The 71,681-nt window shown below is 46.0% G+C and overlaps 3 protein-coding genes and 4 non-coding genes across 7 annotated transcripts; 4 read left to right on the top strand and 3 right to left on the bottom strand.

The window, feature by feature from the left end:
• The first annotated feature begins 34,183 nt into the window (after positions 1-34,183).
• LOC125546398 (soluble inorganic pyrophosphatase 4-like) lies at positions 34,184-35,777 on the top strand. The gene is made up of 4 exons (XM_048710656.1): positions 34,184-34,331; positions 34,513-35,145; positions 35,252-35,333; positions 35,455-35,777. The coding sequence occupies exons 2-4, from the start codon at positions 34,569-34,571 to the stop codon at positions 35,495-35,497; spliced, it is 702 nt and encodes a 233-aa protein (XP_048566613.1). The 5' UTR covers positions 34,184-34,331; positions 34,513-34,568; the 3' UTR covers positions 35,498-35,777.
• A 4,930-nt stretch (positions 35,778-40,707) lies between these two features.
• LOC125546396 (F-box/kelch-repeat protein At1g55270-like) lies at positions 40,708-44,701 on the top strand. Its single transcript, XM_048710654.1, has 2 exons — positions 40,708-40,968; positions 42,898-44,701. Exons 1-2 carry the CDS (start codon positions 40,939-40,941, stop codon positions 44,149-44,151), a joined length of 1,284 nt encoding a protein of 427 aa, XP_048566611.1. The 5' UTR covers positions 40,708-40,938; the 3' UTR covers positions 44,152-44,701.
• Positions 44,702-45,727: 1,026 nt separating this feature from the next.
• LOC125546397 (soluble inorganic pyrophosphatase 4-like) lies at positions 45,728-47,348 on the bottom strand. The gene is made up of 4 exons (XM_048710655.1): positions 47,091-47,348; positions 46,308-46,926; positions 46,120-46,201; positions 45,728-46,023 (listed from the first exon to the last, which is right to left on the bottom strand). Exons 1-4 carry the CDS (start codon positions 47,331-47,333, stop codon positions 45,981-45,983), a joined length of 987 nt encoding a protein of 328 aa, XP_048566612.1. The 5' UTR covers positions 47,334-47,348; the 3' UTR covers positions 45,728-45,980.
• Positions 47,349-58,804: 11,456 nt separating this feature from the next.
• On the top strand, positions 58,805-58,878 carry TRNAI-AAU. Its single transcript has one exon. It is a non-coding gene; the product is annotated as a tRNA-Ile (tRNA).
• A 70-nt stretch (positions 58,879-58,948) lies between these two features.
• On the bottom strand, positions 58,949-59,022 carry TRNAV-AAC. Its single transcript has one exon. It is a non-coding gene; the product is annotated as a tRNA-Val (tRNA).
• Positions 59,023-66,093: 7,071 nt separating this feature from the next.
• TRNAI-AAU lies at positions 66,094-66,167 on the top strand. Its single transcript has one exon. It is a non-coding gene; the product is annotated as a tRNA-Ile (tRNA).
• A 292-nt stretch (positions 66,168-66,459) lies between these two features.
• Positions 66,460-66,533, bottom strand: TRNAV-AAC. The gene has a single exon. It is a non-coding gene; the product is annotated as a tRNA-Val (tRNA).
• Between the last annotated feature and the right edge of the window lie 5,148 nt (positions 66,534-71,681).

Here is a 71,681-nt window from a genome sequence, read left to right as displayed (position 1 = left end):
TTCCAACTCCAAGATGCTTGCACCAGCCCATAAATCGAGCATTGGAGCTTGCACACCTTGTCAGCATTCTTAGGATCGACAAAACCTTCCGGCTGCATCATATACAAATCTTCCTTAAGGAAACCATTAAGGAATGCCGTTTTGACGTCCATTTTCCATATCTCATAATCGTAGAATGCGGCAATTGCTAACATGATTCGGACGGACTTTAGCTTCGCTACCGGTGAGAAAGTCTCATCGTAGTCAATTCCTTGAACTTGTCGATAACCCTTAGCGACAAGCCGAGCTTTATAGATGGTCACATTACCATCCGCGTCTGTCTTCTTCTTGAAGATCCATTTATTTTCTATGGCTCGCCGTTCAACGGGCAAGTCAGTCAAAGTCCATACTTCGTTTTCATACATGGATCCTATCTCGGATTTCATGGCTTCTAGCCATTTGTCGGAATCCGGACCCGCCATTGCTTCTTCATAGTTCGTAGGTTCACTGTTGTCTAACAACATGATTTCCAAGACAGGGTTGCCGTACCACTCTGGTGCGGAACGTGTCCTTGTGGACCTTCGAATTTCAGTAGGAGCTTGATCAGAAGTATCTTGATCATCATCAATAACTTCCTCTCTAGTCGGTGCAGGCACCTCAGGAACATTTTCTTGAGTTGCGCCATTTACCGTTTCAAGAGGCAATACTTCATCAAGTTCTACTTTCCTCCCACTTACTTCTTTCGAGAGAAACTCTTTCTCTAGAAAGGATCCATTCCTGGCAACAAAGATCTTGCCTTCGGATCTGAGGTAGAAGGTATACCCATAAGTTTCTTTAGGGTATCCTATGAAGACGCATTTTTCCGACTTGGGTTCGAGCTTTTCAGGTTGAAGTTTCTTGACATAAGCATCGCATCCCCAAACTTTTAGAAACGACAGCTTAGGTTTCTTCCCAAACCATAATTCATACGGTGTCGTCTCAACGGATTTCGACGGAGCCCTATTTAAAGTGAATGTGGCAGTCTCTAAAGCATAGCCCCAAAAAGATAGCGGTAAATCGGCAAGAGACATCATAGATCACACCATATCTAATAGAGTGCGATTACGACGTTCGGACACACCGTTACGCTGAGGTGTTCCAGGCGGCGTGAGTTGTGAAACTATTCCACATTTTCTTAAGTGTGTGCCAAATTCGTGACTCAAGTATTCTCCTCCACGATCTGATCGTAGAAACTTGATTTTCCTGTCACGTTGATTCTCAACCTCACTCTGAAATTCTTTGAACTTTTCAAAGGTTTCAGATTTGTCTTTCATTAAGTAGACATACCCATATCTACTCAAGTCATCAGTGAGGGTGAGAACATAACGATAGCCTCCGCAAGCCTCAACACTCATTGGACCGCACACATCAGTATGTATGATTTCCAATAAGTTGGTTGCTCGCTCCATTGTTCCTGAGAACGGAGTCTTGGTCATTTTTCCCATGAGGCATGGTTCGCACGTGTCAAATGATTCATAATCAAGAGACTCTAAAATTCCATCTGCATGGAGCTTCTTCATGCATTTGACACCTATGTGACCAAGGCGGCAGTGCCACAAGTATGTGGGACTATCATTATCAACCTTACATCTTTTGGTACTCACACTATGAATATGTGTAGTAATACGCTCGAGATTCATTAAGAATAAACCATTGACTATCGGAGCATGACCATAAAACATATCTCTCATATAAATAGAACAACCATTATTCTCGGATTTAAATGAGTAGCCATCTCGTATTAAACGAGATCCTGATACAATGTTCATGCTCAGACATGGCACTAAATAACAATTATTGAGGTTTATAACTAATCCCGTAGGTAAATGTAGAGGTAGCGTGCCGACGGCGATCACATCGACCTTGGAACCATTCCCGACGCGCATCGTCACCTCGTCCTTCTCCAGTTTCCGTTTATTCCGCAGCTCCTGTGGTGAGTTATGAGCAACGGCACCGGTATCAAATACCCAGGAGTTACTACGAGTACTGGTAAGGTACACATCAATTACATGTATATCAAATATACCTTTGGTGCTGCCGGCCTTCTTATCCGCTAAGTATTTGGGGCAGTTCCGCTTCCAGTGACCCTTCCCTTTGCAATAAAAGCACTCTGTCTCAGGCTTGGGTCCATTCTTTGACTTCTTCCCGACAGCTTGCTTGCCGGGCGCAGCAACTTCCTTGCCGTCCTTCTTGAAGTTCTTTTTACCCTTGCCCTTCTTGAACTTAGTGGTTTTATTCATCATCAACACTTGATGTTCCTTCTTGACTTCTACCTCTGCTGATTTCAGCATAGCAAATACTTCAGGAATGGTCTTTACCATCCCCTGCATATTGAAGTTCATCACAAAGCTCTTGTAGCTTGGTGGAAGCGACTGGAGGATTCTGTCAATGACCGCGTCATCCGGGAGATTAACTCCCAGCTGAGTCAAGCGGTTATGTAACCCAGACATAGTGAGTATGTGCTCACTGACAGAACTATTTTCCTCCATCTTACAGCTGAAGAACTTATCGGAGACTTCGTATCTCTCGATCCGGGCATGAGCTTGAAAAACCATTTTTAGCTCTTCGAACATCTCATATGCTCCATGTCTCTCAAAACGCTTTTGGAGCCCCGGCTCTAAGCTATAAAGCATGCCGCACTGAACGAGGGAGTAGTCATCAGTACGTGTCTGCCAAGCGTTCATAGCGTCTTGGTTCTGTGGGACGGGTGGATCACCTAGCGGTGCTTGTAGGACATAATCTTTCTTGGCAGCTATGAGGATGATCCTCAGGTTCCGGACCCAGTCCGTATAGTTGCTGCCATCGTCTTTCAGCTTGGTTTTCTCTAGGAACGCGTTGAAATTGAATACAACGTTGGCCATTTGATCTACAGGACATATTGTAAAGATTTTAGACTAAGTTCATGATAATCAAGTTCATCTAATCAAATTATTAATGAACTCCCACTCAGATTAGACATCCCTCTAGTCATCTAAGTGTTACACGATCCAAGTCAACTAATCCGTGTCCGATTAACACGTGAGACGGACTAGTCATCGTCGGTGAACATCTCCATGTTGATCGTATCTTCCATACGACTCGTGTTCGACCTTTCGGTCTCTGTGTTCCGAGGCCATGTCTTCACATGCTAGGCTCGTCAAGTTAACCCTAAGTGTTTTTGCATGTGTAAAACTTCTTACACCCGTTGTATGTGAATGAAAGGATCTATCACACCCGATTCACATGTGGTGCTTCGAAGCGACGAACTGTAGCAACGGTGCACAGTTAGGGGAGAACACTTCTTGAAATTGTTGTAAGGGATCATCTTATTTACTACCGTCATTTTAAGTAAACAAGATGCAAAACATGATAAACATCACATGTAATCAAATAATAATAGTGACATGATATGGCCAATATCACATAGCTCCTTTGATCTCCATCTTGGGGCTCCATGATCATCCTTGTAGATCGTCATACTCATCGACATGTAAGTCGTGATTCCTTCTACAAGAACATGATCAATCTCATACATCACATATATCATTCATCACATCCTTTTGGCCATATCACATCACATAGCATACCCTGCAAAAACAAGTTAGACGTCCTCTAATTGTTGTTTGAATGTTTTACGTGGCTGCTATGGGTTTCTAGCAAGAACGTTTCTTACCTACGCAATGACCACAACGTGATATGCCAATTGCTATTTACCCTTCATAAGGACCCTTTTCATCGAATCCGATCTGACTAAAGTAGGAGAGACAGACACCCGCTAGCCACCTTATGCAACTAGTGCATGTCAGTTCGGTGGAACCAGTCTCACGTAAGAGTACGTGTAAGGTCGGTCCGGGCCGCTTCATCCCACGATGCCGCCGAATCAAGATAAGACTAGTAACGGCAAGCATATTGAACAAAATCAACGCCCACAACTACTTTGTTCTACTCGTGCAAGAGAACTACGCATAGACCTAGCTCATGATGCCACTGTTGGGGAACGTTGCAGAAAACAAAAAATTTTCCTACGTTCACCAAGATCCATCTAGGAGTTCATCTAGCAACGAGTGATTAGATGCATCTACGTACCTTGTAGATCGCGAGCGGAAGCGTTCAAAGAACGGGGATGATGTAGTCGAACACGACGTGATTCAAATCACCGATGATCAAGCACCGAACGGACGGTGCCTCCGCGTTCAACACACGTACGGAACGGATGACGTCTCCTCCTTTCTTGATCCAGCAAGGGGGAAGGAGAGGTTGATGAAGATCCAGCAGCACGACGGTGTGGTGGTGGATGCAGGGCGTCACAGTAGCAGGGCTTCGCCTATACTACGAGAGAGAGACGTAACGGGGAGAGAGGGAAGCACCAAAGGCTGAGGTATGAAGTCCTCCCTCTCCTCAACTATATATAGGAGGGCCAAGGGGGGGTGGTGCGCAGCCTAGGAGATCCAATCTCCTAGGTGCGGCTGCCAAGGGGAGGTTTCCCTCCCCCCCAAGGCACCTAGGGGTGCCTTCCACCACTTGGACTCTTCCTTGGTGGAAACCCTAGGCGCATGGGCCTATAGGGGTTGGCGCCCCAGCCCACTATGGGCTGGGTCCCTCCTATTTCAGCCCATGGGGCCCTCCGGGATAGGTGGCCCCACCCGGTGGGCCCCCGGGACCCCTCCGGTGGTCCCGGTACAATACCGATAACCCCGAAACTTGTCCCGATGGCCGAAATAGCACTTCCTATATATAATTCTTTACTTCCGGACTATTCCGGAACTCCTCATGACGTCCGGGATCTCATCCGGGACTCCGAAAAACATTCGGGTTACTGCATACACATATCTTCATAACCCTAGCGTCACCGAACCTTAAGTGTGTAGACCCTACGGGTTCGGGAGACAAGCAGACATGACCGAGACGACTCTCCGGTCAATAACCAACAGCGGGATCTGGATACCCATGATGGCTCCCACATGCTCCACGATGATCTCATCGGATGAACCACGATGTCGAGGATTAATCAACCCCGTATACAATTCCCTTTGTCAATCGGTATGTTACTTGCCCGAGACTCGATCGTCGGTATCCCAATACCTTGTTCAATCTCGTTACCGGCAAGTCACTTTACTCGTACCGTAATGCATGATCCCGTGATCAACCACTTGGTCACCTTGAGCTCATAATGATGATGCATTACCGAGTGGGCCCAGTGATACCTCTCCGTTATCCAGAGTGACAAATCCCAGTCTCGATCCGTGTCAACCCAACAGACACTTTCGGAGATACCTATAATGCACCTTTATAGTCACCCAGTTACGTTGTGACGTTTGATACACCCAAAGCACTCCTACGGTATCCGGGAGTTACACGATCTCATGGTCAAAGGAAAAGATACTTGACATTGGAAAAGCTCTAGCAAACGAACTACACGATCTTTGTGCTATGCTTAGGATTGGGTCTTGTCCATCACATCATTCTCCTAATGATGTGATCCCGTTATCAATGACATCCAATGTCCATAGCCAGGAAATCATGACTATCTGTTGATCAACGAGCTAGTCAACTAGAGGCTTACTAGGGACATATTATGGTCTATGTATTCACACGTGTATTACGATTTCCGGATAATACAGTTATAGCATGAATATAGACAATTATCATGAACAAAGAAATATAATAGTAATGCTTTTATTATTGCCTCTAGGGCATATTTCCAACACATGATCGCCGCAGAGTGCTGTCGGGAATTCACCCCATCTGCCATCACTCGAAACCCGGGGTCAGCCGCCCACTTGAGCGGCGTACCAAGGTCCCAGGCAGATTGCTGGAGGCATGGGGGATTTGAGATCTTGCCGCCCAAGCTCATGGGAGAAAGGGTTGGAGAGACCAGAACGCCCTCCACTTGACTCTGCTCGCCGACGAGGGTGAGCTCATCTCCGCGCGCGCCCACGCAATCACATCCTCTGGTGAAATCTCTTCCCCCACCATCATCCGATCCATCTCTTCCTCCGACGCCTCCACGCAGATCCGCGTGACTAGCTTGATCTTCGAGTCCCCCCTGAGAGGAAGCCGCATCGTCCTCCTCATACGCGCGCGATGCATCTCCTCCGCCATCTCTTCCCCGTCGTATCGCGTCCCCTCCCCCCTCCTCTCCATAGTGAGTCAACGGGCGTGGGGGAGAAGCCAATACAACCAACGGCTGAGGGGGAGGAGTCAGCGTGACCGACGAGGAGGCTGCGGCGCGCCGGCGTGCGGGGTTCATCGGCGGGATCTGCCGGATCTGGTGGCTACGGTGGTAGGTGGACGGGGCGAGGCAGGTTGCGTGCACGAGACCGAGACCGAGAGCGGTCATTTCAATATCTATCCAGGCAATACATTTAGCTCCATCAATTAACATGAGCAGAACAGTCCAGCCCAATTTTCCTTCAATCTGAACCCCATGACGTGCAAAGGCAGCCCCTCTTCAACGGCAAGTAAACAGAGTGCATGTGCGCTCCCAGACTCACAATACCAATGAAACTCGATTGACCATGTGTTATGGGTAAGCTAGCAATGCCAACACGCTACAACAAATCTGAGCCAACAAAATTCAACCTCGTCCTTGGCTAACCAGAGGTACTAATGGATTTCAGAGTTAGACCAAAAAGGCGTAGACGAGCACCATCTTAAACTGCAGGTCTCGTGTGTTTCTAGTCAATTCAAGGATTGTGGCCAATGCCTATAATATGTCATACATGGGGAGCGGATGTAGTCCATCACGTCGCTAGTAATGGCTGCTTTATTGAACATTGTCCATGGTCCGGCGCGCTTCAGATTGTCATAACATACATCGAAGCGAACATGTATTAGTGAGGGTGCCAAGCAAACTGAGACGCCCATGTCAATGACACGGCAGGCGAGTTAAGGGGATACGTAGCTATTGGGGATGTGCCGTCGCGGCCGACCCGGCAAGCAGGTCCTGACCAGCCTGCCGCCGAGCGAGGGAATAGTGCCTAGGAGCCATCTGCGGTACTTCTCGTACACCATGAAGTAGATAGCTTTGGAACAGAATACGTATCGAACGTTGTTGATGTTCCTGCGGTAGAGCTCCTTGAGGACCTCGCGGTGGTTGATTTCCAGCAGCCTCCTGAAGGCCGGGAGAGATTTACTCGATCGAGAGGCATGGAGGCCGTCTTCGCTGTCATGCCGGCGATGTTGGCGGGGAGCATCTCCTCGTAGTCGGCTATGTCTGTCCCAGAACCATCAGCGCTTAATACGCCTCCTCAGCCTCGTCATTGACCAGGTGGGTGCTCATGCGCGTGCTGGATTTTGCCGGGTTGCGCCGATGGGCTGATGGCCTTGGATTCCGCCGCGACCGACGCCATCCATCCGAGGAGAGGATGGGCTCCGGTAGCCGGAGATGGGGTGAGTGGTGGCGCTAGGTCGGGTAGCAGGGGATTTGGGGTTGCGGTCGAGAAAAATAGAAACGAAACAGCAGCTCGATCCCCTCCTCCGAAACGACGACAGAGAGAAGAACATCTCCACTTACCTAAAGAAGATCGACAGTGACCCCTACGTTGGCGCGTCAATCGTGGCCTTGTACCGCTGGCGACACGGATTTGCATCCCCGTACCTATAGACGGGTCGGAGCTCTCCCGCTGCACCACCGTTGAAGCTTGTGTAGAGGGCGCCACCGGCCTCAGCTTCGGTCCATCCGTCCTCCTTCCCTCCTGATTAATAAAAAAAATTAAGCATAAAGGATACCTTGTCCGCAATGAATCTAAATAATGTGTCTACATTTCCTTTTTAAGCAGTATATTTATGACCAAACTTGATGCCTTGGTCGAGCCCAGTACGATAAAGTGGCATTTTGTGAACCGATGTTTAATCAGTTCAGAATATGGAAATAAAAGGCATAAATCTTTAAGTCATTGTTAGTGGGGCAAAAAGATGTCATTATCGCGATCTCCATTCGTCAAACTCTATTAGTTGTGACTTGGTATAACCATGAGGTGTTTTCTCAATTTCCTGCTTCTACTCTCTCATCACAATAAGCACCGGCGGACCTCCCTGGTGGGCAGGGTATGGCGCCTGCCATACCTTAATTTTGCCGTACCTTAATTTTGAGCAAAAAAAATTTATATGTATGCATCGATACAGAGGCTGCTTTGTCCATCGATCGCTAATAGAAAAGGCTGCATCGTCGTTCACTCGTTCTTATGGGCCAACGCGGCCAGTGGCCTGATGGGCTGAGACAGCCAGCCACCCACGAAACGACGAGTCACGGCTGGCCTGGCCAGGTTCGAGCGTAGGATTTTCTCTCGTCTCGACCACTACTCGACCTTTCGACACGACGCTACGTGGCAACCCTAGCGAGCGGCGGCGGCGGCTGGCCAGGTCGCCAGGAGCCCAGGGGGCAGGAGCGGCGGCGGCGGCGACTGCCCAAGGCAGCGGCACCGCGGGAGCAAGTGACGGCGGCGCAAGTGGTGGCGCAAGCCGGGGCCTAGGCGCCTAGCGGTGGCGGCAGCAGCGGTCCGGTAGTCCAGCCACTTCTGACTCCGGCGCAGTTCCGGCCAGATTGCAAGAAGATGGAAAAGAAAGGAAAGGGAATAAAGGAAAGGGTAGGAGGTAATTTTTGAACTTTTCTGAATTTTTATAGCAAATTTAACAGTAGCTGTAGCTTGAAGCAGATTGTAGATTTGTAATGACCGAATGGATGATATTTTAACAGTAGCTTAAAGCAGATTTGTAACAAAATTTAACAGCAGCTTGAAGCCTTAAATTCAATGTGAATAAGCTTGCTAGACTCACAGAGATTTATCATGAGGATTTCTCAGATTATGAACGTGACCATATAGTTGATAACCTAGAGCTATTCATTATCCATATGAGAAGAATTGAAGACTTTAGAGCTTGTCATGATATTGCAAGCCTAGCTAAAAAGATGGTTGAGCTTGAAAGCATGTTATGTTTCCCGCTGTTTATCGTCTCATTGAGTTGGCATTGCTACTCCCGGTAGCGACGGCAACAGTTAAAAGAGCCTTCTCATCAATGAAATTGCGCAGCAAGATGTCTGATGGCTGGCTTAATGACTTGATGGTGTGTTACATTGAGCAAGAGATCTTCAAAAGTATTGATCTTGGTAAAATTAAGAAAGATTTTTAGAAGGAGGATAGGGCACTGCCATTGCCTGTGTCTACATTTTTATTGTATTTGATTATTGGTTTGTAGTGAGCATTGTTAGTGTGTATTGACTCCTTTGATTCGCATAAAAAAATTCTAGTAAGACTTCGCCCCATCTTAATTTTTTTTCGTGGTCCGCCTCTGACAATAAGTGGTGAAATATGATCATCTTTAGATGCTCGGTGGATCTCTCCTAATATTTCTATATATCTAGCAACAAGATGAGAGTTGCATCCATGAGCAAAAGATCTCCTTGGCTTCTCAAATGCATAGAATTTGGCAGACAATGATATGTTAGGTGACGCGCCGGTGCCGAGGACTTCTCAAAAGATCTCAGTTTTTTTGGTACTTTTTGGATTTCCTAGTTGGTTTTATTATTTTTCCTTTTTTTTCTTTTTATTTTATTTTATGTTCATTTACTTATTTAATTTTCTATAAAGTTAAATTTTGAAACCTTTTTAGATTTCTAATATTCTCCTAAAGTCATGAAATAGTTTCAAATTTGTGAATTTTTAAAATGTCTTGAACTTTTCAAAATTCATGAAAGATTTTAAAATCATGGACTTTTTCCTCAATTCATGAAATTTTCAAATCCATAATCTTTTTTTAAATAGTTGAACTTTTTCACATTATTGAACTTTTGAAATTCATGAACAATTTTCAAATTCGTAAAGTTTTTTAAATTCACAATATTTTTTCAAATCCACATACTTTTATCAAATTTGCAAACTTTCTTCAAATTGCTTAATCTATTCAAATCTATGAACCCTCTCCAAATCCGTGGGCGTCTTTTAAATTGAAAAGTCAATACGTGATTGGTTTTTTTTCTTAAAAAATAGAGCAGCACCCGAAAAAAAACTAGGTAGGTGAACACATGTCTGACCAGTCAGCAAGCGAACTGAGCGGTCCAAACTAGAAAGCGGGCAATCCCAGTCATAAATGGTCCACGGCCTACGGGACGGCCACTAGAGTGCTATGTGTTAATTCCGCGCCTGAAACGCTCATTAGGAGGACTCATCTCGCTGGGTGCACCAATGTCGCCCTTATAGTGAGATGAAGGGAACCACCGAGTAAAGGGCAGCACGAGATGAACAGTACGGGTGCGCTAGATGTCACAGCCTCATTTCTTTTTCATGTTTTTTGTATCTGTTTTTATTCCTTCTTTTTTACTTTTGGTTACACTTCCAAAAACTCTGATCATATATATACAATAAATAATGTTTTTAAATGTTAATCACGCATTTCAAAAATTATAAATGTGTATAGAAAAAATGTTGACCAAGTATACGAAAAATGCATACAAAACAATATATAATGCGTGTGAAAAAGTTGATCATGAATTTAAAATTGTTAATCGGGCATTTAAAAATAGTAAACAAGTATTTAAAAATAAAAATCAAGCATTTCAAAAATGTTAAATGTGAGAAAAAATTGACCATATATTCAGAAAATCTTGCATTTAAAAAAATGTTAATCAAACTGGAAAATGTTAAATGTCTATAGAAAAAAAGTTGACCATGTATCAATTTTTGTTTAATCTTGTACTTAAAAATTTTGTTTAATCTTGTACTTGAAATTTGTATAAAAAAGCAGACATAAAAAATATAAGATTCAAAAAATGTTTATTGTATTTTAAAAAATGATAAACATGTATATAAAAAATGTTTGTACTGTATACGGAAAATGTTGAATGTGTACTAAAAATTTAGAAAAGCAAAAAAGGAAAAGGAAAGAAAGAAACAAGAAAACCCGATGAAAACCGAGAAAGAACAAAAACAGAAGAAAATAAGAAAGAAAAGGAAAAACCTAGTGAAAATCAAGAAAGAACAAAGAAAACCTATGAGAAAACAAAGAAAACTGAAAACTGAAGAAAGCCGTGAAAACTAGAAAACCTGTAAGAACAATGCAGAAATGAAGAAAAACGATGAACAACTAAAGAAAAGAAAAAGGATCCAATGAAAACTTATAAAGAAATGAAGAAACGGAAAATAAAAGAAACGATTGGTGCAGAAAAAAACAGTGAATTGGTCACTACCAAAACGTTCAAACCAGTGAAGCGTTCGCAAGAAGAAAAAAATAGAAAAATGGGTCGGCTTGGGATGTTTTTTTTTATCGAAATGGGTTTCCCCCCGCTCCATTTTATTATGAAAGGAGCAAAGCGCAAGTCGTCGAAGGACTGTTACAAGCATTTGGGACCTGCCCGAATGGCAGGACCAGAGTAAACTGAAAATAAAAGAAGTTCAGCGACCTAAGCGAGCACCTAGCCACGCAACACATCCACCATAAAGAAAGATTGACGAAAATGCAGAGTGCCAACTAAACAAAACAGAAGGACTACGCCCTCGACCAGCCCAAGACAAGGCAGTATCTAGGATATGCAGAGATCATCTGCTCCACTCTGAATGAGTCTTCAGCGCCTCGTCCCGGGTCCTCTTCTCACAGGCTCTCAGCGCAACGCACATGCAATCCTGAGCAGCTCGCCTCTTCGCCGGTCTAGGAGTTGAATGCATCTTCTCAGCACCACCGATTGGTCGCCCACACAGAGGATCTTCCATTGGTGCAATGACGAGCTGATCATCGCCAAGATTGCACGGGTGCTTGTCCACTGCACGCCATGAAAGCACATGTCATTAAGCATAGTCCAAATGCTCTAAATGGTAGCAACACAGGCAATATTGGTAACAGATTTTTTGTTATTTAGGTTCCAGAAGGAAGAAAGTTCATTCATATTATTAGGACTACTAAACTCAAAAGAGTCAGATACATCATTCCAAACTTGTTTAGCAACCACACACTCAAAAACATAGGTGACAGACAGTTTCATCCTCATCACAGAACAAACATTTTAGATTTTCCACCTCCCTCCTTTTATTCAGGTTATCTCTGGTAAGAATCTTGTTATGAAAAGCTAGACAAAGAAAAACTAAATATCTGTGAGGCACAACGATTTTCCAGAATTTTTTCCAAATAGGGGTAGATACCCCACCCCAGTTAATCATGTTATAAAATGATTTAACCGAATAGATCCCTGATGATTCCAACCTCCAAATGGGTTGGTCCACCTCACCAGTAATAGGTATGTCAGAAATGATTCAGATCAAGTCATGCCATCTCTCCATAAACCCAGGCTCCACACATCTGTTGAAGGTAAGTTTTAGAGTAGAACCATCCCACACCTCAGAAACTGCACAATACAGCTGTTGGCAGATTTCATACACATCCCAGAATTGGGTTTTGAGGGAAGAATCCCCCGCCCAAACGTCATCCCAAAAGCTTATCTTTTCACCACTCCCCAGTTTCCATTTATAAAAAGGTCTAATCCCCTCCAAAGCCCAGGTGACCCCCTTCCAGAAGGGAGAGCCCACACCCTGCTTAGCCCACAATACATTTGGGTTGGCAGTTTTGTATTTGTGGTCAACCAGCCTAACCCGGTTTTTGTCACTGTCCATAAAATATCTTTTAGCCCAGGAGGCTAGCAAGGCCATATTGAATTCTCTTAGGTTAGGTACCCCCAGAACACCAAAGTCCTTTTTCTGAGAGATTAACCCCCAGTTAGCAAGATGATACTTATGCTCATCCCCTAGGTTCCCCCAGAAAAAGTGTGCCATCTGTGAAGTGATGGCCTTGATTGCCCATTTGGAAAACTTGATGACAGACATTAGATACATAGGGATACTGGCAATACATGCCTTGAGGAGGACTAACTTTGCTTCATAGCTAAGTAGTCTCCCTTTCCAACCACATATCCTTTTGATGATTTTGTCTATTATATATTGAATGTCTTCTCTCCTCAATTTGAGATAGTGTAAAGGAACTCCTAGGTATTTTAGAGGGAAATCCCCCAACTTACAGCAGAAAATTTGAGACAGTAGTTTAGCATCATTTACATCCATATTAATAGGCACTAACTCACATTTGTCATAATTGATTTTCAACCCATAAAGGTTTTCAAAGCAAGCAAGTAGCCATTTTAAATTCCTAACATATTCAGGTTTGGGGTTAAGAAAAAGGATTGTATCATCAGCATATTGTAGGCATATCAGTCCTTGTGGGACGATATGGGGAACAATCCCAGATATGATATTACTATTAACAGCTTTGGCCAACATATGAGAGAACACATCAGCCACCAAATTGAAAAGCGTGGGGGAACTTGGATCCCCTTGTTTTAGCCCCACCCCCCCACACACACACACAAAGTAAGGCCCAAGGACATCATTGATTTTAACGCAGAAGGAGCTTTGTTGCAAAATGGATAGGTTCCATCTAATCCACTTAGCTCCAAAGCCCCTAAAGGTTAGCATTTCCACTAGGAAATCCCAATTCACCCTATCATAAGCTTTTTCATAGTCTATTTTGAGAACAATCCCAGACTCTTTTGATTTATGGACTTCATGAATGGCCTCATGAGCAGTAACTACACTTTCTAGAATGAACCTGCCTCTCACAAAAGCAGATTGGCAGGGAGATAAGAGTATGGCCAACAGGGCCAACCCTGTTTGTCATAGCTTTACTAAAGATCTTAACAGAATAGTTACTCAAACAAATTGGTCTGAACTTCCTCATATTCTTGGCATCTGGCTCTTTAGGGATCAGAGTAACAATAGAATAGTTTAGTCTCTGGACATCCAGAGTCCCATTTTCAAAATCTCTAACCAGAGCCATAAAATCATGCTTGATCACCTCCCAAAAGTGTTGATAAAAGAGAAAAGATAGACCATCAGGGCCAGGGGCCCCACTAGCATATGACCCCATGATGGCCTCTTTAATTTCTTCTTCTGAGAAAGGTCTTTCCAGGGAAGCATTCTATGCATCTGTTACCATTTCTTCCTCAGACCAAAACTGGTCATCTAAGTGGATATTAGGTCTTGGCTCAAACCTAAAAAGGTTTTTATGAAAGTCAGTAGCTACCTCCAACATGTCTTTAGTGGAGTACACAGGCCCATTCAGGCCCTCCAGGACAGACAACTGATTTTTCCTTCTGCGTTGGTTAGCAACAGCATGGAAATAAGATGTGTTCCTATCCCCCTCTTTGATCTTCCTGTCTCTAGATCTCTGCCACATGGCAGTTTCCTCTTTCCTCCAGATTTCTTCAAGTTCCTCTTTGATTTGTTTCATTCAGAGGACATCCCCAGCATTGGTTCTGTTTTGTTCAGCAAAGATATCCAGGATATCAAACTCCTGGAGGAGGTCTTTCTTTTTCTTTTTCATGGCTGCTTCTAAGTTTATGCTCCAACCTTTAACACTTTTTCTAAAAAGCTTGGTTTTAAACTGCCAAGTCCCAATAGCAGTTGCACATGGTGAAGGTGTGGCCCAGATTTTTCCACCAAGGTTCTAAAATCTGGTTGTTCCAGCCACAATTTTTCAAATTTAAAAGGTTTAGATGGGTTACCATTACCCACCCCAGAATCAAGGAGAATTGGGGCATGGTCACTTCCCACCCTTGGAAGAGCACATAAGGTGGTGAGAGGGAAGTGACTGTCCCAACTAGTATCAGAGAAAACTCTGTCAATAGTGGCAAAGATGGGGCTGTCTTGATTATTACTCCAGGTATAAACCCTGTTAGCCAACTTATACTCCATAAGTCTCATTTATTAATCCAGTCATTGAACAAGAATGCCCAAGAAGTGTTTATATTACCTGAGGATTTATCTTTAGCTTCTCTGATCAGATTGAAATCTCCCCCCAATAAAACAGGATAACATAAGTTGTCCATACTCTCATGCAATTCAGCAATAAAGTCAAGCTTATCTACAACATAAGCTGTACCATAAACCACAATCAAATGCCAGCAAAACCCATCAGTTTTATTTTTCAAGGTTATGATAATACAGTAATTTTTACTACTTACACTAAGCACCTCAAAAAGATTGGTTTTGGTACCCACAAGGATACCCCCAGCAGAGCCTACAACAGGAAGTATATGCCAATCATAAACAGTAGAGCCAGCTAGGGCATTGAGAAAGGAGTCAGACAAGGTTTCTCTCTTAATTTCTTGAAAGCCTAAAAAATCAGGCTTATACTTACTAACTAAGTCAGATAGGCACTGTAATTTCCCTTTTTGGCCCAAACCTCTAATATTCCAAAAAAACACCAATCATGGAATTTTGAAAGGGTGTGTCAGACTAAAAAGTCCACCTCTCAAAGCATTCCCAGAGCCACCCATAGCACCAGCAGTGCCCCCTGGTGAGTAGGTGTTGGGAATGTCTCTTTTTGGAGTACAAACTCCATTATCAGTATTAGATCCAATGTCTAAACTATCAGGTAAGGATATTTGAGGATTCTGAGAAGCAAAAATAAGGCATTTTTCAGTTTCATCTCTAATAATTTTATTAATGATCTAATTTTTGTCTATCTCATCATCACCAATCTTAATGTTAACTGCAGAAGCATAAGCCTCCAAACTGGATGTAGATGCATCAGTAAATGACTTACTTTTAAAAGTGGGGGGGATCTCCAGGTTTTGTTTCATCTTGTAAGCTGCAGCTTTCTCCATGATATTTTGCCTGTTGTGGACCCTGGAACTCAGTCTTGGGGCAACCACTGGACCCCACTTGGGTTTGGGTGTAGCTTTTTCCTTGGTTTTATCCACAAGTTCCACTATCTTCAGGCCACCAGCTATGTGTGCGCCAACAGTAACCATTTCTTTATCAGGTTCAGCAGCTTCACTGTCAGTGTCAGAAGCAGAATCTTCCAGTTCCTTCAGCAGACCAGAACAATATATCTTTTGAGCAGATACAAGGGAAGTGGTAGCAGCAATCCCACGTGATGATGCAGCAATCAGGGTGACTTCATTTGTTCTGTTGTGTGGGATGCTGAGGGTTTTGATTGCCTCAGCATAGGGTATTGAGGAGCACATGCTCTGGGCCACATTATCTGGATCAATCTTCTTGATGATGCAGCAATCGGCTTGGGATGTTTGTAGAGGGCCAGCCTATAAATATGGGATTGTTTGTTTTAGATTAACCATCGCAGTAATTACAAAGGAGAGTAAGAAAGACAGGCTATCCAATCGTTGCAGACTATGCAATTTGTGAGCTCCTGCTTGTTTCTGGCTGGAGAATTCAGCATCATCCCAAAGCTGTCAACGTCGTCAGGTTCATCTGTCAGTGCTTCTTTGCCCATTGATGAAGCAACGACATTTCTTTTTATGGACTTTGCTTCCAAGTTTGGTGACTGACTGGTGGATCACTTCAGACTTTTTTTCCCATTGGTGGGTGGATGGAGCTGGTAACTAAATTAAATTTGGGCCTTCGAGTATCGGTGCCGCTGTGTTTTCCCACTGGTGTTGGCGGATGTGTGTATGGGTGGAATTGGTAACTAGATCAAATTGGTAGAGTGAGGAGGACCATGAGTGCTGAGTGTGTATGTGTTTGTCTGTTGGAGGTTGCCATCACACGTACACGCACCACCACCATCGTCGGACGTGGACCATAGTGGCTAAGCTAGCTTTATTAGTTCTGTTTTTCCAACGCATATGGCACGTATGATGACTTGTAACCCTCTTTTAAGAGAGAATTGATCACGTGTTTGTTGCGAGGTGAGAGATGATGATGCCTCAATTCCTTGCTGTTTTTGGTTGAGTTGCAGGCAATGTTAGTGTCGGTGCGTCTGTATGTACGCCGTGTATGTTCCACCATCTACATTCTCGGTTCGTTGCGGTTCAGTTAGCACGTTGAATCTGGCGTAAAATTTCCAACGATAAGTAATTTCGCCGGGTCAACAGTATTACCTATTAGTAGTACCGGAAAGGCCACTGGCGTTAGTGGCCGTTCCAGTGTGCATGTTTACCAGGGCAAGCAAGCCATTTCAAGGCTACTTGGACTGAATTTGCTGCAGCCGTCGGTGGCGTGCATGCGTTCCTTCTTCAACAGATAATTCGGCCAGGTCAACAGTTACCTACTAGTACAGGAAAGGCCACCGGGACAAGTGGCCTTTCCGGTGTGCATGTTTACCAGGGCAAGCAAGCTAGCCAATTAAAGGCCGCTTACCTGGACTGAATTTGCTGAAGCTGTCGGTGGCGTGCGTCCCTTCTTCCACTGGAGATCGACGACTTGATCGTCACCAGCCGCCTAATTAGTTTGCTTGGCCGTAACAGCTAGTAGATGATGGTGCGATTCCAGCCTCCCATACATCCATCAAACGCGCCATGACTGCCCAACTGACCCGTGGAGTATTATTGTATACTGCCCAACATGGGTATTATTGTATACTGCCCAAGCATGCATTAGAATGGCCAAAATAACAAAATTGGTGCTTCCAACAATAGTCTTTTCGAACCATAATTCTTTTTTTGTCCAGACCTCCATGAATGTCATTTCAACCTGAAATTTTGCACGTAGTTAGAAAATTTATCGATGCTCATCCCAAAAAATATTCAGATGTTTTTGAAACTTTTTTCTATTTTTTTTCATTTTTTACTGTTCATGCGGGAGCATATGAGCTCGGGATCAAATACTTCATGTCCACTAGTATAACGATCGATCGATGTAAACAATCTTCGTTGACTTATCACAGATTCACAGCGTGATCTCATCTGAATTGAACTCTCCTCCAGGCTCCGGCACCAGCACGTACGCGGAGACAGATGGAATTTCTTCTCCCAATTACTCCTAGCTAGCTAGTTTAATTTATATATTTTCCTTTTGCGAGATGATCGGGTCGCGCCGGGTTGATCTTGAAACTAAAGAATAGTTTGACGTGCATGGGTCGATGGATCCATGCGGTGTCTCGGAAAAGAAGACCATGCCAGCAGCCAGAAGAAAATAATCTGTAAGTATACATAGGGTGTTGGTGGTGCAGCACGCATGCACGCACTACAAAAGCTCTAGCGCCTCGTGTGATTATTAGCTTATAATATTGGATCCGTGGGTCCCAAGCTATCATTGTTGCTGGTTAGATCACACGTTACGTTTTAATCACATCTGAATCCATTCAGATTATGCAGATGCTGGAAGGAAGGCCACCGACAGGTAGGGAGGCAGGCAGGGGATCGACGGTGCAGCAGATTCTGTGATGGATTGGGGTTGGTAAGGGCATCCCCAACCCCAACCCGCAAAACCGTTCGCATACGTTTGAAATGCGGACGTCGTCCAACGCGGTCCTGTATCGGTCCGTGACATAGTTTGGACGTATTTTCTCTCGTAAATCAGAGACAAATGTGAGGGTTTTGCAGGAGTCCGGACCGCTGTCAAGCCCGCTTCTGACCGCGCACTTCCAACCCAAACCACTCATCCCTCCCGCGCGTGCTTCCCGTCCGAAATGGTCGACGCCCTCCAGAGCACCAGTCCCCCAATTCGTGCCCGCCAGAGCGGATGCGACCACTCACTGACGCCAGCATTGAAGCGGCGCGATGGCCGAGTCAGCGTCGTCTGCGCCGCTTACCGGTGCAAACGACACGACAACCATTCATCCGTCCATATGTCGCCCATATTAACGAGACACGGTTGCCGAGGTGCCTACTCCGGCGCCACTTGTTCATCTCTTCGTCGCCCACAATTGCTATATAAATTGCTGCCTCCGCCATAGCCGTAGTCATCCGCCTCCGATTCATCTCCGCACCACTCCCTCCATGGATTCCTCCCCCACCAAAGCTCTCTGGCACGGGCTGACGCCGGACCAGAAGAAGGAGATGGCCTCCATTGCTGCTGGCGAACAGCCGGAGAACGATGACAACCCAACGGAGGACGCGGACGACGACGAGCCGGCGCCACCCTCCTCCTGCTCTGCGCCACTCTCGCCGGTGCATTGCACCGTCACCATCGGCGAGGCCCATGCCCATTACATGGACATGGTGTGGGGGGAGCGGGAGGACCAGTTCCGGGAGGCGCGGGCTGACGCCACCTAAAACCAGCACTTCCTCCAGGAGCACCTACAGGCGGAGGAGCGTAGGGTGACCGCGCCGAATGCGGACCCGACGGAGCAGGAGGCGCTGCTATAGTCCTATCGCTCCGCCCGCGAGATCCGCCTCGCTCGCTGGTGGGTGGCGAATGTGGCGGCCACCTACAAGGAGTGCAACGACAAGGCGGGCGAGGCGGTGTTCGGCGAGACCGGCAACGAGGTGGAGAACAACACCAAGGTCGCGTCCTGCCGCCACGATCACAAAGCCGGCACGTCCGCATTCATCGCCGGTAGCAAGGAAGAGTAGTGCACGGTAGGTCACTGCCGCTCGGGTCTTAGGAAGGCCACTGTCCTCCCCTCCCGTCGACACCAAGCTTGGAGGGCTCAACATCAGCGGCTGATTAGCCGTTGGCGACGACGTAGAGGCGGACAACTTCACTTCTCTTCGGGTCTTCGGAGACGGAGGTTACGGAGGTGGAGCTGGAGAGTGCCGAGTCGGAGCTGGAGAAGGAGAAGCGCTTAAGTTCTCGGGGCTCATGACCGGACACGGTGAATGGGCGCCGGCGACCATTTAGATTAGGTATTAATTATACCTGCAGAGCTGGACTGGCACCGATTAGTTGATGTAAATGTAATGAAACCTGTTATGTTTACTCTATATGTAATCTGCATATTTTGATTGAATTTCTTCTGGATGGTTTGTCAAAATAAATGCGGCCACGGTTGGATGATGGTCTCCCACATGCGGACGAAAATTTACTGGTCGCCACTGAAGATGCCCTAATAGAGCAGTACTACAGTCATGTACAGAAAGAGCAGTAGCGACTGGCCTGGTGCATTGTTTACCTTACATCATCATGGGAGCTGTCGGTGGCGTGTAGCTAGGCAGAGATCGATCGATAGATAGCTTGAGATCGATGGATGAATATTCTGACGGGATATCTATACATCAGCATCGTAACCACCAGCTGCTGCTTAATTAGCATGCACTTAGCTTTGCCGTAACAGCCACATACATGTAGATGGTTCAATTCCATCTTCCGGTCGATCGATCGATCCAGTTGAACCGCATGCACTTGCAATTGCAATTGACGCCACCACCATATATATGACGTACAAGGAACTAATTAGTTGCCGGTGTTGATTGTGTTTGTCAGTGCCTGATTGAGTGCCACCAAATCATATATATCACGAGGAGCGCGTGCGTGTGATGTGTATCATCAAAGCATAGGTATTGCCTGCTTGCCTGCACCGACTATACTAGAATGTATTCGTAATAAAACCATGCCTAAAGTACTCAATTAAAGAGATGTCCATCTGTAACTAACAAAGAGTCGCAACTTTTTTGCTTAACAAACTTGGAAGCGGCAGGTCACCGTCAGTCGTTGTACTACTTACATCTCAATCAGTCGTTTAGGAATCAGCTTTATGATTAATTAAAAAGTTACTCCCTCCCTTCCGGTTTATAGGATTCAATTCAAAAATCTCATCAACCAAAATAGATGATGAGTGATGAAATACTTTTTGTAATTTGCAAAAGCACCAAATTAATGCTTTTATTTTTCTCAAAAGATTATGTTTACCAATGTATTAATTGCAATGCATTCATGCATAAAGTATATGCATTGATTAATTTTCTCTTAATACTTATATGCAATTATTTAATGCACCTTGGAATCTGAACTTGTGATGGAGAACAACCAAATTGAGTCTTATAAAATAGAAAACTAAGATTTTGAGATAAGCTCTATAAACCGGAAAGGAGGGAGTATGTACTAGTACACATACGATCGAGCTGGTGACGATATCTTACTGGATCTCCCGACTGCTCGTCTCCTGTGTCCACACTCACTGGCACAACTCTCTTAACTGAGACAGCTATGTGGGCGCAAGAGTACATTACTACTCTCTCCATTCCACAATGTAGTGCTTCCTCTATTCTCGTGCTTCAATTTTTACCGTAAATTTAACTACCAAGACCGATTGCGGCGGGAGCAAAAATTATATCAGTAAATTCGTATTTGAAAGAAGTTTTCAATTATATAATTTTTCTCCCGCCGCAGTTGGTCTCATTGGTTAAATTTATGGTCAAAGTTGAACCTCGGAAAGCGCAGGCGCATTATATTTTGGAATGAAGAGAGTATATATTAGTCCCTTCCTCAATTCTTTACGTATTTTTTGTAAGCCTGAACCTTAGAACAATCAATTGGTATCGACGTGTGCAGATCGATCGTTGCCTGTGTTCAACATATCACAGCACAGAAATGGGTAATAACTAACTAAACGTGCATCCATGTATGTACTGATCTTTTCTGTGAGGTATTTATGTATTAATCATAGTGAAAGGAGTACATCAAGTGCTGTTGCATGTCGTGCAGCAGCAGACCTGGAAAAAAAATCTCTACCAGTACAGAGGTGCGATTGTGATCGTGACTGGTCTCGGTGTCTTTTTGGTTGGCTTGATCACGCATTAGTTAATTCTGAAAGTTTTCCGCAAAAAAAAAAGTTAATTCTGAAAGTTCAATCTGTGTGTGTGCGTGCGCTTAATTACTTGTGTGCCATGGATATGCGAATCATTCTACTCGTTCGACTGGTACACATATAAGCGGCATATTCTGTTTATAAACCATCTGATTCGATTCGGTGGCAAGGAATGTGCTAGGTAGCTGTGAATGCTAAGCAAAGCATCTCTTCTATTTCCCGCTGAACCGATAAAAGAGGACAAGAGAAAAGAAAGGCAGACGAGGAAAAAACTCACTGAAGTTACATATAGATTTCCGTGTTATTCCACCAAAACATCTACTCCCCCCGTTCGTGAATAAGTGTACATCTAGTTTTTATTCTAAGTAAAAGTTTTGAAACGCTGATCAACTATATAGAAAAAAGTAGCAGTATTTATAGCCCTAAATTAGTATCATTAGATTCGTTTTGAAATGTACTTTCATAATATATCAATTTGATGTCATATATGCTATTATTATTTTTTATAAAATTAATCAAAATTATAAAATTTTGACTTAGGACAAAAAGTAGAAGTACACTTATTCATAGACGAAGGGAATAGGTTCTTTCCGGTTCAGTTAGACACAAAGGCCAAGTGTTATCCTTCTTTTTAAAAAGGAAAAAGAAAAAGTTAGCCCCAAAGACGCGTTGAAGCTGGCTTATAATTTTCAACTGATAGATAATTTCGCCAGGTCAACAGTAGAGTATTACCGGCTACTACTAGTACTCCTGCCATACAGCAAAGGCCACTAGCGCTAGTGGCCTTCCCGGTTTGCATGTTTACCCGGGCAAGCAATCCAAATAAAGGCTACTTGGACTGAATTTGCTGAAGCTGTCCGTGGCGTGCGTCCCTTCTTCCATCGAGAGATGGATATCCTGACGGCATATCCATATCATCGTTGTCGTCATCGCCGACGACTTCATTGTCACCAGCTGCCTAACTAGTTTGCTTGGCCGTAACAGCTAGATGATGGTGCGATTCCAGCCACCGATCCATCCATCAAACGCGCATGACTGCCCGTTTGCGGCCTAAGGACCAGGGCGGCCTGGGAGTCATTTCATCCAAACGGATGAATATTGCCCTTCTTTTCAAATGGCTCTGACGTATTCAGGCATGTGGCTCGAGATTATCCGCGTGAAGTATCTCCGCGGGCAGCCACTGGCATTCGCTCCCAGATCTGGAGGATCCTAATTCTGGCAATCAGTGATCCGTCTAATGACGGTCTTGCGCATAGGGACCGCTATTAAAGTTGGTTCCGGATCCGGCACATTATTCTGGCTCGATTGGTGGGCGGGGCCTCGCCCGTTTGCGGAACGCTTCTACACGTTATTCTCGATTTGTGTCCGACCACAACTCTTTGTAGTTGTGGCCTTAGCTGACTTGGGTGCCATTGCTTTTTGCCGTACCTTCGGGGCGGTTGAGCTCGAGCAATGGGACGAAATGCTCGATTGTATTGCCCTCCATCCTCCCTCCCTTGAGCCCGACTCGTTGTCTTGGCACCTGGAGCCAAATGGCAGATTCTCGACTAGATCTCTTTACCAAGCGATCGTTCCCACCCCTGGCCTGATGGAACTATCGGTGATCTGAGAGATCAAACTCCCATTGAAGATACGCATCTTTCTCTGGCAATGGGTCCGAGGCCGCCTCCCGTGGGGGACGGAGGTCAGGAAACGTAACGGTCCTGTGGATGGCCTCTGTCCCATTTGTTTGGTCCCGGAAGACTGTAACCACATCTTCTTCCGGTGCCCTGTAGCGCAGTTCCTATGGAGCTGCTTCCGGGAGGTGGTTGGCGGCAATTGGTACCATGACAACCTCCCAAACCTATTTGGGGAAGCCCTTAGGCTCCCCGGCCCTAGCCACCCTCCAATTTGGGTGGCTTTGGGCACTCTTGCTTGGACCCTTTGGTGTTCCGGCAATAAACTAGTCATCGAGCGTATCATTTCATACCGTGTGATTGATGCAATCTATAAAATGTGTGGCTTCTTACAGCTCTGGAGACCGCTTAGCAGACGGTGCGACCATGACGTCATCGACAACGTTATGACAGGTCTTCGTTCCGCGGCATCGGCTTTCGCTCCTCCGCCACCTCCATCGTCACCACCCCCGAGCCGGATTAGCTCTCTTTTTTAGACTTCTTTGGGGCTTGTTCCGATGTGCCCCCAGCATGACTTTGTACCTTGTTCCTACTATGTATTGTTGTGTTGGATGCTTGGTCCGTTGCTTTATAATATAAAGCGGGGGAAAGCCCTTTTTCTCAATGCGCATGACTGCCCAACTGACCAGTCAGTTGCAAACACATACTAGTAATAATACTATGCCGTACCAGCAGCAAGCTAATCACCATAAGTTAAGTAATGAACTCATATTGTGTTGTTGATCGCTAATACCCCCTTCATTTTTCCTTAAACATGGCCACTATAAAAATACATTTCACATTTATGCAAAACCACCAATATTAATCGAGATAAAAACTAATGATACTCTTTTTTACGCAAAAAAAAGATATTCCCTCATATTTGTAACCTGTTTAATACTTGCATGCATGCATTCATAATGACACTCAGTCACTTCCTCGCTCAACGCCCTCTCAACTTGCTATTCCTTCCTTGCATGCATACGGCGTATTAATGATCCTAGTAAACGAAAATAAAAAGATGACTTGCAAAGAAGTCATTAAATTTTACCTTGGCATCTGTAATCTTGGTTTGTGGCATTCTATATAGAAATAAAGAGAGTATGTAAAAATCTCATCAATTAAATTTTCATGATTGAAGCCCGTGGTATTGAGTGTCGCCAAAGTATCATGATAATTTGAGACACAACCGCTGGCTTGTGGTGTGTGTGCGCCAACGGCGTACTCCGCATGATCGATGACGACGACCCCTACATGCAGCCTACGTGCACCACGGTATTTTGCACAAAACATTGCTGCTCAAGGAGAGGTCTTTAGCAGCTCATGGTTTTTCACTTTCAGTGAGATCTTGGTGAAGCTCGCTGAATTCCAGTGATTTTACCGGACAAAGAAATAATAATATATCTTTTCCGGTAAAAATGTTTTGGCAGTCTCAGTAGTTCACAACGTTTGAAAACTGATTTATTTGTTTTATATTTGGTTGCATCCTAGCCGCATGAATGTTTAGGTCTTTTGGTCAACCGAGATCGTCGAATGTCGGTGATAGTCTAGCTAACAAGTGAAAAGTTGTGACTAAACCCAGACAACCTGTTTTTAGGCTTATGTTTGTGACTCCTTCTCCTGATCAATGAATTTGGTAGATCTCCTACCAACATTCAAAGAAAAAACCCAGACAAGTGATCTCCTGACTGCTTTTGTCGACACTAACCCAGACAGGACCCTCCTAATGGTGACAGCTATGTGGGTACACTACTGCAGTACTGACGGTAGATCTAGGAGCCGTCGGTGGCGTGCGTGCAAGCAGAGATCGGCCGATAGACAGACAGTTTCAGATGTGAATATGCGATGGACGGATGGATATTCTGACGGACTGGATATCCACATCGTCGTCATTGTCACCAGCTGCTTAATTGGCAGTTCCTTGCTTGCCCGTAACAGCCACATACATATTGATGGTTCAATCCCATCTCCCGATCGATCGATCCAGCCCAACCGCATGCAATCACAATTGGACGCCACCACCTTTCTTCAATCACAACACATACGATATATGTTGTACAAGCGACTAACTAATTTGTCCGTTGTTGATCGTGTTTGTCAGTGCCGGATTGAGTGCCACCAAAGCGCATAAGTATCACGAGGAGCGTGTGTGTGTGTGTGTTGTGTGTATCATCGAAGCATAGATACTGCTTGCTTGCCTGCCTGCACCGACAATATTAGTATAGTGTATTCTTAATAAAGCCGTGCCTAAAGTGCTTGAATTAAAAAAATATCCATCTGTAACTAACAAAGAGTCACAATTTTTTTGCTTAACAAACTTGGAAGCGGTAGGTCACCGTCAGTCCTACTTACATCTCAATCAATCGTTTAGGATTCAGTTTTATATTATATTAATTAAAAAGCACTCTCTTAACGGAGTACAGTACGAATCTACAATGAGGGCAGTTTGATGTTGTTGAGTATATTGTGTACGTGTATATTTGTGTGTAGGGCTCACCTCCTGTTTCCTTGTATAGTTGAGGTTGTGGCCCACCTCTGTACTTATATATACGTGTCTGGTGTACCGATCAATACATCGAGATTGCACAGCCCATGACTTGTCCTTCTACATGGTATCTATCGCAACACGATCCTAAATCCTAAAGCCGCCGCCGCCTACACCTCCCTCCCGGTCGCCGTCGCCGCCGCCTCTTCCCACCACCTCCCACGCCGCTGCCGCCGCCTCTTCCCGAGGCCGCCGCTGCCGCTTCTCTCGCTTCCGCCCGCGCCCTCCCTCTCCCTTCGCTCCCACCCGCGCCGCCCCCTACCCTCCCACCCGCGCCGCACCCGCCCCACCCCACCTGCCACCTGCACCGCCGCACCTCCCAGCCTGCGCCGCAACCCGCCCCGCGGATCCCAAACCCTAACTCTTGCCATGAGCTCCTCCTCGTCCACCGTCTCCAACTCGTTCGTCGGTCCCGATGTCACTCTCGTCCGCGACCTCAACATCCATGAGCGTGTTTCGGTCAAGCTTGATCACACCACCGCGTCCTACTCCGCCTGGAAGCGGTATTTTTTGCTTGTGTTCCGTGAGTACCTCCTGCACGGCCACGTGGACGGCACCGTGGACTCGACGCTCATGATCAACGACGAGGAGTGGATGATCCTCGACGCCACCATTATCCGCTGGTTCTACCTCACCATCTCCAGCGACCTCTTCCACACCGTGGTGGACGACGAGGATGACGCCCATGCGGTCTGGACCAAGCTCAACGGCCTCTTCACCGACAACCGGCTGCAGCGCAAGGTCCTACTCTATGGTGAGTTTTACGGGTGCCAGCAACTTGACTCATCCATCGATGATTTTTGCATGCGCCTCAAGAAGCTCGCCGATGAGCTCCGTGATCTCGGGGAAAAGATCGGCGACGAGCTCCTCATCAGCACTCTCTCCGGCGGCCTCAACGAGGACTTCGGGAACGCGGCCTCCAACCTCACCCTCATCCCGGAGCCCACCTTCGCCAAGGTGGTCGCGTACCTCAAGTTGGAGGAGCGCCGGATGCGGGTGGCGCGGACTCGCGCGACCCACACCGCCCTCATCGCCGGCACCCGCGGGGGTTCTGCCCCGCCGCCGCGCCCGACGCCGCCACAGCCGGCGGCGCCTACCTTCCTGCCAGGTTTCCCGCCCGCCCCGCCCGCCCCCTTCCTGCCGCCCCAGCCAGCGGCCAATGGGGGGGGGTCGTCGCGGCGGCCGTCGTGGTGGCCGCAAGCAGGGGGCGCAGGCGCTCAGGGAGGAGCACGCCGCCCACCGCAGCAGGCTTATCAGCCGGCCCCGTGGTACGCCGATCAGAACTCATGGACCAGCGTTGTGCACGCCTACTCCATGCCGGTTCCTCGGGCCCCCGCCCCGGGACTTCTCTGTGCCCGGCCACAGCCACATCAGGCGTTCTACGCCACGTCGCTGCCCTACGCGGCGCCCTACGTGAAGGAAATATGCCCTAGAGGCAATAATAAAGTTATTATTTATTTCCTTATATCATGATAAAAGTTTATTATTCATGCTAGAATTGTATTAACCGGAAACATAATACATGTGTGAATACATAGACAAACAGAGTGTCACTAGTATGCCTCTACTTGACTAGCTCGTTAATCAAAGATGGTCATGTTTCCTAACCATGGACAAAGAGTTGTTATTTGATTAATGGGATCACATCATTAGTTGAATGATCTGATTGACATGACCCATTCCATTAGCTTAGCACCCGATCGTTTAGTATGTTGCTATTGCTTTCTTCATGACTTATACATGTTCCTATGACTATGAGATTATGCAACTCCCGTTTGTTGGAGGAACACTTTGTGTGCTACCAAACGTCACAAACATAACTGGGTGATTATAAAGGAGCTCTACAGGTGTCTCCAAAGGTACATGTTGGGTTGGCGTATTTCGAGATTAGGATTTGTCACTCCGATTGTCGGAGAGGTATCTCTGGGCCCTCTCGGTAATGCACATCACATAAGCCTTGCAAGCATTACAACTGATGAGTTAGTTGCGAGATGATGTATTACGAAACGAGTAAAGAGACTAACCGGTAACGAGATTGAACTAGGTATTGAGATACCGACGATCGAATCTCGGGCAAGTAACATACCGATGACAAAGGGAACAACGTATGTTGTTATGCGGTCTAACCGATAAAGATCTTCATAGAATATGTAGGAGCCAATATGAGCATCCAGGTTCCGCTATTGGTTATTGACCGGAGACGTGTCTCGGTCATGTCTACATTGTTCTCGAACCCATAGGGTCCGCACGCTTAAGGTTTCGATGACAGTTATATTATGAGTTTATGAGTTTTGATGTACCGAAGTTAGTTCGGAGTCCTGGATGTGATCACGGACATGACGAGGAGTCTCGAAATGGTCGAGACATAAAGATTGATATATTGGACGGCTATATTCGGACACCGGAAGTGTTCTGGGTGATTTCGGAGAAAAACGGAGAGCCGGAGGGTTACCGGAACCCCCCCAGGAGAAGTAATGGGCCATATGGGCCTTAGTGGAGAGAGAGAGGGGCAGCCAAAGGTGGGCCGCGCGCCTCCTCCCCCCCTTGGTCCGAATTGGACTAGGAGAGGGGGGGGGGGCGCCCCCCTTTCCCTCTCCCTCCCCACTTCCTTCCCCCTCCTAGTAGGAGTCCTACTCCTACTAGGAGGAGGACTCCTCCTTGGCGCGCCTATAGGGCCGGCCGGCCTCCTCCCCTTGCTCCTTTATATACGGGGACAGGGGGCACCCCTAGATACACAAGTTGATCCACGTGATCATATTTTTAGTCGTGTGCGGTGCCCCATCCACCATAGTCCTCGATAATATTGTAGCGGTGCTTAGGCGAAGCCCTGCGACGGTAGTACATCAAGATTGTCACCACGCCGTCGTGCTGACGGAAATCTTCCCCGACACTTTGCTGGATCGGAGTCCGGGGATCGTCATCGAGCTGAACGTGTGCTAGAACTCGGAGGTGCCGTAGTTTCGGTGCTTGATCGGTCGGGCCGTGGAGACATACGACTACATCAACCAAGTTAACGCTTCCGTTGTCGATCTACAAGGGTACGTAGATCACACTCTCTCCCTCTCGTTGCTATGCATCACCATGATCTTGCGTGTGCGTAGAATTTTTTTTGAAATTACTACGTTCCCCAACACTACGGCCAGTAGACGCAGCCAGGTGGGCCGCAGCCGCTGCTGCCCCTGACGGCCGCGCCACCTCTCCCGCCGGCGCCGTGGGACCCGGCACTTCTGGCGGCTCTTCACACCGCTCCCTCCCCGTCCAGCTACACCGGCGGTGGTGACTGGTACATGGACACCGGAGCCACCGCCCACATGGCGGCCTATCCCGGTACTCTCCACACCTCCTATCCTGTTCATACTTCCAACCGCATCACCGTCGGTGACGGCTCCTCTCTCCCTATCACCCATATAGGTCACGCATATTTTCCGTCTAACTCCACTCCAATGTCTAATATCCATGTCTAATGTCCTAGTTTCCCCTGAACTTATCAAAAATCTCGTTTCTGTTCGTTCTTTTACACGTGAAAATCCAGTTACCATTGAATTTGACGCATGTGGTTTTTCTGTTAAGGACGCTCGCACGCGGATGGTGCTCCACCGATGTGACAGCCCCGACGAGCTCTACCCGGTTCACTCTGCCACCTCCACCACTTCCGCCGCCCCTATCGCCCTCGCCACCGGAGTGGATCTTTGGCATGCTCGCTTGGGTCATCCTAATCCTGCCACCCTTCGCCACATACTTCGGAGTTTTTCTTTCACGTGTAATAAGAACGAGGATCACTCGTGTCATGCATGTCGCCTCGCAAACATGCTCGTCTTCCGTTCAGGGCTTCTTCTTTTGTCGCATCGTACTCGTTTGAGTTAATTCATAGTGATGTTTGGACCTCTCCTGTTGCTAGTAATACGGGCTTTCTTTATTATCTTGTCATACTTGATGATTTTTCGCATTATGTGTGGACCTTCCCGTTACGCCGCAAGTCAAATGTTATATCCACTCTCGCCGCGTTCTACTCCTACGTCCTCATGCAGTTTGGTCGTCCCATTCTCGCGCTGCAGACAGACAACGGGAAGGAGTTTGACAACCTCAATGTTCGTAATCTTCTTACCACACATGGCACGATTTTTCGTCTCACTTGCCCGTACACCTCGCAGCAGAACGGTCGCGCTGAGCGCATCCTTCGCACTCTCAATGACTGCGTTAGGACTCTTCTCTTTCATGCCAATGTGCCTCCGCGCTTTTGGCCTGACGCTCTCGCCACCGCTTCCCTTCTCATCAACATCCGTCCATGTCGTACTCGCGGGAACTTTACACCTCATCATCTTCTCTTCGGTGCACCCCCCTCTTATGATGGGCTTCGCATCTTTGGCTGCCTCTGCTACCCTAGCATCGCCGCTACTGCGCCTCATAAGCTTGCACCCCGCTCCGTCACCTACATCTTTCTCGGCTACCCACCTAACACTAAGGGCTACCGCTGCTATGATCCCGTCTCCCATCATGTTTTCACCTCCCGGCACGTTTACTTTGATGAGATGGTGTTTCCGTTTCAGCAGCAGGTACCTCTTGTCGCCTCGTCACCGCCGGCCACCGGCGGCTCTTCGACGACTTCGTCAGGTGGACGGTCTCGTCGGCTCGTGGACCGCCTCCGGGCTTTGGCGGTCCTCGCGCCCTCATGCCGGCGCCCGCTCCCTCGGCCGACCTTGTCGGCGCAGCTGGCGCCTCTCCTTCACCCGCCGCCCCCGACTCGGGCGCCGCGGGGTCGGGCGCCGCTGGCTCGGCCGCTTCTTCGCCGGTCCTAACACCGGCCCCCCTCGCCGGTTCCGACGCCGGCCACCTCGCCAGCTCCCACGCCGGCCTCCTCGCCGGCTCCGACGCCGGCCGCCTCGCCGGCCGCCTCGCCCAGTTACCCGGGCTCGTGCCGGCGTTCATCGTCCGAGCCTCTGGTACTCGAGCGACGAGTATGTCCTCGCAGCCTCCACCGCGACGCCGTCACCTCTTCCCGCGTGCGCCCGCGCCGCCCTCCGTGATCCTCACTGGCTTGCGGCGATGCAGGAAGAGTTCGATGCTCTTCAACGGAACCGCACCTGGACACTGGTTCCCCGGCCTCCTCGCGCCAACGTCATCACCAGCAAGTGGGTCTTTCGCCATAAGACTCGCTCGGATGGTACTCTCGAGCGCTACAAGGCTCGCTGGGTGGTCCGTGGTTTCCGCCAGCGCGCTGGAGTGGACTTCACTGAGACGTTTGCCCCGGTTGTCAAACCGGGCACGATCCGCACCGTCCTCCAGCTCGCCGTCTCCCGCGGCTGGCCCGTTCACCAGATGGATGTCTCCAACGCCTTTCTCCACGGCCATCTTGAGGAGCAGGTGTATTGTGAGCAACCCACCGGTTTCGTCGACGCCTCACTTCCTGGCCACGTGTGTTTGTTGTCCCGCCGGACTAAACACATCGAGCTGGACATTCACTTTGTGCGCGAGCAGGTGGCTCTTGGCCGTATACGGGTTCTCCATGTGCCGACTGCACAACAGTTCGCCGATGTGATGACGAAGGGACTGCCGACTTCTACCTTCGAGGAGTTCCGTTCCAGTCTTTGCGTCACTGGCGCGGCTTCGACTGCGGGAGGTGTTGAGTATATTGTGTACGTGTATATTTGTGTGTAGGGCCCACCTCTTGTTTCCTTGTATAGTTGAGGTTGTGGCCCACCTCTGTACTTATATATACGTACCTGGTGCACCGATCAATACATCGAGATTGCACAACCCATGACTTGTCCTTCTACAGATGTATATATGTGTAAGTGGAGAAAAGGAGAAGAAATGGCAAGCAACACGTCCTGGCCTGCAATTAATTCACTACACTCTGTCGGTGGATGGATTAAAATGATTGACTATTGGAGCACGGTTAATTACTGCCCAATCGAATAATATGGAACCAAAGCTCCCCGCTTTCTAGATGATCCTTATAGAGTAGGAGTACATTCTATCTAAGTCCATCTAATCTACTTACTTCGTTCCCCAATTTCATTCAAGAGAACAAAAACTATCGTTTTTAGCTAAATTTGACTTCCTTATGATTGACTAATGGAGTGCGGTTAATTAGCTAGAGCACACGACTAATTGAGGATGCATGAACAGGTCACGTAAGTATATATTAGTCCCTTCCTCGCAATTAATTAGGTATTTTCTTTTAAAGCCTGAACCTTAGAACAACCGTTCTACAGTAATTTAATCGGTATATATGGATGTCTGCGGATCGATCGTTCGCTGTATTCCTCACAAAGAAAGGAAGGGTCAATAACTAATTAAACGTGCACCCATGTATACACTAACCATTTTTTGCAGGGTATTTATGTATTAATCGTAGTCGGAAGTTTTCTCCGTAAAAAAAATATGGAAAACGATATATGATGGAGATACATAAGTGCTGCTTGTCGTGCATCAGCTGACAGGGAAAAAATACAACGGCGTGATTGTGCATGTGATTCGCCACGCGTTAGTTCATTCTCAAAGTCTATTGAATTGCATCCAGCCGTGGACGTACCACGTTTCTGGCAAACAGTGTATGAAAGACATACAGACAAACAAACAGATAGACAGACAAAATCGAATGCAAGCAACGATAGAGCAGATTCAGTCGATCCTTATTGCATCTATCAGGCGCGCGGGCAAACTTACGATTGTCGTGGAGGAGATTCGGTTAATTGATTTGCCTCCAAGTGGAACCGTTTGACTTGGACGGACAGATATACAGACACATGCATGGTTGAGTTGCAGGCTTCACCCCGGGGAGGGAGGAAGGGGGGATCTACTGCCGAATCGTATGCTAGTGTGTTTTAATAATTCATTTGATTGATAAAGTGGCATATGCGAAGGGATATATCACCTGATTCGTTTTGTACGACTGCATATTATTTGTATGGGATCTAGTTGTGGATGCTAAGCTAAGCATATGTTCTATTCTTGCCCAGCGAACGAACGAAGCAACAGGCAGGGAAAAGAAAGACAGACAGACAGAAAGAATATGGCGCTGGCGCGTGTCGGTGCAGTGCAAGCATGTGTCGGTTGAGCCCGCCCACACGGAGCGGGAAGACGTGCAAATGCAAGCAAGGAAGGGCAAGGTTAATTACTACTCCCTTCATTCCAAATTACTCGTCGTAGAAATGGATGTATCTAAAATTAAAATACATTTAGATACATTCATACCTGCAACAAATAATTCGGAATCCTACAGTAGTTTGGAGTAGGTAGTTGGACTGAATCTTTGCTAGTAGCAATTGGCTGCTGTCGGTGGCTCCTACAGTAGTTTCGTACGCAAGGAAGGAAGAATGGACGGGATATCCCAGTCATCAGCACCATCGTCGTCGACTCGTCCTAGTGTGGTACAACCAGCTTACACAAGCTTCTCAAGATGGTGGTCGTACTTAACGGAGACAGCTACTACAGATTAATTACTGCAACGACTTTTTTTCTTTTTGCCAAGTGCGACTACTTTCTTTTTAACTCCAATAGGACTAGAACAATTCAATTTTTTGAGTGACGGAGTGCACTCAGTTGGATCTGTGGAGACAGACGAACAGAACAGGTCGCCGTGCCCGTGCGTAACGAATTTTTACCGTGCTTTTTTGTTTATTTATAGTGAAGTGATACTATTTTAAATTACTCCAAGACACACAGACCGACGGAGCTGCATACCACGTCGTGCCCTATATACGCTGTAGAATTCGTAGAAAAGCGCATCGTATACCATAGTAGTGGTGGCACACACCTGGACTGGACGCGCACAACGAAAGCGCCAGCCTACCTAGAATGGCCGTGTGAACCTTTTGGGGTCGTTGGCGTTCGCTGGCGCACGCGTTTCTTTCTTTCCAATAGGCTTGATTGTTGATTCAATCAATTTAAATTAAATTAAATCACACGGACCGTGCTGACAGTAGCGGTGCAACAGAAGAGAGACGGAAGGTCACCGACACGCAGAAATGGCAAAGGCAGCCGACAGTGGAGCTGCCAAATTCAGGCGTTCAGTGATGCACAACTCATGCTGATGAATGGCGTGAAATACAGAGGTACACAACCACATCAACCAACTATACATACATACATACATACTCCCTCCGTTCCTAAATACAAGTCTTTGTAGAGATTTCACTATAGACTACATACGAAGCAAAATGAGTGAATCTACACTCTAAATGCATCTATATACATCTGTATGTCGTCTATAGTGAAATCTCTATAAAGACTTATATTTAGGAACGGAGGAAGTACATATTTGCACTAAAAACACTATACGTACATACATACTGTACCTACATACATACATACATACATACATACATACAGTAAAAAATGTGAGTGCTATACAGAAATCTAACGCACATATGCACACGCAGTCACTTGTGAAGTTGTGATCGAGTCTCCTCTCCAGTCTCCACAGGGTAGTAGGAGCGTGTGTTGGCGTTGACGTGGCCTGGCCATCACGGCGGCAACAGCCTCAGTCCCACGTGGAGCCACGTCATAGACACCGGCAGGCAGTCGGTGGCGGCTATAAGAAGGGAGGCAGAGTCTCCTCTCTTCTCCACCATCACACTCACACCACAGCTGATCTGAGTCCACAGCAGAGCAGAGCACCATTCTTCTCTCCCATTCTACTCAACGCAAAAGTCCTCGAGGTACGTTTCCTTCGTTGCGTTGCGTTGCGTTCGTCTCTCTCCACCTCTCTGCTCCTCCTCTTCCCCCTCATACTCTGCTCCGCCCACATCTCCTCCACACCACTGGGACTTAGAGGGGTAGATCGCCCCCAGATTCATTGCGAGGCCTCGACTAACGTACTGCTCACCTCCATTTTCGCAGATCAGATCGACCGCCCGCTAGGCACACTTCGCTTTGCCGCAACATCCATCCCATCCATGGCCCCCTCCCAAGAAGTCGCGCCCCCCGCCGCCGCCACCACCAAGGAGCCATCCACCAACGGCAACGGCAACGGCACGGCCGCAACAGCCCCCAAGACCAAGACGCCGGCGCTGAACGAGCGGATCCTCTCCTCCATCACCCGCCGGTCGGTGGCGGCGCACCCGTGGCACGACCTGGAGATCGGCCCGGACGCGCCCACAATCTTCAACTGCGTGATCGAGATCCCCAAGGGGAGCAAGGTCAAGTACGAGCTGGACAAGAAGACGGGGCTCATCAAGGTGGACCGCGTGCTCTACTCCTCCGTCGTCTACCCGCACAACTACGGCTTCATCCCGCGCACCCTCTGCGACGACTCCGACCCCATCGACGTCCTCGTCATCATGCAGGAGCCCGTCGTCCCGGGGTGCTTCCTCCGCGCCAAGGCCATCGGACTCATGCCCATGATCGACCAGGGCGAGGCCGACGACAAGATCATCGCCGTCTGCGCCGACGACCCCGAGTACCGCCACTTCAACGACATCAAGGAGCTCCCGCCCCACCGCCTCGCCGAGATCAGGCGCTTCTTCGAGGACTGTAAGTCATTGATGCCTCTGAACTCTGATCATCAGAAGAGAATGTGCTCCTGAATGTGTTTTCTTCTGTTCCTGAATGTGTTTCTCTGATTGATTGGGGGATTCAGACAAGAAGAACGAGAACAAGGAGGTGGCCGTCAACGACTTCCTGCCGTCAGAGGACGCCTACGAGGCCATCCAGCACTCCATGTCAGTTCTCTCGTTCCTCCTCCACTACCAACATATGTGTTATTCACCACATGAGCAATTAGGAACGAATTGTTTGAGTGGTACGCAATCGAGCCGATGTTGCGTCGTTTTCGTTTTTCAGGGATCTTTATGCTACTTACATTGTGGAGGGCCTGAGAAGGTAGGAGGAGGAGAATGCTGCCTGATGGATGGTGATCTGGTGCTGCCTCGCCACTTGCTGCAGAACGATGTTGACGAAAAAATTGTGCCTCATAAACATACATACAATACATTCTTGTTCTGTTACATACATATAGTAGTATATGATGATGGAGCTACACCTCATAAACAGCCTTGATCAAGTCAGTGGTAGCCAGATAAGGAAGTCACTCTTTTTCCATCTAGCTTATGTAATACGTTTTCCTGGCTGAATATGAGATGTTGGTATACTGTATTTTTTCCCCATTGCTAATCTCTGCTGAATCGTTTATTTCGTCGCATTAGCCTGGCACTAAATACTTGTGACCAACCGAGCCACGAGTTAGAAAATGAATTTCCTATTTTACCAATGCAGATTCTGCAAAAATGTGCTCAGTACTCTTTCCTTTTCCAGTTGTAAGTGTGCAAACCATCTCACCAGCAAACAAATATGTCTAGAGAAGTAACATACATCAATTGTTGTGGTGTGGTGCTATCTGTTGAGTGATGTGTGCATTTTCTAGAATGCCTAGAACTAGAATCACTTCACCAAAGTCAGATATTACTGACAAATGTCATTCAAGAACTCGTATGTACAAGCCACAGCCATAGACATAGACATTCATCATAGCCATGTTTCTTAAAGCTGAGGGGCCAATCGTATTCAAATTAGAAAAGATAAGGAACTTGCATGCTAACCGATTTAGTTACAAGAGGCATTCCTCGTTTCACCTTCCATGCAGTAAAGTAAATAAATCATCAGCAAAACAATGTGAATTTAACAAGAGATTTCATGCCATCAAGTCATAGATAGATCTTGGCACATCTATGATCAAGTCAAGCCCTGCCATGGTATGCTCTTGACCATTGGTGTAGGCAGGGGTGTACAAATGGAAGATGAGATATGCATAGAAAATACTATCAGCGGCTCATCATCGTCACTATCTTCATCATCACTTCTGTCCTCTGTGATGAGTGAGCATCAAACAACAAACATATATCATAGACCTTTTCAAGGGACCCATAAATTTCATTAGTAACAGGCAGGCCATGTTTGTCATGTTTCACAAATTTGGTGATCTGGTGCCTGAGAAGGTAGGAGGAGGATGCTGCCTGATGGATGGTGATCTGGTGCTGCCTTGCCACTTGATGCATGAACGATGCTGACGAAAAAATTATGCCTCATAAAAATACATACATTATATTCTTGTTTTGTGTTGCATACATACCTACATATACATATGCTAGTATATGATTGAGCTATAGCTCATCTTAAGCCTTGATTAAGGCAATAGTAGTGGCCAGGTGATAAAAGGAAGTCATTCTGTCAACTACCTTATGTAATACCCCCTCAATCTAGAATTACTTACAGCAAAAATGGATGCATCTAAATGCATTTTAGTTCTAGATATATCCATTTCTATGACAAGTAATTCCAGATGGATGAATATGATTTCTAACTGCAAGATCTGACACTTGGAAGGAAACCAATCAATAAAAGTGGGTCCTCACATGATAGAGATAGCTTAGAAGGAACTATTGTAAGTCTGCACGCAGCAAATCACAAAAAGTGGAGTTCATACAGCTTTCTTTACCACGGCCACTTCATCAACTAAATCGTCATTATTGCTTGTCACCTGCACGATCGGATGATGTGCATAATAAGTAACATAGTACAAGTGTCGCCGTGGATTAAGCTGAAATATGCAAACAACTGTACACAAAAAGAGAAGACATAAAAATAATTTTGGGTATTTTTATTAGATCGAAGATAAAGCACATAAGAGCCAAACAAAATTCTTGTTGTTGTTTTCTCTTTTCGAAACACAAGACTCAAAAAGACATAGAGAAGAGAGAAATCAACAAAAGAAGCAACAAAGAAGAATCAAAAGAAAAGATTAAAAACAAACCAAATAAAAGAAGCATAAGAACAACACGAAGAATGATCGCTCCTATGGCCCCATGGATCATTGCTCTCCAACACAAAGAACGAACGAAGACGAGAAAGAAGAAAAACAAAAGAGAAGGTAAAGGTGAAGGTAAAAAGTGATATATTGATTGCTCGATTGTGTGTTGCTCAATTAGTCATCACCTCTCATCTACTTATGAGGTGACTAGACTTTACCGTACAAGAAAAAAACTTCAAATGCCATCCAAATTCTTACAAAATCCATCAAAACTCATATTTAGATAGATCTGAGACAACAGTCCAATTTTTGGGATTCACATACCGCATATGACTTCGGATGGTGATGCGCCCAGAAAAAAAAATCTATCCGTCGTTACAACGAGACAAACAAATTTCGTGTTAGACATTTTTAGATTAGAGGCCATCTTGAGGGCCGAATCGCTCGCGCAAAACAGATGACAACTCTCGTCATGTATTAGACATGGGTTGTATGAGTGTCTTGTTGCGGTTGAAACTTTTCATTAGTGATCGGGCTGCATTGTGTTAGCCGTAACTTTTGCAAAGGGCCACAGATTGAGATGATTCAAATATCAAAGTTGATCGGCTCGACGAGACAAAGACAATCAAGTAGAACACCTTTTCATCTGAGGTCATCTTGGAGGCGTAATCGGCTGAACATTACTCCAAATTTAAAATCTTAGCACTCCGAGTAAATCTCACCATGCTTTGAAGGTAATCAAATGAATGGTTCGGATTTGGCATCACCTCATTCAGCTACGCATTGTGTTCTACACTCTATCTCTGATGTATTTAAATAAGAAATTAAACTATCATCGGGTTTCCCAACAGAATTTAACCTTGCTTTAGATTGCTGAAAACAAAATAATTATAACATATATGCCTCATTTGAGTCCGAATGTAATCCAAGTAAGAAGTAAGCAAAGCTACCACTTAGATATAAATTTTAAATCAAACAATGGGAATAGCTTTGACTTCAATAATACTCTCCGAATGGTACAATGTGTTCACCGATATGCTCTATACCAATTTTGTCGCTAACAAGTAAATTACTCTTCTTCATCATTCTCTCAAGATTGTTTATTAGAATTTTGCCAACAGATGCATCAACAATGAAGTTGCGACAAAACTGAAACTAGGTAAATCACTTGCTAGACATACCTCTTCAAATACGTTGGGAGAGCATGATGGTTGGGTGAATTGAACAATAGGTTGCTCCGGTTCTTTTTACTGGTTTTGTGCTCCATCACTTTGAAGGTCATTATCAGTTGCTCATTAAGTTCTTTAGCACAGAATTCATCGGGCAGGAAATAGGTTTCCTTAACTTCGGAAAAAAAATTCAAGCATGGCTGTTTTGCTATGCTTCACATGCCTAACTCAACAATGCTTGCCTCCTTGGATTTGATGGATTCAGAATGTACACTATTTGATTAGGTATGAGACAACAAATCAGTTTTGGGGACTCACAGGGTCACATACGACCTCGGTTGGAGACGCAACCAAAAGAAAATTTACCTGTTTTGACAAGACGAACAACTTTTGTGTTGAATGTTTATCGATTAGAGGCAAGCTCTAATCTTGAGGGTCAAATCGTTCATGCAAAAGATGTAACAACTCTCAACACGTACCAGGCATGGGTTATACGGGTATCTGGTCCGAGCTGCAACTTTTCATTAGTGGTCGCCGGAACTTTTGCATACGACTTTGGATTGATATGATTCAAATATCAAAATCAATCGCCCGAATAAGACAAATACAAATCCATGTAGAGCACTTTTCATCTAAGGTCGGTTGGGAGGTGTAAGCCACACAACAGTACTTTGAATGTCAAATCTCAGCATCCAGTAAAAAAGTCAAATCTCAGCACTCCAAGCACATTGTCGGCCCCCAAGATGAGATCAGATGGCGACGACCTAAACATCAAAGTTGTCTGTTTTGCCATACACAGATTTTTCATGTTGAAATCTTTTTTCCCTTGAGGCCATTTTAATTATGTTTTCTGCCGTGCCAAAAACTGAAATCAACACCAAGCCGCATAACAAAACAAGATTATTATTAATTTTGTGTCATTGCACAACAACCAAGTTGCTCGATGTGGAGTTTGAAAATTGTGACCAAGATAAGGTTTATGCTCTCGATGAGGAGATGTGAGTACATACACTATAATGTTCCGGTGAGACTTGACGCCGTCTGACATGAAGACAACCCGTGATTAAATTGTGAACTTTTTATTGAGCTCCGGTGAATCATGGTTTCTTCATGGACGAATGATGATTTTATTTTGTGATACCTTTTTAGGGGGTTTTATTTTGTACAAGTGTATTATATTTGAGTCTTCTTGCGCAAGATAGACTATACTCCATTGGAACAGTTCTCCGTGCTGGAAAGAATGTTGCTCATCGCTTAGCTCAAGTAGATCGTCATAACATACGAACAGCTGTTTGGCTAAGGTTTGGTCCATATGAGATTGATTTGTTGCACCGATTGTGATCTCCAGGGTTAAGCAGTGAAATCTCTTTTACCCTACTGTCATGGTTATGTCATGGTAGATGTCCTTATAGGAGAACTTAGTTATGAGGCCATTGCTGCTAGGTGGAACCTTAGATGGGGTTGATCGGAATCGAGAGACGCGAGTTTACTCAGGTTCGGCCCCTCACGATAGAGGTAATAGCTTACTCCTTCTTGATTGCTAATGATGATGATAATCTCGATTACAAGGGTGCTATTATGCTACCAATAACTCGAGAGTTCTAACATGTCCTTTGGACGACCTAGGAACCCACCTTATATAATAGCCAGGTCTCTGGGGTTTACATTAGGTTTCCATGTTCTATCCATAGTCGGAGTCTTACTCCAAGTCTTGTAAACGTTCTGTGTCTTTCAAGTTAGGTGGACTCCTTCTGGTGCTGGGATTCCGGGTCTTTCCGGGTCCACTCTCTACCGGCCGGGTCTTATCTTCCTGGCCGGGTTCCTTCCAGGCTCCCAACCCATAGAGAGCTAGCCCATATGGTGCCCTAAATGACCTCGTCATGGGTCTTCTGGTCTAGCTTGATCATGTCTTGGGCTGCCGGGTCTAGCCGCGGGTAATTCCCCGGCACCCACAAAAGAAAGTGTATTATTTTTTAGTCGATGTACAATGGTTTTTTTTCTTCAGAATCCCATATTTTAGTTTTTTTTAGGGGTGAATCCCATATTTTAGTGGTGCCGTGTGGATTGGGCCCATGTGGCGGATGGGCTTTCCCCGTCGACGTCCGTTTCTTCGACGCTGCTCTCCCACAGCCTCCTCCCCACTCTCTCTCTCTCTTCCCCCACCCACCCCCTGTTTCTAGAAAACAAAAGTCTCCCTTTCCCCCCTTATCCGCCGGCGACGAGCTCGAGCGCGGCGCTCGAGTTATTTTCTCCTTCAGTCGGCGGAGGAAGAGGCGACGCCGGCGGAGGCGGATCCTACGAGCGCGGACAGCAGCGGTGGCGGGGGACCGGGACGCGCAGATCAGGCATCTCATGCAGCGCCGCCGGCTCGCGGAGCAAGAGGTGAGATTTCCCCACCCCTTCTACTTCTGTCTGGATTTCTCGCTCGCTCGCCGGTGCCTCCGCCGGATCCGGCGAACGCTGGCTTCGATCTGTTATGAACGGGGCGGGGCGTCGTCTCTAGGTTTTTTTTTCTCGCCTGGCCTGCTGGCCGGAGGCCTGGGATTTGGCGCATCAGCACAACCAGGATTATAGAATATCTAAGAACACCATTATCCTCTGGTTCGATTGCCATCCCGCGAAATTCAGCAGCCATGGTGAGAAAGGAGAGGACAAGGAACTCACCATGGCTAAGGAGGGCTCACAGAGAGGTTAAAATGATGACATTACTACATGATTAGCATACACATAGCAGTCCAACATAGGGATAATGAGAGTAGTAATTCAGGCTGGCTGGTGGAATTCTTAGATATCCCTCCGTCCGAAAACACTAGATACATTCATTTGAGGGATAAGTTTTTTCGGACGGAGGAAGTATTATTATATAATGGCAGTCGTCCTGAATTGTTTATGCTGATGAAGCTTGCCAGCTGCACTGTCAATGTAGAAGCGTGTAATCGATTTTAGTGACATGTTAGTGTTGTTTTGATCTAAGGGATATTGTGCAGAAACTTTTAGGGGGCATGTAGAGACATGACTTGCTGGAACTCACACACTAATTTGTTTCATATGATGTGTTTTGCTGGAGCTTGTATCAAATGATGATGCCGTGTTCTGCAGTTGATTTTCTCCAGATTCATTTAATTTGCACCCAACATCAGAATGCATCAAGTGCTACTTTCTTTGGTTAGAATCACTATTACATGGAAATTTAATGCGAGAGTTTGTCAGTCATAGCTCTGTGTTTCTTTTAGCTTAGAGTTGCTGTGCAACTGCTATTTTCTCGGTCAGAAACAGCTTTGCTTGAGAATTCTGTATGTACATTGAATTAGGGTTATTGCTCTGGAGTCGGTGCTTAATGCTTTTGGTTCAAACATATGATCTTGCAATGGGCCAAGGAATTTGTTTTTGGCATAGAGTTATGATTATCTTCCAAGGGTGAGGACAAAATTATGTTCATTTTTGTGATTTGAGTTGGGATCTGGGTGCTTCCGCCTGTTTTTGGAGTTCAAGTTTAGGTTAACCGTGGAGGTGGCTGGTCCTTTATTTAATTGAAATTAATTTAGTGACATGTTAGTGTTGCTTTAATCTTAGAGATACTATTCAAGAGGTACTTCTTTGGTTAGAAACACCATTACATGGAATTCCTTCTCTTCTCTGCATGGTCTTCTGCGCATGTAGTAGTTATATAGCGAGGATCATCTGATGCATTTATATGTGTAGCTGAAGGAGCTTAGCAAGTGCATCTTTACCAGTTAGGAATTAGTATCACAACCAAAGCCAAAACCAACCTGTTACTCCCTCCGTCCCACAATATAAGACGTTTTTGCAAGTCCCCCGTCCCACAATATAAGACATTTTTGCATTGCAAGCTGTTTCAGCTTGCAAAAACATCTTATATTGTGGGACGGAGGGAGTATAACTTTAGCTGCTAAATTTTCCTTTACTAATTTAATCAAAGTAGTAGTTCCTTTTTCTACCATCTTTCTATTTGTATTTTTTTTCTTTTCTCATGCGGAGTTCAGTGGAACAAGAATAGTACTGGGTTCTAACTTCTAAGCCAAGTCACAGCCACTTGATCTTACATAGTTACATCCATAAGTTTTCACATATTTTAATTCAGTACAGTTGACTGACCCGTTCCCTCTTTCATATGATATACAACAATTGATGATGAGTTCGAACATATTTGCTAGTGGGTGGACAAGTTGTGTTTGTGTCCTTGATAAATGATAATACATAGCTACTTCCCTTTGGTTTTGTTTCATACTTTTGTTGTTCCACATTCAGATGAATAAAGGCATCTTATATGATTGGTCAATGTGTTTGCAGGGAGAGTCTGTCTCTTGCTACTGCAGGGTAGATGGAGGCCTTAAAACTGTCGTCAATGCTAGAAAGTTTGTCCCTGGTGCTAGGCTGTGCATGCAACCTGATGTCAAACCGAACAAGCGCAAGTCAAGGAGCTCACGCAAGGAGAGGTGCCGAACTCAGGCGCCGCTTCTGCCTGGCCTTCCTGATGACCTGGCTATTTCATGTCTGATGCGGGTTTCTCGAGCTGAGCACCCTAATCTTCGCTTGGTCTGTAGAAAATGGAGCCGACTTTTATCTGGGAATTATTATTACTCACTGCGGAAGAAATGTGGCATGGAAGAAGAATGGGTTTACGTCTTCAAAAGGGATCGTGATCAGAAACTATCTTGGCATGCCTTTGATCCAGTGCACCAGCTCTGGAGGTCACTTCCTCCAGTTCCACCAGAGTATTCGGAAGCCGTGGGCTTTGGTTGCGCTGTTCTCAGTGGCTGCTCTTTGTACCTATTTGGTGGCAAAAACCCAGTACGGGGGTCTATGAGGCATGTCGTGTATTACAGTACTCGGACAAACAAGTGGCACCGGGCTCCAGATATGCTACGGAAGCGGCACTTGTTTGGCTCTTGTGTCATAAACAACTGTCTCTATGTTGCCGGTGGGGAGTGTGAAGGGACACAGAGAACTCTAAGATCTGCTGAGGTTTACAATCCGAACAGGAATAGATGGTCTTGCATCACTGAAATGAACACAGGAATGGTGCCGTTCACTGGAGTTGTATATGATGGCAAATGGTTCCTAAAGGGACTTGATTCTCACCGCCAGGTTGTGAGCGAGGTCTATCTGCCAACATCCAACACGTGGTCGACCACTGGTAATGCACTGGTTGCAGCCTTGCGGAATCCAACCATTTCCTTTAATGGTCGTCTTTATTCAGCGGATTGTCGCGATGCCTGCAAGCTAAGAGTTTATGATGGGGACATAGGATTGTGGACAAGATTCATGGACAGTAGACGCCATCTGGGCAGCTCACGAGCTTTTGAAGCCGTGGCTTTGGTCTCACTGAATGGAAAGATCTGTGTTATCCGTAATAACATGGGCATGACCCTTGTTGATGTCTGTGACCCAACAAAAGTTATTGAGATGGAGAGTGCCCGTGTGTGGGAGACTTTTGCCCGGAAGGGCCACCAGCACAGGTCTTTGATGGCTAATTTGTGGTCAGCAATTGCAGGTCGTAATTTGAAGGCCCACATCATACATTGTCAAGTTCTCCAAGCTTGAATGTATCTGCCTGTTTAGGGGAAACATGTTCAAATGTACTTGTTTTTTTTTGCGGGAAAGATGCTCAGATTTTTAAAGAACCCCTCGGCTAGAACCTGGAATGTGGAGTACCCCAGCATTGCTTGTAGGGAAGACACACCATGCTGCCATATTTAATATCTACTGGTTGCATTCCTACAAATTCTCCGAGATTTTGACCAAGTTGCATGATGTTTATGAAAGAGGAGAGCGGAGCTGACGGCAGTCTTCATTGTGAGATGAACAGGAACCTTCCGTAGCACCAATTTTGGTTGGCCGATGCTGCTGGCGATGGGCAGCAGAAGATTTCACTTGATCCTCATGTCCATGGATGTGTTTTTCTTGCTTTTTGGCAGATTAGGCATGCCAAAATATGTGCTGTAGCAACAGACTAGACTCATGTAAGAAATGTAATACAAGTGTCTTTGGTTTGTGCCAAAACCAACCTTAGCAACAAGTTTTGTTTGAATGATTTGGGCACAAACCAATGCTCACCCTAGATCAATCTTATGTTTATTATGCTTTGGAATCATCCTTGCTGCCTGGCAGCTTTTCGCATCTGACAAGTGGATGTTTAATGTGGGTGAAAAAGATTATCCGAGATATTTCGTGCGACGTCGTAGTGATCTGCTCGCTGATGCTAATTACTAACATCATATATCTGACAAATGGATTTGTCTTGTAAGTTTGTTGTACCGCTGATGAAGATGGTGATGAAATAATTCACCAAATTTGCAAAACATGGCAAACATGGCCTGCCACTCATGAAATTCACAGGACGAAAGAGATGAAATATGTTGTGATTCTTTTGACGATCAATCTCGCAGAGGACAAAAGAGATGATGATGAGCCGCTGATAGCATTTTCTATGTTGATACCAGTGGGCATATCTGATCTTCCATTTGTACACCCCCTGCCTGTCCTGTGGTCAAGAGCAGACCATAGCAGGGCATGACTTGATCTGAGATCTGCAACGATCTATGACTTGATGGCATGAAATTTCTTCTTGAATTCACATTGTTTCGCTGAGCAGCTACGGCGAGGGGACGGTTCATTTATTTTACTGCATGATGAAAGGTGAAATGAGCAATGCCTGTAACTCGATAGGTTAGCAACGCGTCCTTCTCTTTTCTGTTTTTATAAGAAACTGTTTTGAATATGACATATGATGTGTCTTTCTGTATTTCAGTGCAATTCTTAAATTACTGTTGATGAAGGCACTTTCTGTTGATGAGAATAACAAAATACACTTATCATACTCCCCCCGTTCACTTTTATAAGTCGTTTCCCGTTCACTTTTATAAGTCGTTTCAGACAAGTGAAATTGAGCTATTTTGCACAATGTCTGAAACATCTACAAAGCCTTATAAAAGTGAACAGAGGGAGTAGTTGATTAAGGGACTGAAACACCACTGCTTTCTTCCTTGTGTTGGCACAAGCATGCCCTTAACTGACTGACTTTGGTGAGGTGATTCTAGGCCTTCCAGAAAATCCACACAGCACTCAGCAGTTCAGTCCAGTTGCGACAAAATAAACGATTCAGCAGAGATTTGCAATGTGGGGAAAAGTATACCAACATCTCATATTCATTCAGCCAGGAAATTGTATTACATAAGGTAGTTGGGAAAAGAATGCCCTGCTTATCTGGCTGCTACTGCCTTAATGCAAGGCTTTGGGCGATCATATCATATACTAGTATGTGTATGTATGCAGGTAGGTAACACAAAACAAGAATGTATGTAACGTTTCGACACGAATAATTTTTCATCAACATCCTCCAGCAAGCGGCATGGCATCACCGGATCTATTATCTACCTTCTCAGGCCCTCGCAAATGTAGGTGGCATAGAGATCCCTGAAAAGGAAAAATCATGCAACATCATCATTCATCAGTTCAATTTCTCATGTTTCAACATGAATCGAGAATCGAAAACCGGGGAGGAGAACTGACATGGAGTGCTGGATGGCCTCGTAGGCGTCCTCTGACGGCAGGAAGTCGTTGACGGCCACCTCCTTGTTCTCGTTCTTCTTGTCTGAATCCCCCAATCAATCAGAGAAACACATTCAGGAACAGAAGAAAACACATTCAGGAGCACATTCTCTTCTGATGATCAGAGTTCAGAGGCATCAATGACTTACAGTCCTCGAAGAAGCGCCTGATCTCGGCGAGGCGGTGGGGCGGGAGCTCCTTGATGTCGTTGAAGTGGCGGTACTCGGGGTCGTCGGCGCAGACGGCGATGATCTTGTCGTCGGCCTCGCCCTGGTCGATCATGGGCATGAGTCCGATGGCCTTGGCGCGGAGGAAGCACCCCGGGACGACGGGCTCCTGCATGATGACGAGGACGTCGATGGGGTCGGAGTCGTCGCAGAGGGTGCGCGGGATGAAGCCGTAGTTGTGCGGGTAGACGACGGAGGAGTAGAGCACGCGGTCCACCTTGATGAGCCCCGTCTTCTTGTCCAGCTCGTACTTGACCTTGCTCCCCTTGGGGATCTCGATCACGCAGTTGAAGATTGTGGGCGCGTCCGGGCCGATCTCCAGGTCGTGCCACGGGTGCGCCGCCACCGACCGGCGGGTGATGGAGGAGAGGATCCGCTCGTTCAGCGCCGGCGTCTTGGTCTTGGGGGCTGTTGCGGCCGTGCCGTTGCCGTTGCCGTTGGTGGATGGCTCCTTGGTGGTGGCGGCGGCGGGGGGCGCGACTTCTTGGGAGGGGGCCATGGATGGGATGGATGTTGCGGCGAGGCTAGCGCTCGATCTGATCTGCGGAAATGGAAGTGTGCAGTGTGTTAGTCGGGGCCTGGCAGTCGATCTTGGGGCGAGCTCACCACTCCCTTCCGGCGGTGTTGAGGAGATCTGGCCGGAGCAGAGTATGGGGGGGAAGAGCAGGAGGAGGTCGACGACGCAACGCAACGAAGCAAACGTACCTGAGGGAGGGACTTTGCGTTGAGTAGAATGGAAGAATGCTTCTCTGCTGTGCTGTGGACTGAGATCAGCTGTGGTGTGGTGATGAGAGGATACTCTGCCTCCCTTTTTATAGCCTCCACCGACTGCTGCCTGCCGGCGGAGGGCAGAGGAAGAAGATGAAGATGAGAAGGTGGTGCTGAATTGCTGACTCGGCCTTTGCTGCGAGATATGTTGCCGGCGTGAATTAAAATCAGGCTGACCATGAATGACGTGCCTCCACGTGGTGTCAAGCATGTTGCCGTGATGGGATGGCGAGGCCACGTCAACGCCAACACACGCTCCTACCCTGTGGAGAGGAGACTCGATCAGAACTTCACAAGTGACTGCGTGTGCATGTGCGTTTCATTTCTGTATAGGACTCACATTTTTACTCTATGTATGTATGTATGTATGTATCTTCATTTTGGATAGAAGTAGCGGCATGTGTTGCCAAGATGGTGGATTCAGGCTCATTGTTGTAATACTTTGTAAGGTACTGAGAATAATCAATAAAGTGGCCGTATGCATCTCCCAGATGCAGAGGCCGGGGGTCATCCTTCTTTTCTAAAAAATGTATGTATGTATCTATGTACTGTATGTATTTAGACATATTTTAGTATGTATCTTCACTCATTTTAGTATGTATACATAGTCAATATTTTGAAATAGGTAAAAGGTCTTATAGTTGGTTGATGTGGTTACGTACCTCTGTATTTCGTCGTGCGTTCAGTACAGACGTGTGCCGCTGCCATGCGCGCATACATGCCTAAGAACTAGTACGACGACCACGCGCTTTTCTATGAGCTTCACCGGGCAGCAGCGTATGTACAGGGTACGTACTATATTATAATACTCCCTCCGTTTCTTTTTACTCCGTATATAAGATTTGATCAAAGTCAAACTACACAAAGTTCGATCAAATATATATTAAAAACTATGAACATCTATAATATTAAAACTATATAGTATGAAAATACATTTGGTGGTGCATCTGATAATGTTGATTTCATATTGCCAATGTTTATATCTTTTAATATAAAGTTAGTCAAATTTTGCAAAACATGACTTTGATCAAACCTTATATGTAGACTAAAAAGAAACAGAGGAGCTACGACGGTCTGTCGGTTCGTCTTGTAATTTTATATCACCTCACTTCTCAAGAAAAGCACGGTAAAATTCGCTACGCACGGACACGGCGACCTGTTCTGTTCGCCCGTTGGTCGCCGTGTGCGTCCATCTCCACCCATCCAGCTGGATGCACTCCGTTGGTAAAAAAATTGAATTGTTCTAGTACAATTTTTTAAACATCAGTACAAAGACATGTAAGCGTTCATACATACACGTATACACTCATCTTTATGAATATACATGCACATCCTATTCTACGAGCAGCGTAGTCGCCTCGTTGTCGAGGAGAACGTCTACTCTCACTAAAAGCAAATCGCCGGAAATCCTCAAAATAAATCTAGTAATAATACAAGCATCAGGACTTAAGCATTGATGGTTGGAGATATTACTATCCCTCTAACCATCCAACAGATTGGTTGGCGATTGTTCTAGTACAATTATGTATGGAGTTGATTTAAAAAATAGTTACAATAATTAAATTACAGACGATGACAATGCTTCGGCCCGGTGCATATAGCTTACTAATCTGTAGTACCTGCTCCCCGCAAAAAGAAAAGAAAAGAAATTCTGTAGTAGCTGTCTCCCTGAAGTAGTCCTGGCCATCTCAGGCCCGGCCTTGTCGGCCCATCCAGGCCCGGCCCTAAAATTCAGGGCCTAGGCCCGATGGGCTTGACCATGGGCCGGGCTTAGGCCTGAGTTTTGACCCCACCAGCAGGGCCTAGGCGGGCATGGGCTTAGCATATTGATATTTTAAGGAAGAGGCCCAGCCCACGGCCCTAAGCCCTAAGGGCTTTTCAGGGCTTTTTACCAGATGGGTCGGTGTCGGTGTCAAAACCGGCGGATCTCGGGTAGGGAGTCCTGAACGCACAGTTTAGGCCGGATGGTAACAGGAGGCAAGGGACACGAAGTTTTACCTAGGTTCGGGCCCTCTCGATGGAGGTAAAACCCTACGTCCTGCTTGATTAATATTGATGATATGGGTAGTATAAGAGTAGATCTACCACGAGATCAGAGAGGCTAAACCCTAGAAGCTAGCATATGGTATGATTGTTGTTGAGTATCTTGTCCTACGGACTAAAACCCTCCGGTTTATATAGACACCGGATAGGGTTAGGGTTACATAGAGTCGGTTACAATGGTAGGAGATCTGCATATCCGTATCGCCAAGCTTGCCTTCCACGCCAAGGAAAGTGCCTCCCGGACACGGGACGAAGTCTTCAATCTTGTATCTTCATAGTCGAGGAGTCCGGCTGAAGGTATAGTCCGGCCATCCGGACACCCCCTAATCCAGGACTCCCTCAGTAGCCCCTGAACCAGGCTTCAATGACGATGAGTCCGGCGCGCAGATTGTCTTCGGCATTGCAAGGCGGGTTCCTCCTCCAAGTACTTCTTAGAAGATTTTGAACACAAAGATAGTGTCCGGCTCTGCAAAATAAGTTTCCACATATTGCCATAGAGAGAATAATATTTACACAAATCTAATTTGCTGACGTATTCCGTAATGTGACACACCACGGCCAAGCCTTTATCCGAATCGTTTCATTATCCCACCTCAGTGCGTCATGCGAGGTGGTTTCCTTGGCACGTCTTGTTAAAGCAAACCGTGTCCCCTTATTCCAGGATTCTCATCAATACGGGCGTGGGTAACCCAACCGCGCCATTGATTACGGCGTTTGGAGATAAGCGAGTTTTACCAGGCTGGTGGGGACACGTAGTTGCGTCCACCCATATAAGGGGATAAGGATCCACCTTTTCACCTATGCCTTCTTCCTCCTTTGCTTATCCATTCTCGCGCACTCGAGCTCCAGCGCCCAAGTCCGCACTCCCCACCTCAACCTTCTCCAGCCATGTCCGGAACGGGAGGCAAATGGATGGTCTCCTCCGTCACGGAGGGACACATCAAAAAACTAAGGAAGGCCGGATACTTGTCTAACGACATTGCGTACCGGCTTCCCGAAAAGGGGCAGCTCATCCCCATCCCTAGGCCCCATGAGAGGGTGGTGTTCCTCCTCCATTTCCTCCGCGGACTGAACTTCCCTCTTCACTCATTTGTCCGGGGGCTCATGTTCTACTATGGCCTGGATTTCCACAATCTGTGCCCGAACTTTGTCCTCAACATCTCGGCGTTTATCCTCGCGTGCGAGGCCTTCCTCCGCATCCGTCCCCATTTCGGCCTATGGCTCAAGACTTTCAATGTCAAATCTCCGCATCCGCGTCTTGGTCTTGAGGGCTGTTGCGGCTGTGCCGTTGCCGTTGCCGTTGGTGGATGGGTCCTTGGTGATGGCGGCGGCAGGGGGCGCGACTTCTTGGGAGGGGGCCATGGATGGAATGGCTGTTGCGGCAAAGCGAAGTGTGCCTAGCGGACGGTGTGGTGGTGGAGAAGAGAGGAGACGCTGCCTCCACTGCCTGCGGGCTGTCGGTGCAGGGCCGAAGAAGATGATGATGATGATAAGACGGTGTGGTGCTGACTCGGCCTTTTCTGCGTGATATGATGCCGGGCCGGCGTGAATTACTACTACTCAATCTGACCATGACGTGCCTCCACGTGGGGTCAGGCAGCCGCATGTTACCGTGATGTCGAGGCCACGTCAACGCCAACACACGCCCCTACCTTGGAGAGGAGAGGAGAGGCGAGGAGACTCGATCAAGAAAAGTGTCTTCGTGTGCACCTGCGTTCGCAGTAGGTATGTTGACGTGGTTTTCTGTAACACATTTGTTTTACTGTGGTTCGTACGCCACTCATCCTCCCACTTCGCAAAGCCGTCAAACACTCTATCCCCCTTCTTTTTTCCTTCTATTTTGCATGTGGACAGTATTTTTTTTCCATCACCGAATGCATGAATTTGTTCCACTGCCGCCTGCGTCTGCATTTTTTGCGTGTCGGTGGCCTTCCCTTCCATTCCCTTGCGTTGTACTGCTACTGTCAGCAGGGTCCGTGCGATCGATTTGAATCCAACCTATGAAAACGCGTGATCCAGCTAACGCCAACGACCCCAAAAATTTGGATGGCACAACACAACCCATTTGCAGCCTTTCGTTCCTCGTCCCTGCGTGCGTGTGGCAGGTCATACGTACGTACGTGCTTACTGGCATGGCATACATATATCTGGAGCAGAGGTCACGTATATCTTTTTTATAAATATAAACGAATTAATAAACGACGATGATGATCCGGATATCTCGTCAGAATTTCCATCCATCTGAAACTCTCTGGGCTCGCCACCGACAACTCTTGCTGCTAATAATTCAGTCCAACTACTTATACTCTAGTCTAGTAATTAACCTAACCCTCATCTTGCTTGTTTGTCCCCCCGGTAAACACAGACCAGGCCACCAGTGTGGACGGATTAACGCGTTTGTGCTCGATCTTGTGCCACCTTTTTTTTTTGCGGTTGTGGCAACCTTTTTTTACCTATGTCTCTCCCTCCCCATCCTATCTACTCTACTAGTTGCTTCTGCAAACTTGTTTTCTGTTGAGCACTGTAATACAGAATTGCTGGCTCAACGGACGACACCGACACGCTCCAGCTCCAATATTATTCTACCGGTGGCATCGATCCCCTTTCGGATCTTCCTCCTGCATGCATGCTGCCTTCTGTCTTTCTTTCTTTTCCCTGCCTGTTTGTTTGTTCCTTCCTTAGGCAAGAATGGAATACAATAGAATAGTAGATGCTTAGCTTAGCATCCACAGCTAGCTCACTCCCACCTCACTTATACGTATATAATTATGTGCAGACGTACCAATCAAATCGGATGATATATTCGTATATGCCGCTCAAGTAAATTATTAAAACATATAGTATATGATTCAATGAAATCCCTTTTCGTTGTGGGTAGATTCGTACTGTGCTCCTACATAGCTGTATTCTGTTGTTAAGAGAGCTGTGTCTGCGAGTGTCGACACAACATACGAGCGCCCGGGGTATATATCCAGCAAAATATCTCGCCTCCAGCTCGAACCTACGTACTAGTACTACATGATCTTTTTAATTATCAATTAAACCGAATCCTAAGCAATTGATGTACTACATGAAGTGACAGGCAACCTGCCGCTTCCAAGTTTGTTAAGCCAAAAGTTGTTAGTATGTTATAGGGATGGACATCTCCTTAAATCGAGCACTTTAGGCACACTTTAATTATCAATACTAGTACAACCATTTTAGCATAGTCGGTGGAGGCAGGCAGGCAGGGGACACGCGCTCCTCATGATACATAATATGCTTTGATGATACTAAATCTCTGCAATGGAAAGCACGATCAACAACGGGCGATTAATTAATTTCATGGTACGACATAGTTTTATATGAAGGCTTGTGGTGGCGTCCAATTGCAATTGCAATTACAATTGCATGAGGCTGAGGTGGATCGATCTACCTAGCTGTTACGGCCAAGCAAACCAACTGCTTAAATGAGCTACTGGTGACGATGATGGTACATCTGAAACCATCTCTGCTTAGGCGCACGCACGCCACCGACGGCTTCAGCAAATCCATCCAAAGTAAACCTTTCATTTGGCTTGCTTTTGCCCAGCCGGCCACATACACAAGCCACCCGCGCTAGTGGAGACTGTTTCTGCATGTTCACGCCATTCAACCGTTAGCTAGCTAGAGTCCCATGATTCTCATCTCATGAACTGCAGGAACACTCTGCCCTCGCTATGAGGTTCTTCAATAATAATAATAATAATAATAATAATAATAATAATAATAATAATAATAATAATAATAATAATAATAAAAGTTTCATCTCATGTCAAACTGCTGCCCTAGGGACCAATAATTCTGCTTAAGAGTAATGCACTGATGCTCCTAATCCATGGCAGAGTCTGTTGCCTGTCCTTCGGTGGCCTTCCTTAATCTCAACTGAATGATGCATGCAATGATAAAACATACGTTGAACCAATGTTTGTTTTCCACCCGACCCGGTCAACTCGCGAGAAATAAGATAAATCGAAACCACCTGTATTCGATTCGAAAAGCAGTACACCCACCACTCCATACGATCCAGTAGTATGAGGAATCATAAGATCAGCATATGTAAGGACCAAAACAGGCTCCCGTGATCTTCTTATATAGTACGTACTTGTTTTCTTCACGTCGTTATGGGACAATAATATACAGGTTTTATTCTACCTGCTCAAATGTCTATAACGGAGAAAAAAAACAGAAAATAACTTGATGGCGTCGAACGGGACACCTTCAGTGTGTTAGACTGACGTGATAACCAACTACACCACGAAACCTATGCTGCTGACTTGTTTTCGGCAGTGTAAAACTTGCATGTTATCATCCCTTAACGACACTCAAGGAATCCTCATACTGCTGGATCGTAGGATCAGCTGTCTCCGTTGAGAGAGCCCTCCCTGCATGTCTGGTGTGCCGGCGCAACAAGCGGCCAAACTATCTGCAACCATGCTTGCATGCGCATGACTAGCTAACCTTTTGTTTGTCTTTTACTACTAGATAGATTGATAGCAAAACACAAACACAAGATTTCGGTCCAGCCAAACGACCTAAACTGAACACTCGATGCGAATTCAACTAAATACATTTTCAAAAAGTAAAAAATAAATAAAATACTCCCTCCTCTGTAAACAAATGCAAGGCATTTTAGGTTAGTATATCTTACATTAATTTCTCTTTGAGCAGCGGTGTTTCTTGGTGCAAAATACTGCAGCATCCGTCCTACCCTACGTCGGTGCAGGCACGCAGGAGACATCGTTATGGATCATCGAAAATGCAGTAAGCCGTTGGCACGGACACACCACAGGCACGCGCGTGCTCCTCGTGAGACTTTCGCCGGCGCAACTCAATCCGGCCGGCGGCCGTCAACCATACAAAATCGCTGGATGCATGATACGCACCGGCGACCAACAAAGAGTGCAGTATTAGTTGAGTACTAGTTAATTAACACATGCATGCATGGTGATTACTTTGCTGCTGCGATCGGCATATAAAAATGGTCATGCAACAAACTGGACCGTACGTTGGGTGGTCTGCGGTTCCGCTGGATCGGCCGGCCGGGAGATGAAATCGAGCCATCGCCTACCTATCTAGCTATGCTGTAGCTGTTACGGGTATTCTCAAAATAACCAAAAAAAAAAGAGCTACTCCTTTTGTTCATTTTATAAGACTTCGAAAACATTTCAGACAATGTACAAACAGTCCATTTTAAGTTGTTTGAAATGACTTAGAAAAATGAATGGAGGGAGTAGCTGTTTACGGGCAAGCAAAAAAAAGGGGCAAATTTAGCCCAAGTAACGGCTTTTAATCGGCTTGCTTGCCCTGCCGATAAACACGCACTAGCACTGCTAGGACTTGTAAAATCAGACAAATTAGTCCGTCCACATACATACATACATACATACATACATACATACATATATATATATATATATACTAAACTGCAACTGATATATAGCTGGCGGCACACGCAGACGCACACACACCATTTGCTATATACAGACTCAACTCACGCGCCTAAGCCACGACCACGACCACGACGACACCGACACGTACGCTCCATCTATCTATCTATCTTTGGTCCGATATTCCTCCTGCAAATGGTAATGGTAGCCTCCACCTTTCTTTACTTTTATCGATTCAGCGGGAAAATAGAATAGATGCTTAGCTTAGTGCTCACAACTAGTCATATACTAAGACGCACGCACCGAATCAGATTGTTTATAAGCACAAGAAATATGCCACTTATATACATGTATCAGTTGAATCGAACCGAACCGAATGATTCCTGCGCATATGCCACATCAGTAATTGCACGCACATGACATATGTATCTTGATGACTTAGCATCTACCTCTTCCCCCCCTCCCCAGGGTGCAGCATGCAACTCAACCAACAACACCAAGCAAGGAATTATATATACTGCATCAAAATTCGTCACCATCTCTGACCTCGCGACAAACAAACACGCGCTCATTTCTATCATAAATTAAAGTGTAGGCATGTGCAGAAAGGTTACATGTTCCGTCTGCACATACATATCATGTGTGTTGGCAAGAAAGAATAAAACTTTAATAGCCAGTTTGATCCACGTCCGACGTTAGTGGTGCGTGACTCAGCAACTTGGCGAGGCATCATTCCAACAAAAACACACGCTCTACTTCATCCATGAATGACTCAGTTGAAGATAAAAAAGGTCATAATTCGGTACAAGAGCAGGACAAAGTAGACAACAATGAAAGATAACAACACCTAGGGGGTGCTAATCAGAGGATCAAGTGGTCTGTTCACAAGGCCATCAGCATGGATCCGCCACTGCCATCACTGCACCGTAGCCTAGCCTCGTCAACAATCTTCGCGAAAACCACAGCGTCGGGGCAGTGGCGGTTGTTAAAGATGCGCGAGCTGCGCTCCTGCCATCATCAGTTAATTAATTACCCCCTCCGTCCCGTAATATAAAAGCATTTTTGACACTACACTAGGGCAGGGTGAAGACCACTTAGTAGTAGCGCGGATGTGGTGGGTCCGTACTGCTGCTCATGTCCATTTGCAGCACTGGGCTTCAGCCCGCGCTACTGCCCACTGTTACTTATCTATCTATAGAGTTTTCCCTAGTAGTGAACACATCATTAAAGAAAAGACAAAATTCTGTAACACCTACTTAGTTCATGGTATTAGCCAGTACATTATAAATTGGATACATTCATTAGCAGGATAACACAATGGGAAGTACGTCCCATCGTAATAAGATATACAATGAACACCCAAGAATCTAAGCATCTCCCACATACCGAGCGATAAAAGTCTTGCTATGAGTACAGATTGTACTTTCAAATCAGACAGACAGATCAGCCAATTTTATGATCTAGCTATCACTTTTGCTATACAAAAATGTTATCTATGGATACTAGGGTAAAGGATAATTATTTAACACTGTTAGAGTAAATCTGAGGCATACCGTCGATCATCCGAGGACCAAGCAATCACACGAGTACGACACCGAGATTTGTTAACGAGGTTCACCGATATGGCTACATCCCCGGGGCTTGACTACGGGCGCTCCTTTCCGTGACACCGCTACAATACCGCACCCGGTCGCCCTGGACACCGCCACATGTCGCCGGCTTCCCCTGCGTTCCGGTGCTATTATGTTGGCATAGGTTACATCGTGTGTCTACCCCATCTATATATGAGAGGCCTATGATACAAGTGTCCTATTAGGACACGACTCCATATCCTATCTAAACACAATACTCCTACAAGCCCAACTGTAACCTACCTTGTACACTATATTCGACACAATTTCAACAAACTCCACCTTGGCGAATATACTCCATCACCCTGGATTTGTCCATGCGTCAAACTTCCATGTACATTGGACTTGAGCTTATCCCATGAGAACCGCTGCTACTCCAAAGACTCCATATGATTCCACCTGCAACTTGTAGTCCTTCCTTTTCTTGACCACAGTCAACACTCGAGCAAAATTAAGTTCCTTGTTACTCTAGTTTGTGCTCCCAACTTCCAGAGTATGCGTCCAACGCCATCACACACTGATCACTGACCTACGTGAAAGTGAACAACTCGCATATTGGATGTCACACATAAGAATTACCTGAACTCAACAGCACCGCTCTTTTCTCGACCGCCTGTCTGAAACTTGAAGGAATTTCACCGTTGCTTGTAGTCATCCCGAGTCAAATTCGCAGTTGTCTCATCACATGTATGACCGCCGGCCAGAGCCCTGGCCCGTCTCCATGCCCCATGCATACCGCACGCCTCGCCGCTATTACCGCGTCGAGCCTCCGCTGTCCCGGTCGAGTCTCAAGGGTCGTGAACCCACACCACTCAACCTCCACTGCAGAGTACCACCGATCATCACTGACCGATGACGAGTTTCACACTTCCATCAGACCACTGGGCTCCAGTCCGAACTGCATGTCACTCGCTTTTCCCGCTGAATAGGCTTCGACTCTCTGTGCACTTACGCCGTAGCCCCTCTATCCAGCTCCACCTTCAACATGACTCCATGGTAGATGATCAGTCCACCCCTGCGCCTCGTCGACTTCAAGCTCCATGTATACACCACCTTGAATCAATCCCGCGTCATAGTCTTGTCGAAGTCACACAAGCCCTCGGGGCCTGCGCCACATGTTTCCACGCCCCAGAAGTCGGTCACCATCAGCATCACGCTCCTATGTCATCGTCGCCAATCCCACCACTGTCTTCTGTACCAACAGACTTGCGTCGATCCGTCAGACTGCCTAGTTCGACCCAGTCGAAACTCGTTCGACTGTATGACACGCTCGAGGCTCCCAAATCGTCTTCCGCAAATTTCCATCCATCACATGATAATTCCATCTTAACTGACATGACTTCCTACAAGTCCTTCAAGCATCCCCATTGTGCCAACAAATCTTTCACTCTTGTCTGCCATAACCCAAGGTTTTCAGTTTCATGAACTTCTTCACCTCAAACCTGGTACCCGTTGGCACCATGGTTCTTTATACGGATGACAATATGAAAAAATATCCGAGCTTCCAACACGTGCTCAAGTACACAAGATGCACCAGTAGCAAATTCCTACCCAAAATCCTTCTTGTACTCACGTGTAGCTCCCAGGCACAGCTTCCAATGCTAGTAATTGCTTTGCCTCTGTCCTAGCCTTCCCGATGGATGCGGATCATTATCAATGGATTTCATTTCATCTGCTGATTTTATCTGACTGCCTCGTGCCTTTGTCTCCCTTGCCGGCTGCTGCCGCTGCTACTAATCCGCGTGCAGATCTCCGAACACAGAGACGAGGAGAACACGGCTCCTCCTGGGACTCGGTCCCTTTTTTGTCCAAAACTATAGAGTCCCATCTCATGAACTGCTGGAACCCCCAATAATTCCGCCTAAGAGTAATGCACTGTCGGTGGCCTTCCTTAATGACTTAATCTGAACTGAATGATGCACGCAATGCAATGGTAAAAACATAGTAACGCGTGATCTAACCAACACCAACCACCACCACTACGGACGGATCCAATTATGCCAATCTACTACGTACGAGTACGAAGCAGGTGCTTTCATCGTGTGTGTGCGTGCGTGCGCGTGTTGCAGCACCGACACGCTAGCTACGTGCTGGTTCTTTTCTCCCTGCACAGCTCGGTCTTCTTTTCGACGACACCGATCACATCACATGGATCCATCCATCGGTGCACGCTGAACCATTGTTTGCTTTCCACCAGACCCGATCGACTCGCGGAAAACAAGATGAACTGAAAAGCACATGTATTCGAAAATGCAATACACCCGGCACGCCATACGAATACGATCTAGCAGTATGAGGAATCATAAGTAAGGTCAGCACAATAAGGACCAAAGGAGGCTTCCGTGATCTTAGGCCCTGTTCGGCAAATCGCTACAGGGCGGAGCGCCGTTTCAGCCACTTCCCAAATTAGAACTGGATGCTGCTCCGCTCTGGCGTGGAGTTGGAGAGCGGAGAGAGTCCGGACAGGCTCTTATTATTGTTTTATTCACGTCGTTAAGGGATGATTACATACAAGTTTTATTCTGAATTCTTAAATATGTAGACCAAAAAATTATACAATCGCGCAAGAGGCCTATTAGCTCAGCTGGTTAGAGCGTCGTGCTAATAACGCGAAGGTCACAGGTTCGAGACCTGTATGGGCCATTAATCTTTTTTTTCTTTCTTCTTTTTTTTACTCAATGGAAAATGCGAGCAAAAAGAAAACATAATTAGATGGCTTCGCCCGGGGTCGAACCGGAGACCTTCAGTGTGTTAGACTGACGTGATAACCAACTACACCACGAAACCTTGCCGACGGATTTGTTTTCAGTACTTTCCAACTTGTATATTATCTCCCTTGAGAGAGCCTGCTCTATCCGCACAACAAGCGACGAGGATCGATGGAGCAAAATATCTCCAACTATGCTTGCATTGCATGCACATGGCTAACTTTTTGTTTGTCTTTCAGAAAGATACAAAACACAAGCACAAGATTACGATTCAGCCAAAGGACCTAAACTAAACACTCGATGCAAATTCAACCAAGTATTTGAAAAACAAATAATGATAATAGTTCGAAATGTTGTGTTTTACTTAAACGTTCAACCAAGTACACACCACAGGCGCACGCACACACCAAAAATGCAGTACATGCCGTTGGCGCGCGCGTGCTCCTCGTGATACTTTGGCGGCACTCAATCCGTCCGGCAGAGTCGGCCTTGCCCGGCGACCCGTCTGGTCCGGGCGATGTGGTGATGCCCGATGTTGTGCAGGGAGCTCCCAATGCTCTGGCAAGTGGCAGCAGCCTCCCAATCCAGTCTGCAGCTCGTCCCAATCGCTCCACTTGCGCCGCTTCAGACGTCGACTGCATCGCCCACCGCCGTCGCTCTAGCGGCGGATGCCCTTGCTCGGCGCAGGTCAGACCCGGCCATTAGTGGGCTTATGGCCGGTGCTCATCCCAATTGCGGTCGTGGCCTGCAGGCCACCACCCCGGCTCCTCTTGCCACCGTCTCCACCAGCCAGCTGCTGTCGTCCCCGGCGTCGACGTCTACACCCTTGACGGGGCTATGGCCAGTAGTCGCCGTAGTGCGAGCTTCTTCATGTCTCTTCGTCTTGTACCTATTCTAAAGAGATGAGAAATAAAGGGCTAATGGTGATAAATAATGAAGCAGGCGGTGAGAAGCTCAACAAGAAAGTGAATCAATTGGGAAAGAAATAAGCCCGGTTTGAAAATGGCCAATCACTGATTTTATCTGTCGATTTTACAAAAAGTTTGAAACAAATAAAAAATAGGCACATCATATTGTGATACTTTGTTCATTTGGATAAAATAAAATCTAGAAACTAGAAAAAAAATTATCTACAAAAAATTGATATGATAAATGTTCACCATGTTGTAACAATTTGTTCATCTAGGGAAAAATATATATTACTTATTCATAAAGTGCAATAAAATGTAAAATCTTGCATGAATCATAACATTGGATCAATATTCTCAACGTTGATGACAGACTAAGAAATTCTTATGCGACTGATAAATAAAACACTTTTATTCTTATTTCAGAACCTACTAATCATCAACATATAAATTATTTGATAGTTATAGTAAGATTACACAAGTGGGAGGAGTTGTAACCGAATTGATGAAAAGTGGCAACCATCCAGGTCATTCAATACATAACATATTTATTGTAGAGTTATCTAAAAAATGATGTCGAGATATTTCCAGTTCATGAATATTCTAGAACCAAGATATGAAACACCCTACTACAATCTCTTCTGTACATAACAAACTTGCTAAGGAATTCTCTAAATTAATCATGTCATGGTACTTCCGTTCCATGAATATTCTACATTCAAGACCTAGAATATACAACTTTAGAATACTCTATAGACCTAGAGGTTTTCTAAAAATATCTCATGGTTGTTCTTGATGTCCTCTAGAGCCCTGTTCTCAAACATATTTCTCGTGTCTAACACACCAAAATCTTCTAGAAGCCTTTTGCAAGTTTCTCAAAATTTCTATTACTTTTCTAGTGTGTAATGCTTATTGCTGAAAACTACCCCTCGATGTTACTTGTATGATGAATCATCTTCCTGCTAATCTTTTAGGCCACGATATTCCACCTGTTTTTTATTGCATGGAGACTATCCTCACTTAAACTCGTTCATTATTAATCCAAGATTTGTGATTATTCATTGTGCTGGGCCAGGAGCGAGGCCAATTGGTTCCGGTTCGTGTCTGGAACCGGGACCAAAGGGGTCAGATGAACCGGGACCAACGGCCCCCGAGGCCCGGCCGGCGCCCTGGCCTCACAAACCGGGACTGATGCACCCTTTGGTCTCGGTTCGTAAGTGAACCGGGATTAATGCCCTTATCCTGGCCTCAACCAAAGCCATGTTTTCTACTAGTGTAAGAGCAACTCTAACCAGAGGATCCATTTCATCCGCCCATATCCGTTTGGGTCGCGACAGACAAAAACGTCGACCCAACATGAGAACCCAAATCCAAAATGCATCTGCTTTGTCTCCGCGTCGTGCGTCCCCTCGGTGTTTGTCGTGGCCCCACATGTCGGCCGGCCAACCACCGCACGTGGTTGTAATTAACGCGGCTACCTACCGAGGGCCCGCTTGGCGGTGTGTGGAAGGGCCGCGTGCCCATCCTTTTTAATGGAAGTGTGCGGCGGGGCCGGCCTCATCCACTTCCCGTCCACATATGGCAACCTTTGCTCCCTCGCCGGCGGCCAGAAAACCCTAGCCAGCCATCCCGAAACCCTAGCAAGCCATGGGCTTCTTCAACAGGAAGGGGAAGGGGAGGTTCAGCGCCGGCCCGAGCTCTTCCCACGGGCTCCCTCCTCCGCCGCCGCTGGCTAAACGCGGCACGCCACCTCGGGAGCGAGAGCGGCTGTACATACAAGTCCACCAGGCGCGGTGGCACTTGAAGTGCTACCGGCCCCTACAGTATCCGGATGTGAACCTGCCACACGGATGGCATCTGGAACCTACCATAATATATAAGAACCATGTGACTACTAAAAAAAGGTTAAGACACCATCTAGATGATTCAATGAAAACCACATCGTAAATCTCTTATGTACTCTAGATGTTTTTGTTTATATATATCTTATTATAATCTAGATACCATTATCGAAGATATTTTTTGTACCATACACTTTGTAGATGTATACAAAATTGTTAAATGATAAACATGGTGGACATACACACTATATTCATACCAGTGTCACAAGTTAATCCAAAAAGATATATAATTTTGACTTACCTTTTCCTCGGACATTTAAGAATATTGGGTTTAAATATCATTTTAAGTTGAATTATATTGCAAAAAGATTTTTTTTATTTTGAAATATGTCTAAATTACCATATTTAATATATAACATATGATCGTGAGTTGACCAAATAATGTATAAAAATTTAATATAAATTATATTTGTTTTAACTCGTCTGAATGGCCAAAATTGTACATATACGAACGCACTAAGTTTTTATAACAGAAAAGGTCACTGACTTTTGATAATAGATGAAATTTTGTCAGAATGTTGATCTTAATATATATGTGCTCATTAGAATTAGAGCAATGCTAGATCCAAACGGGATGTTACGTACGTTTACATAGACTAACACAATTGTCAAAAGTTGATTGGAGGGAAGGGGGAAGGAGGGGCCCACCCTAGTGAAAATTGGGGGGGGGGGTGATAGAATTAATAGGCAGGTTACGTAGTCCTTCGCAAGGGCTTACGTAGATGTAGTCGTATTGTTAGAATTATACCTTATAAAAAATATGTATCAGCACACACATAAATATTGATGTGGGACAAACTCTAAATCAAGTTACTCGCTTATATAATCTAAATATCAAATCTTGTGTTCGACTATTCACATTATTATTCTGTTTTGTAATCAAATATTTCCACAATTGAGTCTTCACTAAAAGTTAAATTTTTTTCATTTTTATTGTTTACTTTCTTGTTCTTGGTTTTCCAAAATTTACATTGAAGTTATATGTATTTCAGAATATATGTTATATAGGCGTTAATATAATTAATTTTCTTATGAGAGCGGAGGATAAGGCCCCCTTAGGCCCCAACTAAACTATGTCATTGGCAAAAGGTCTTTCACTCTTGGCCACAACTTTTTATCTTATTGCTGGATATATGAGACAATTACTCAGAGAAAGTCACCGAGCATCTGAATATGAGTTGGTTCCACCAGTTATTGCTATAGGTGAAGAGAAGAAAAAAAAAGTTGAGTAAACATCTCATAGGTATATCATCAAGTAGAAAAATAAAATTTGGTCACCATTGATAGAGTCTGGCGAATGGCAGCCAACAACGACATCATTTTGTCTTGTCAACCATGAATTAATTTTTTTGCCTTTCAGTTGCATTATTCAAGTTGCTTAAACGTTAGTTTAAGAAGTGCCACGTTGACATATTTGGCTCCACCAAGGTGCTCAATTTTGTCGTAAATGTATTGCTTGACAAGTGAAATCCAAACAAGGTACTCGGAGTCATTGTATACGAGGCATCATTTGTGGTTAATTACTATTATCCACCCCTCCTAACTTAAAACTTCGGGTGATTGCTGTCAATTCTTAACATCATGATCTCTCTTCAAATATAACGTAGCTCTTCCTTACTGTAATGATATGCAGGTTTCCATTTTGAGCCCTCGGATATTAGTTTAACCGATTGTTCGTTACCAAATTATTTGGAAGGGTAGTTCTCTTTAGAAACTCACGTGGTGTACTTTGGAAAGTTACTCTTTATCTCCTTGCCCACATATTCTCTGTTTGTAGCAGTTATACTTGCCAGCACCAGTTCAGGCTCAAATTCAGGCAAAAGGCATGGATGATCATATCCTACTTGTGCTCAAACTAGTTCAAGTTAATTGTACTTTGTTGCTATGTAACTCATGTCTCTTGTTAATAATATCCTCGCATGCAGAGTTTGTTTGATCTTATTATGAAATTTTAAGATCAATTTCATAAAGAGTTATTGGACTGGCCAAATGGTCCAAATCTCGCTAATAACACGCCCACAAGCAAAATATGTGCTTTCAGGTGATCATTCTTCTACTTCTCTAGCCCGAGACCGATGATGCAGCGGGTCAATGTGCCATTAGAGGTGAAGTCCTCAATTATTGGCACCGTGAAAATTAGAAATGGTTTTGAGCAAAGGTATAGCCACCCTACCAGAACAACGAGATAGGTAATCATGTCTTTTGGGCATGTGAAGACCAAGACACGTCCCAAGTTATCCATGTTTGGCACATCGCCACTGGCATGTTCTAGGCTAGGCATGGAGCTTCTATCAGTTGCCCAGCCGACTAGAAGACCGCGGTGAGGTACATCCATAGAGTCACCTGCCCCCGCGTCGTCCTCCTGGGCGACTCGGGTGGCGACTAGGGTTCCCCCCGCGCCGCCACCCCCTTTTTCCCCGTTCTCCCTCGCCGCCACCTGAGGGTCTCGCCCAGAAATTGCCCGCGGACGCCGGGGAAGGTGGCGGCGAGGCCTCTGGCGCTTCGTCCATGGCGGAGGTCTTCGGATCTGGGGCGGCGGCCCTGTTTGGCGAGGCAGCGGCGTCCTCTCGGCTGGCCCCGGCTGCGGGTGCTTCTGGACGGATTGCTCGACCACGCGGGTGGTGAGCCGCCGGCGGGGGCTGGCTACGGCGCGGAGTTTTCCCCTCCTCGCCGGATCTGAGGTCTGGCTCCCTCCTCCTTGACTCCCTCTATACTGTCGTCCCCTGTTGCTTGTGTCTCGTGCGCCGGATCTGGTGATGATGTGTGCTTTGTGGTGAGGCTTGGGACTACGAGAAACCGTTTGGTTGGCTTGTCCGGCCCGGGGGCAGCAACGCCTTTGGCGCCGTTCTTCCTCCCTAGAGGTGCCGCCGAGGTCCTCCCCTTTCCACCCTCGTTCCCCCTCCCGGGTGAAAGCCCAAATCTGGCTAGGATTGGGCAGCAACGGCGCGTTTCATGTCGTGCTCCTCCTTGGAGGTGCCTCCTGGGGAGGGCTCGTGTTCAGGTGAGGTGTGTCAAAGGTCCGAGCTTTGGGCGGCTCTGGTTGTCTGGCGGCGGCGGTTTCGTCGGGATTTGCATGGCCGGCATTGTCCCCGTTCCCCTCAAGGGTGGTGCCCACTGGTTGTGGCATGTTTGGCTCAAGGCTGGCGGTACGGCGCCTTCGATCCGGCGGTAGGGGATGGGGTTCCCCTTCCCAGCATTAGTAACACGGCCCCGGCTGTGGGCTCCCGGTGCTCTTCTTCAACGGCCGACGGGTCTTGCTCCTCGACGTTCTGCGGTCTTCCATGATGTCCTTGCTGCCTTTCTTCAGCGGCTGCTCCCGATGGCTTTCCGGCAGTCTATTGGTGTCCTTGGTTGCGGCGGTATAGTGGATGTTGTGTGCTCATTGTCCATGGTGTTGTGCTCTACGGTTTCTCCTGGCCCCGAGGTTGCCATCGATTCTGCTCTAGGGTGAGCGCTTCTCAGGTCCGCTGGTTCGATGCCTTTCGATCCAAGGCGAGAGGGAAGGGTCCCTCTGCGGCGCGAGAGGAGGAAGACACCTGGTTTTCTTCATCCTGAGAGTCAGCCCAGTTCATGCCCACACTCTGTTCTAGCAGGTCTTCATCCTGCTCTGCCTGTCGCTACCTTCGTTATCAGTTTTGCTGCTGTCTTCGGCTAGTACAAGCAATGGGCTCGATTGTATTTTCCTTTCGTGCTTGTGCGCTGCGTTGAGTTGTAACCTTCCTAGAGTGCTCCCTTGTATCGTTGGGCCGATGTGGTTTGGTGTTTGTTTGTAATTCCTGGCCGGTTGATGGCTTTGTTAATTCAAAGCCGGGCTCTTCGCGAGCCTTCGTTCAAAAAAAAAAGACCGCGGTGCATCTGCCACAATATTGCGTCTACCTTTTGAAATCTACTCCTGAACTACTGTCACATCATGAGGCATGGTGTAGGACATTGTAGACGACCGTGAGCAAATATATCAAGCTTGCTCTCGTCGGTGGCAGCGTTTCGGTGTAATATGGTAGCGCGATAGAGCTTCTTGGCGAGGAATCCAAGCATGAGGTGATGAAGAGAGGAGCAAGGTTGGGAAAGCAACTGGTGGAAATGGTTCCAGATAAGGAGACCGGGTGGCGCATCTTGGCTAACTTCTCATAACATCAAGGCACATGATAAGAAAGGAATCATACGATCAATCCACCCAGCACTCCATACGATCAACCCAGCAGTACGAGGAATCATAAGATCAGCATATATAAGGACCAAAAGAGGCTCCCGTGATCTTCTTACTGATTTCTTCACGTTGTTAGGGACGATGATATACAAGTTTTATTCCATATTCCTTAATATGTATGCAGAAGCCCCAAAGGCCTATTAGCTCAGCTGGTTAGAGCGTCGTGCTAATAACGCGAAGGTCACAGGTTCGAGACCTGTATGGGCCATTCTTTTTTCTTTTATTTGTTTTCCATCCCACCCGGTCGGCTTGCGAAAAACAAGATGAATTGAAACCACCTGCATTCGAAATGCAGTACACGCAGCAGTAAGATCAGCATATATGAGGACCAAAAGAGGCTGGATGATAAGATACAAAGAGTTTTATTCCATCATCCCAAATATGTAGTAAGAAAAAGTGTACAGAAAAGCTATTAGCTCACAGGTTCGAGACCTGCATGGGCCAATTTTTTTAATTTTATTTCAATGGAAAATGCGAGAAAAAAAAGAAGCAATTAGGAGTGGCTTCGCCCGGGTTCGAACCGGAGACCTTCAGTGTGTTAGACTGACGTGATAACCAACTACACCACGAAACCTTTGGATGAATTTGCTTCAGTAGTTTGTTTCTTTTATATGATCCTCTTTGAGAGAACCCTCCCTGCATGTGAGCGTGTCTGCTCTGTCCGCACAACAAGCGGCCGGGATTGATGGAGCAAAATATCTCGAACTATGCTTGCATTGCACGCACATGACAAAACTTTCGTTTCTCTTTTCTCTTTTAGATATAGATGGCAGAAAAAACAAAAGACAAGATTTCGGTCCAGCCAAACGACTTGTACATTCAATGCAAATTCAACTAAATAAATAAAAACCAAAATGATAATTTGCAATGTTGTGTGTTACTGAAGCTACTTGAATATTTAGACACAAAGCTCAACATTTCAACTCGTACTCACTCGCAAAAAAAAAACATTTCAACTCGTACTAACGTGACTAAAATCCGGTCGGCGAAATCCTCACTGGAATTGAAAACCCACGACGAGCTTCGAGACGACCTCTCTTTGAGCAGCGGTGCTTCGTTGTGCAAAACACCGCAGCGACGTTGGTGCATGTAGGCACTGGCGGAGCTACAGCCAGGCAAAACTGTGCTATGGCCCGCCCATGTTTAATGGAGATACACTAGGATATGCAAGCAAATAAGGCATGGAATTAAAACAGCCGAACTTCTCTTCAATTTGGCCCGCCCAGGTTTTTAATTGTAGCTCCGCCACTGCATGCAAGCAGGGGATATCGTTGTCGATCGTCGAAAATGCAGTATGCCGCGCGTGCTCCTTGTGAGGCTAGTCATAGTAGGAGTAGCTTAGGTAGTAACATAGCGCACCTCGAGAATTTTTTGCTTATGTGGCAAGTAGTTAATGAGAAGTAGTAACATAATATGTTACTGTAACATAGCGATTTCCAAGACAACATGAGTCTACAAGCTATTAAATGAGGCCACATATGGCACTAGTACTATGTTACTTTGCACTATGAAAATAGTAACTTAGACTAATGTCATGCATATGACACTAGTCTAAGTTACTCCTCACTATGACCAGCCTGAGACTTTGGCGTGCCTATCTAGTCTAGCTATAGGTATGCAGTAGCTAACTATAGTTAACCATCTGGTGAGTGGTGACTGATCGACGACGGCATGGATATGCTGTCCGTCAGAATATCCATCCCTCTCTTCCATTTCTCCATCTCTCCATCCAAGAACGTCACCGACAGCTGCTCCAGCAAAAAAAAAAGAAGTAAATTTAGCCCAATTAACGGCCTTTGATCGGCTTTGCTTGCCCTGCCGGTAAACACAACTAGTTAAAAAAAGAAGAAAATAGAAGAGATGCTTAGCTTAGTGCTCACAACTAGTCATATATTAAGACGAACCCACCGAATCAGATTGTTTATAAGCACAAGAAATATGCCACTTACATACATGTACCAGTTGAATCGAACCGAACCGAATGGTCCGCGCGCATATGCCACATCAGTAAGTGCACACACAAGACATGTGTATCTTGACTTGGCATCTATCTCATTCTCTTCCCCTCCCTAGGTGCAGCCTGCAACTCAACCAACAACAGCAAGCAAGGAATTATATTTTTCGACAAAAGGGTGGATTTTATTAGCTCAAAAAGGAGCATCAAAAAGATATAAACTTAAAGAGCACACACCCGACTTCTGCATAGTTAGGATGCACACAGCCTAACACAAAAACAAGGCGACAAATAGCAAAGTCATATAAGACCAAAGCTATGCAGAAGGGTTGCAAACACGGCGACAAGGAATTAATATATATATTGCATCATCATTCATCACCATCCCTCACCTCGCGACAAACGAACACGCGCTCATTTCTATCATAAATTAAAGTGTAGGCGCATGCACAAGGGTTGCAAGTTGGGTTCTACACACATACCATGTGCGCTGGAAAGAAAGAATAAAGCTATAAATAGCCAGTTTGATCCATGTCCCATGTTAGTGGTGCATGACTCAGCAACTTGCCGAGGCATAATTCAAACACACACACTCGGCTCCGAAGGTCCTTCTCAATCTTATCAATTTAATCTAATTGCCAACTCCATCCATAAATACCTCAGTTGAAGAAGAAACACCAGTCACCAGACCTGGAACCAAAGTCCGTCGAAAAATATGCAGACATTCTTTTCTTCCTCTTGAAAACCTTTTAGTTTATTGACGGGCAAAGGAGCACGGGTGAACCTGAAGACGTTGACAGTTGTGAGATGACGATCAAGTCTCCAGCAGGAGCTGAGAAGGTGTGTGATCTGATAACGATCAGAGACCTTGTCTTTCTTTGCGAATTCACTCCTTCATTCATTCCAGATGATCTGAAACGCAGCAAGGACCTAGCTCACGATCAGGCAAACACCCCAAGAAAGCCCCACGCGGGAAGGTGCTAATCAGGTTCCAGGGATCTGTTCACGACGGCCACCAGTTTGGATCTGCCGCTGCTACAACCGCGCCATGGCCAAACAATCTTCAGGAAAAACGTAGCGTCGGGCAGTGGTGAATATCAAAGATGGGCCAACTGCAATAGGTAATGATCGATGGGCATAAGGGGCAGTGACTGATGAACCAGACGGCGTTGACAAATTAAGGCTACTGGAGCCACAAGGCAATGATCGATGCTGCTGGTGCTCTAGGTGCATCTGTAAGCGCTGAATTCTACAGCAAAAGAAAAGGACAGACAACAGAAATGGCGCAATCAGAGCACAAGTCAAACACCTGGAGTTGCATTGCAACCAGGAGCTAAGAAATCATATAATCTGATACGACTACATGGCCTGTATGGATAGCTTGTCTTTCTTACCCTTCTTTCGAACTCATTCATTCATTTCAGATGGCCTGAAATGCATAACCGCAGCGGGGACCTAACACAATCAGAAGTTGCAATCCATTCAGAGAGCGAGCGGGTTCAGGACTGAAAAGCTACTGAGATACTGACTGAGATTAAGCAAGCCCAAGCAAAGCTTTCGATTATTTATCATGTCTGGAAAACCAAACAGGAGCCGTAAATGTCAATTGTCTGTTTTGGTAGTCACGATGACAAGAAAACCAAACAGAACCAAACTAGGCCGTAGACTGCATAGCTACGAATTCATTCGGTCATAGACAAAATCAGACACTTGTTGCGCATGACCAGAAAACACCCAGATTCCTTCTGAAACTACTCTATACTAAACAAATGATGATGATCTGTTTTGTGGTTGCCCTGCCCTAGGATTCTGGGAGGTAAGAAAACCAAACAGGAACTGCAACACATCATTCAGTGAGATCAGGCAGGGCTGAGATTGAGAGGCTACTGCTGACCGTGATGTAGTACTCATGCCAAGCAAAGCAAAACAGCTTTGGGATTATGATGATTAGTTAGTGCTGGCAAGATTAAGAGAAGCTCTAGTTAGCCGCCATGAACGTCGGCAATCCCCTACTAGCAGCAGGCATAACAAACATTCTCGCAAAAAGAAACTGCAGGCATAACAAACAAACATATTTATACGAGCAGGCTTGCACCGTAATTTTCCCTTATTTATGTGAGGAAGCTTGCACTGCAATTTTCCCTTATTTATGTGAGCAAGCTTGCACTACCTGTACTAATTACACAGGGCTAGATGCCTTGGTGATCGCCCGGTCTAGAGAAATAGGAGAAAAAGGGAAAAAGGGATCTCTTTCTCATCCATCTGCCTACCCTTCTGAAGTTTTGAACTCTGCGTCAGCAGTGAGGTTCCCCTGCTCGCCTGCCGGCGGCTGCCCGTGCTTCGTGACCTTTCTGGGGGCGTCGGGGTCGCCAAGCTTGTGCTTGAAGGCATCCGCAACTCCAAGAGTCAGGGTACGGAAACTACTCAGAAATTGCACCTCGGTGATGTAGGCAGGACTGTGAAGGAATCTGCTAGCTGAGATGTGATTTCAGGTGTGGTAACACACTAACAGTACCTCAGGGCAGCTAACGACTGATCTCGTGACCAAACAGAAATTGCAATCCATTCATTGAGTGGGACAGGACTGAGAAGCTGCTGCTGGGTGAGATGTACTAAGCCCAAGAAAAGCGGCTTTGGGATGATGATAATTCAATGTTCACAGGATAGGCAAAGCCCTAATTAGCCGTGATGAACAGCGGCAGTCTAACCAAACAAACATTATCTATGTAAGCAAGCTTGCACTGGCGATTGAAAGGTCTAGGAAAACAGGGCAAACTAAAAGGGGGGTCTGAGATAACGGGTTCTTACTCATAGCTGGTTCTGACTTGTCACTAGAAAACACTCCCAGATTTATAATGGCTTGTCTGTTTTTGGTATCTGAGACAAGAAAAGCCAGTCGGAAACTGCAGTTCAGTCATAAGAAAAGCCAATCGGGAATTGCAGTTCAGTCAAAGCTTTGGGACGGTTAATCTGGCCGTGACTTAAACAAACACTCCCAGATTTCTCACAAAACTGTAAAGAGAAGATGAAATTATTTGATTTTGTCAGTTCAGATAAGAAGAAAAGCAAACGGAAACTGCAATCCATCATTCAGTTAGTCAGGCAGGGCTGGGCCTGAGAGTGAGGCCAAGCAGAGCAACTTTCATGTAGTAAGGCAAGCAGAGCGGCTTTGGGAAGATGTAATTCAATGCTCACAAGATTAAGAGACGCCCTAATTAACCGTTATGAACACCAGCCATCTGCTACCTCCAGAGTCCAGGGAGACAAACCTCCAGAGTAATTATTTATGTGAGCAAAGCTTGCACTGCAAACAACTACAGTAGTAGTAGCGAGTGAGTGAGTGAGGCAGGACTGAGAAGCTGCTGCCTAAGGTGAAGTAAGCCCAAGCAAAGCTTTGGGATGGTTAATCTGGTCACAGATAGCTACTCGTAACTAGCAAAACAAACACTCCCAGGTTTCTTATGGAATTGTACACGTCAAGCATCTGTTTTGGTAGTTCAGACATGAAAACCAAACAGAAACTGCAAACCAACATTCAATGAGGCGGGAGAGGAAGCTAAAGCAGAGCAGCTTTGGGATGATGATAATTTGATGCTCATAAGATTAAGAAATGGCCTAATTCGCCGCGATGAACACCGCGTTAGCAGGTACCCTAACAACCAAACATTATTTATGTGAGCAAACTTGCACTGCCTAATTACACAGAGAGATAGATGCCTTGGTGATCTTCAGGTCTAGAAAAACAGGACAGGATAAAAGGGGGATCTG

The sequence above is a fragment of the Triticum urartu genome, chromosome 3, assembly GCF_003073215.2.
Source record: "Triticum urartu cultivar G1812 chromosome 3, Tu2.1, whole genome shotgun sequence".
Lineage (NCBI taxonomy): Eukaryota > Viridiplantae > Streptophyta > Magnoliopsida > Poales > Poaceae > Triticum > Triticum urartu.
This window is presented reverse-complemented; position numbering and strand designations above follow the sequence as displayed.

What these genes read in the sequence shown, in the direction of transcription:
- LOC125546398 (XM_048710656.1), top strand. Translation starts at nt 34,569, where the DNA reads ATGGCCCCCTCCCAAGAAGTCGCGCCCCCCGCCGCCGCCACCACCAAG. An exon ending in CAGGCGCTTCTTCGAGGACT is followed by an intron (nt 35,146 to 35,251) that starts GTAAGTCATTGA and finishes TGGGGGATTCAG; the next exon opens with ACAAGAAGAACGAGAACAAG. An exon ending in GAGGCCATCCAGCACTCCAT is followed by an intron (nt 35,334 to 35,454) that starts GTCAGTTCTCTC and finishes TTCGTTTTTCAG; the next exon opens with GGATCTTTATGCTACTTACA.
- LOC125546396 (XM_048710654.1), top strand. Translation starts at nt 40,939, where the DNA reads ATGCAGCGCCGCCGGCTCGCGGAGCAAGAG. An exon ending in GCCGGCTCGCGGAGCAAGAG is followed by an intron (nt 40,969 to 42,897) that starts GTGAGATTTCCC and finishes ATGTGTTTGCAG; the next exon opens with GGAGAGTCTGTCTCTTGCTA.
- LOC125546397 (XM_048710655.1), bottom strand. Translation starts at nt 47,333, where the DNA reads ATGGTCAGCCTGATTTTAATTCACGCCGGCAACATATCTCGCAGCAAA. An exon ending in ACGCAAAGTCCCTCCCTCAG is followed by an intron (nt 46,927 to 47,090) that starts GTACGTTTGCTT and finishes CCATTTCCGCAG; the next exon opens with ATCAGATCGAGCGCTAGCCT. An exon ending in CAGGCGCTTCTTCGAGGACT is followed by an intron (nt 46,202 to 46,307) that starts GTAAGTCATTGA and finishes TGGGGGATTCAG; the next exon opens with ACAAGAAGAACGAGAACAAG.